The sequence below is a fragment of the Rutidosis leptorrhynchoides genome, chromosome 1, assembly GCF_046630445.1.
Source record: "Rutidosis leptorrhynchoides isolate AG116_Rl617_1_P2 chromosome 1, CSIRO_AGI_Rlap_v1, whole genome shotgun sequence".
NCBI classification, from domain to species: Eukaryota; Viridiplantae; Streptophyta; class Magnoliopsida; order Asterales; family Asteraceae; genus Rutidosis; species Rutidosis leptorrhynchoides.
Genome location: NC_092333.1, coordinates 643,464,316 through 643,536,404, shown reverse-complemented (window position 1 = coordinate 643,536,404; position 72,089 = coordinate 643,464,316). Strand labels below are relative to the sequence as shown.

The 72,089-nt window shown below is 33.2% G+C and overlaps 1 protein-coding gene across 1 annotated transcript; it reads right to left on the bottom strand.

The window, feature by feature from the left end:
* Positions 1-16,689: 16,689 nt before the first annotated feature.
* On the bottom strand, positions 16,690-66,582 carry LOC139849525 (uncharacterized). The gene is made up of 2 exons (XM_071839174.1): positions 65,953-66,582; positions 16,690-16,803 (listed from the first exon to the last, which is right to left on the bottom strand). The coding sequence occupies exons 1-2, from the start codon at positions 66,580-66,582 to the stop codon at positions 16,690-16,692; spliced, it is 744 nt and encodes a 247-aa protein (XP_071695275.1).
* Positions 66,583-72,089: the final 5,507 nt, after the last annotated feature.

Here is a 72,089-nt window from a genome sequence, read left to right as displayed (position 1 = left end):
AGAGTTTGAAATTGGAGAAATGGTCATGCTTAAGGTTTCACCTTGGAAAGGCGTTGTTCGATTTGGTAAACGGGGGAAACTAAATCCAAGGTACATTGGACCATTCAAGATTATAGATCGTGTCGGACCAGTAGCTTACCAACTGGAGCTACCTCAACAACTCGTGGCTGTACATAACACTTTCCACGTCTCGAATTTGAAGAAATGTTTTGCTAAAGAAGATCTCACTATTCTGTTGGACGAAATCCAAATCAATGAAAAACTTCAATTCATTGAGGAACCCGTCGAAATAATGGATCGTGAGGTTAAGAGACTTAAGCAAAACAAGATACCGATTGTTAAGGTTCGATCGAATGCTCGTAGAGGACTCGAGTTCACCTGGGAGCATGAAGATCAGATGAAGAAGAAATACCCGCATCTATTTCCAGAAGATTCGTCAACACCTTCAACAGCTTAAAATTTCGGGACGAAATTTATTTAACGGGTAGGTACTGTAGTGACTCAAACTTTTACATGTTTATATATATTAATTGAGATTGATATTTACATGACTAAATGTTTCCAAAGTGTTAAGCAATAAAACTTGTTAAGACTTGATTAAATGAAATAAGTTTCATATCGACAATTGATCACCCAAGTTGACCGGCGATTCACGAACGTTACAAATTTGTAAAAACTGCATGTTGTGGTATATATAGACATATATATATATATGGTTGACATGATATTATGATGAGTAAGTATCTTACTAAGTATATTAACAATGTGTGATATACATAAGAAATGAGATTACTAAGTTAAGAAACTCGAAATGATATATATAACGATTATCGTTATGATAACGTCTACTAAATACATATGTATCATATTAAGATATTGATACACTATATTTAACATGATAAAATGATATTTAAATATATCATTAAGTGTGTTAATAATGAACTACATATGTAAAAACAAGACTACTAACTCAAGAATTACGAAACGAGACTTATATGTAACGATTATCGTTGTAACGATGTTTTAATGTATATATCATATTAAGAGATATTCATACATCATAATATCATGATAATATAATAATTTAACATCTCATTTGATATAATAAACATTGGGTTAACAACATTAATTGAGATCGTGAACTTAAAGGTTTCAAAACAACACTTACATGTAACGACTAACGAAGACTTAACGACTCCATTAGAATGTATATACATGTTGTGTTTTGATATGTATTCTTACACTTTTTAAAGACTTCAAGACACATATCAAAGTACTTCTACTTAACAAAAATGCATACAATTACATCCTCGTTCAGTTTCATCAACAATTCTACTCGTATGCACCCGTATTCGTACTCGTACAATACACAGCTTTTAGATGTATGTACTATTGGTATATACACTCCAATGATCAGCTTTTAGCAGCCCATGTGAGTCACCTAAAACATGTGGGAACCATCATTTGGCAACTAGCATGAAATATCTCATAAAATTACAAAAATATTAGTAATCATTCATGACTTATTTACATGAAAACAAAATTACATATCCTTTATATCTAATCCATATACCAACGACCAAAAACACCTACAAACACTTTCATTCTTCAATTTTCTTCATCTAATTGATCTTTCTCAAGTTCCATCTTCAAGTTCTAAGTGTTCTTCATAAATTTCATAAGTATAGTTTTATAAAAATAAAGAATACTTCCAAGTTTGCAAGTCTACTTCCAAGCTTTCTAATCCATTCCAAGTAATCATATAAGATCAATGAACCTTTGTTATTTACAGTAGGTTATCTTTCTAATTCAAGGTAATATTCATATTCAAACTTTGATTCAATTTCTACAACTATAACAATCTTATTTCGAGTGAAAATCTTACTTGAACTGTTTTCGTGTCATGATTCTGCTTTAAGAACTTTCAAGCCATCCAAGGATCCTTTGAAGCTAGATCCATTTTTCTCATTTCCAGTAGTTTTATCCAGAAAATTTGAGGTAGTAATGATGTTCATAACATCATTCGATTCATACATATAAAGCTATCTTATTCGAAGGTTTAAACTTGTAATCCCTAGAACATAGTTTAGTTAATTCTAAACTTGTTCGCAAACAAAAGTTAATCCTTCTAAATTGACTTTTAAAATCAACTAAACACATGTTCTATATCTATATGATATGCTAACTTAATGATTTAAAACCTGGAAACACGATGAACACCATAAAATCGGATATACGCCGTCGTAGTGAAACCGAGGGCTGTTTTGGTTTGGATAATTAAAAACTATGATAAACTTTGATTTAAAAGTTATTCTTCTAGGAAAATGATTTTTCGTATGAACATGAAACTATATCCAAAAATCTTGGTTAAACTCAAAGTGAAAGTATGTTTTTCAAAATGGTCATCAAGATGTCGTTCTTTCGACGGAAATGACTACCTCGTTAGTAATTGACATGTAACTTAAATTTCTGACTATAAACCTATATTTTTTCTGTTTGGATTCTTAAATTAGAGTTCAATATGAAACCATAGCAATTTGATTCACTCAAAACGGATTTAAAATGAAGAAGTTATGAGTAAGATTGAATATTTTTGATCCTTTTAGCTACGGGAAATGTTTAACAAATCTATACAAATCATATCCTAGCTAACTTATATTGTATTATACATGTATTCTAATATACTATGTAATCTTGAGATACCATAGACACGTATGCAAATGTTTTGACATATCATATCGACCCATGTATATATATTATTTGGAACAACTATAGACACTCTATATGCAGTAATGTTGGAGTTAGCTATACAGGGTTGAGGTTGATTCTAAAAATATATATACTTTGAGTTGTGATTTAGCCTGAGACGTGTATACACTGGGTCGTGGATTGATTCAAGATAATATATATTGATTTATTTTCTGTACATCTAACTGTGGACAACTAGTTGTAGGTAACTAACGAGGACAGCTGACTTAATACACTCAAATCTTTAAAACATAATAAAAATGGTTGTAATTATATTTTGATCATACTTTGATATATATGTACATATTTGTATAGGTTCGTGAATCGATCCGTGGCCAACTCTTATTTCCGAGGAAGGAAATATATGTGAAAGTGAGTTATAGTCCCACTTTTAAAATCTAATATTTTTGGGATGAGAATACATGCAGGTTTTATAAATGATTTACAAAATAGACACAAGTACGTGAAACTACATTCTATGGTTGAATTATCGAAATCGAATATGCCCCTTTTTATTAAGTTTGGTAATCTAAGAATTAGGGAACAGACACCCTAATTGACGCGAATCCTAAAGATAGATCTATTGGGCCTAACAAACCCCATCCAAAGTATCGGATGCTTTAGTACTTTGAAATTTATATCATATCCGAAGGGTGTCCCGGAATGATGGGGATATTCTTATATATGCATCTTGTTAATGTCGGTTACCAGGTATTCACCATATGAATGATTTTTATCTCTATGTATGGGATGTGTATTGAAATATGAAATCTTGTGGTCTATTTTTACGATTTGATATATGTAGGTTAAACCTATAACTCACCAATATTTTTGTTGACGTTTAAAGCATGTTTATTCTCAGTTGAATACTAAGAGCTTCCGCTGTTGCATACTAAAATAAGGACAAGATTTGGAGTCCATGATTGTATGATATTGTGTAAAAACTGCATTCAAGAAACATATGTCGATGTAATATATTTGTATTGTAAACCATTATGTAATGGTCGTGTGTAAACAGTATATTTTAGATTATCATTATTTGATAATCTACGTAATGTTTTTAAAACCTTTATTGATAAAATAAAGGTTATGGTTGTTTTAAAAATGAATGCAGTCTTTGAAAAACGTCTCATATAGAGGTCAAAACTTCGCAACGAAATCAATTAATATGGAACGTTTATAATCAATATGAACGGGACATTTCACTCCTAACTTTCAAATCTATCATTCTTCATTTTCATCTGCCGCCGGAGGAATCTATTCACTTTTACTATTCTCTTGGCTTTATAGTATTTTTAGTTCTCTCGTGTCTTTACGTTGCAATACTTATTGATATACATGGTTTGTGATTTATGTGTTTTTATCGGGCTTTATATTCTCCGTTATATTTCAGAGCTCCATGCTTTCGATTTCTCTTCCCGACTTCAAGTCAAGCGAATAATGGTCCAGAATTCGTAGGTATGGATTTTGAAATGAACATAGTTAATGTTCTAAGAAGGAAATTGTAATGGCACGATCTTGATTTGTCAAATTACCAGAACATTCGGAAAAGACCGAATCATCAAAAAATATATTTTCTTGATATATTTAGAAATTATATAGAATGAAAGAGTTATGTAACATGGTTCATGATGAGGGTGTGATTTGTGAACCTTTATCACGTTCCATTAGAAACTCAGCATGACTTACTGTAATATAATCACGTTGATCAAGTGTCATTATATTATACTAATTCATGCTTCAGTTCCCAACACTACTTCAAAACATTCATATTTTAAACTTGAAGGTTTCAGAATTTAGAAACTAAAATAGTTTCTTTTATATTGTAACGCAGATATTGCGAAGAGGTAATGATTTCAGATAAAAATGGTTTCGAAAAATATCTTCAGAAATATGGAGGATATTTATAATGGGAGATACGATGATATCTTAGCATATTTAAGATAAGATGATGATGAAGAATATTGTCTGTAAAGGTTTTAGAGTAAGGAGCAAGGTATTCTCTAATGACTTCAGCAGACACTGAATCATTTGGATTCTTTGAATATAGAGTTTGGTCCTTGTATTTGTCCTTTGTCTCCTTCATGTTCTGTTAAATCCGTTTTCCAGTTCCAAACCTTCTCTTTTTCTCAGCTTTACCACCATACCATTCTTTATCATCAAACTTTTGACTGTTAACGTCGTTTACAGTTTTTGCTGCTTCATCAGCATTTTTCCAAAATTCGGAGGACTAGTTTCACAGTTTGGGGTGTTTTTCAGAAACTTCACATTCGAAGTAAGTAAGTCTAGAAGATAAATGTTATCTATATATAACTGTTATCGTAGAAAATGCTGCGAGATTCAAAATACTGATTGCTAATTCCCGGTAGTTGGTATGACAATTACCGTTACAAAATGTGGATGAGTACATGATAGGGTTTCAATGAGTATAAGGATTTTTCGGAAGGTCAAGGATAAATGAAATTGTTGGTAAATTTACTGCTAATGTGGTGGAACATAAAAGGTTCCCCGGTAACAAAAACGTATGTGTCAAGGTTACAATAAGGTTAATCTGAAAAGTCAAAATTGACTGGTTGGAAGTGGGGTAAAACTGGATACTTTGAAAAAAAAATTACAAGGTTATTTTCGGTAAAAACAACGCTAAAGGATCTTGCACAGTTTTGAAGTCAAAGTATAGTTTTAAAAGATGTAGAGATCTAAGAATGATTCCACCAGTTCAGAGTTATGACTTTGATTTTGGTCCGTCAATATCAGAATATGTAATTGAATTTGTATGAAATAATTGTGTATCACTGTGAAGATAGTGAGTATAGTTAATGATTTTTGAATCAAAGTTGAAGAATGTACAGTATAACATATTAATTGTGAACTTATATATTTCCCGGGTATTACCTACCCGTTAAAGATTTCACAATTAATATTTTGTACCAAAGAATTTTTATTACCATCTTTATGAAAATATATGTATGTATATTTTCTTCAGATGTAATACAGATTTAATGAGTTAATATTATATTAAGCTCATTTGATTTTCAGCTTGACTTAGAAGTGATTAATCTTTAAAATATTAATGATTACATAATCTTTGCGGAGTATTTCGCTAATGAAATCAATACTTCATTTTTTTATTGATATTCCTTGGTGAAGGATGTTGTTGCTCGTGGAATTCTTGTGAACCTTACAAGGCACAGATGATGTTTTCTAGAAAATTTCGAGTACATCGAAAATGAAAACGTAAAATCAATTATGTAATTGAATAATACACTTGGTTTATTAGGAAATGGAATTCATTGAGTTGAAATAGAGATTGTAGTTAACGATTGTTAAGTCATTAACGAAGGATGTATAGCATATTAGTATCATGAACTAACCGAGTAGTACCTACCAGTTATGATTCACATGTAATAGCTTAGTACGAAAAGATTTATTTTGTTTTCAAATTTCACATATATATATATATATATATATATATATATATATATATATATATATATATATATATATATATATATATAAAATATACATATAAAATCTTCAGGAAAAATGAGTTAATACTTTATAACTCGTTGATACAATATACGCGTTGTTGATTTGTGATGATGTTGGTGATTATGAAATTGGCGAAACTTGTAGTGCTACAGGTTTTGCCGGTGTTGGTGATACTGACGATACTGTTGATGCTGCTGGTAAAACAAGTCTAGCTTGTAAATCGTGCACTATTCCAGTCAGGGTTTTTACTATTCCTTCTATCATTTCGGTCCACTCATCTGATTTACGATTACGGCTGGAATAGATTATCTCTAAGACTTTAGAGATTACATAATCGTCGCAGAATATTTCTCCAATGAAATTATGAATCAATACTTCATCGGTTATTGTTGTTGGTACTCCTTGGTACCTATGGTGCGTATGATGTTGATATCCGAGGTATAGATTGTGATGTTGAGGTGTGTGATGGGGATGTTATTGTTGGTGGTGGTAATGGTACTGTTGGTGTTGTTATCGGTGGTACTGTTTATGCTGCTGCTGGTGTTTGTAATCCTTGCACCATATTCTCCAAAGCCACTACCCGAGCACGAAGCTTGTTGACTTCTTCTATTATACTAGGATGATTGGCGGTTCGGACAAGTGGATGAATAAGATTTACAATATTGAATATTACATAGTCGTTGCGAGCTGTTCTGGAAATGAGGGTGAAAATGGTGTTACGAACGGGTTCTCCGGTAAGTGCTTCAGGTTCTTCGCCAAGAGGTGAATGTGGTGGATGGAAGGGATCACCTTCTTCTTGTCTCCAATGATTAAGTAGATTACGAACCCATCCCCAGTTCATCCAGAATAGATGATGGCTAATTGGTTGATCCATTCCGGTTACACTGTCTTCGGAATTCAGGCGAATATCCATATCGGAATAGCTGTCAGAGTTTAAGGAATTTGAACTAGATACAGGATCCATCTTGTATAATTAGGGAGATGATTTTTGATATGAATTAGATTATAGAATTTAGTTTGGTATTCTTCAATACATAATTTACATATGTATATATAATACCAAATTCCATAAATCACGGAGAAATTTTTGGAAGATGTCAGGAAAAGTTTACAGTAACAGATACGCTAAGATATGAATTTTGTCTATACACTATTCATGTAATCAATGCAGTAAAACGTGTCTAGACTAGGAATGATAAGTAGGTAATTTCCGACAAAAATTGATAAGCAAAACTTTTGACAAGCAGACACGATCGAAGTCCAGACTTACTAATGCATCCTAACAACTATCAGTTAGACACACTCATGCAAGATCTGGTTCACTAGGACCAACGCTCTGATACCAACTGTGACGATCGCTCCAAATCCAATGGACGAACACGTCATTCATCGATTTCATTGCGAGGTATTTGACCTCTATATGATACGTTTTGTAAACATTGCATTCTTTTAAAAAGGCACACCATAAATGAATATTTAAATCAAAGGTTTTCGACATCTGATGATTTTTACATATAGACAATCACTGTAAATAATAGTTTACAATAATACTTCCGTTGACAATGCAGTCAAAATAAGATAAATGGTGATGATTTGGTGAATACAACGTTTCCCTGAAAAATATGTCATAAGACTCCATGCACATAGCTTGTCTAACACATAAGCAAACAGCGGAAGACTTCTAGGAAAACTGAGAATAAACATGCTAACAAGTGTCAACACAAAGGTTGGTGAGTTCATAGTTTTATAGTTTCATATAATCTGTATATAAAGGTGGATCACAAGATTTCAGTTGTTTCGTCCAGAAACGTTTATCAAAATATTCTACAAGATTGAGCACCCTGGTAACTAAACTTTAACGTTATAATAAGTACCCCTGTTTTAACATACATGCAACCAACATGTACAATACATGCAATCCAACGTGTACTAACCTCAAATAGCATACGTCTGTTTTATAGTTCAGGCTAGGGTTTCTATACCTGGAACAGACGAGGATGTCAAGCCCTATGGATCCATATACAACTATTCGCGCCCACCAATTCTTATAACCAGCAGTTACTAGTTACCAAAGCTAAGGGATTTTCGGTTCAAACTCAGTGTAGAGTTTAGTATGTACTTGTATCCATTGCGTTTAAAATAAAGTGCATGTATTCTTAGCCCAAAAATATAGATTGCAAAAGCAATTAAAAAGGGAGCAAATGAAACTCATGCATATAAATCTAGTATTTTCAGTATTTATAAACAGTCGCATGTATTCTCAGCCCAAAAATATATTGAGTAAAAGGGATCATATGAAACTCACCTTAGCAGCACATAAAGTTGTTCATCGTAATGTGACCGAAACTCGGAATATCAAATAATCGTAGATCTCAACCTAGAGAACATATGTTGGTCAATAAATGTCTATCAAGCTAGGTCAGGTCATAGTGTATCATAATCCTAATGCTCGATATTGACATACAAAAGTTATCCAAAGTTGTTTCAAAAAGTCAATTTTGACAATAGTTCAACAAACGAGACGTACCTTATATAAGGATTCATTTACTCGGCTGGTAATATTTAAAAATCCATTTTATCAATCTTGTAAACAAGTTGTTTAAATCTTAATTGCAGATTCAAAAGCAATTTCAATTATCATCAATCATAATTCAGTTGATCATATCTTTTAATCCGTTCAACGAAACTATTCGATATCTAAATGAAAAGTCATTGATTTTTCGCCAGCTTTCCAAAAACATGTATATCATATACCTTTTACCAGTAATATATGTATTTAATTCGTGATTCATTATAAACTGTTTAGCGACAAAATTTAGCATACAAGCATGTATAAATATATATACTCGAGCACTAGACATGGATACACAATTAATATATAAAAGATAAATTATGAGTGCTTACGTATCAGTATTGAGATTCAATATTGTAGGAAAGTACGTAGACGTAACGGAGATGATAAACACTAGGTTTGATTCACAAATATACCCCCGAACATTACCCATAACCTCCTTGGCAATAACCCATAATTTCCTTAGCTATATCCCGCTTGAAAACCATTTTGAAAGTGACACGCTCATAATCTCGTCGTAGTATTTTATGTATAATACTAATTAATATTAATAATACTAATAATAATATGATTAATAATAATATTAATGTTAATAATAATAATAATAATAATAATAATAATAACAATAATAATAATAATAATAATAATAATAATAATAATAATAATAATAATAATAATATAAATAAGTTATACGGAGTGTAAGATGAAAGAAATATATATCACAAAAACTGAATTCGATCGCTTTATAAAGACTTGGCCTGAAAAAGTACCCCATGCGATCGCATGGTATTTGTGCTTCAAGGCCATGCGATCGCATGGCCCTCTGATCCAGCTCACAAACTTTTGTTTTCTTGTTTATCGACATATTTATTTATTAATATATAATATATATATAATTTATATTAATTAATTATATATTATATTATATTCTCGTGCATAGTTGACTTGAAATTTTTGTTCCGATAAGTCGTACGTCGTCACTCGACTTATGTCCCGGTTCCGGTTTTTCGAGTGTCCCTTCGTACGCTGAGAAAACTTGTAATTTATATTTTGGGACACGTACCTTTGTCAAAATATAGCCTTAAATTATCCCTAAATTATATCACTCAAAGTGTATCTTAAACTTTCGAGTGTTTTGGTCATTTACTTCTATAAATCATTGTCTCGCTATTTATTAAAATACATTTTAAAATCATTTGAAATTGTTATATCGCATATTGTTTATACATTTAAACTTAAATTCATGTAATTCATTTATGTGTCATCGTTTATTTCTCAAACATTCTAATTAACATAACTAAATATCAATTGAATCAATAACCAAATGTTGTTATTGTTTTCAAATAACCTGAAGCTATATATTCATAAATATATATTCAATATAATTAAACACGTTCTAAATATACGTTGCAAGTTGTTCATAGATTCAATTCTAACAGTTAATATTCCTTATTATTGTATGTGTCCAAATTACGTTATTTAAACAAACACTTTACCATTAATTCCGAATACCGTTAATAATGAATGATTTCCCAAATCAACATGGACCTTACAACAGAGACCCTTAATAATATCATAATCCTTAAAGGACTCAATAAATATCTTTTAATTCAATCGTTTAGCATAATCTTTTAACTTCATAGTTAAATATATCAATCAGATAATCAAACCAATATATTTAATGCACAGTATCGTTTACTTAACACTTTGTTACGTTTTCAAGTTATAGTATATGTATCTATTTACATATAATTGTTCGCGAATCGTTGAGAACAAATCGAGGGGTAATTGAATAGTTCAAGATTTTGAGATTCAACTTCATAGACTTTGCTTATCGTTAAAGATTAAGTTTAAATTTAATCAGAAATTTCCGGGTCATCACATTATACATGCATCAAGTAAGAGTATATAAAGATAATTTATCTCATTATTTTAATATATCTATAGAGAGTGGACTATTTGTTCATGCATATTTTTTGCGAGGGAAAATACATCCATAAACAACGATGTGAGAGGCATTTTTTTAGGCGTCAACGTCATTAATCTCCAGTCCGGTTACCGTGATAACTCGCGCCCGAGATGATTTCTCAGGAATCGATCGGCGGAAAAGGAAAATATTAGACATTGTATTAGAATATGACTCGTCCAACCCAATTGTATAGTCGGGCTCAGTCCAGATCAATAATACATATCACCTACGGGGTTTACATTATTTTACATGGTATCAAATGCTTAGGTTTCTTCTTTTCTTTTTCTTGTTGCCGCCACCGAAAACCGGTCTACTGCCGCCACCAAAACTGGTATGCCGCCATCGCGTAACGGTCTGCCGCCTTTCTTAAAATTTTTCTCCTTCGTGTTCTCCGTCTGCAAATCTTTTCTTTCCTACCTGTTTTCCTTCTCTTTTTATCAACCTCAACCGCCACTAGTTAGCCGTTTTCTTTTCTTTTCTACTCTTCTCCAATACATCAAATTCTTGATCTCTTCGGTTGTTTATTATCTTCTCTTTGGTTTGTTTGTCTTCTTTAATCTGTTGTTTTTTTAACATGTCGAATATGTCAAAAGTCTTATGCAACTGACATATACCGAATGCTTTCTCTATTTACCATTCAAGATTTTTTTCCCTATACATCCGGATCCTACTTCTTGATACTTTTCTTCGTGCAAAGTGACAACATATCTCAAGATAGAAATTTACCTTCCTCAATCTTCTTTTATCATATATTATCTCATTCGAATCTTTTTTTTTTTTTTTTTTTTTTTGCATTGTATGATTGTATCCTTAACCTCCATTATTCTAAAGAAAAAAAAATGTTGCTTGCCAGTTGCTTCGGATCCTCTGCTTCTTTATTCAATACTACGTTTCTAAGAAGGAAAAAAATATATTTATTTCCAAATTATCAACTTTCCATATATAAAGTTCTCTTCCTTTAAGCAAGTTTCTTTTTATTATCTTCATCCTTCACACCTTTTTTAGTTGTTATTATTTCCCTTACTAAAAAATAAAATACAAATCTCTTCCTATCTCTATCTTTCCTTGAGTTGTTTTCCTTCTTACTATTCTTTCTATTCCAAAAAAGGAAAAAAAAAATAATAAAAAAAAATCTTTTCCAAATCTACTCAATGTTCTATTTATTGCTATTTCCTCTTAAAAAAATAAAATTCTTATTTCTATATACAATATTTCTTTCTCCAAATCTTCGTATCTTCCACAAATAAAACTTTATATTCTTTCTTGTTTCTTTCTCTGCTATACAAAAAAAAAAAAAAAAAAGCAAACGTGATTTCGAGCCAAGAAGTGAAGACTACAAACTACATCATGAAGACTTGGTTGTTATTTTTGCTTTACAATGTTCCTAATGCTTATATCACTAGATTATGTATTCACGTTCCAGTTTAAGCATTTGTAATTTAATACCGCTCTAACTACAGGGGAGTATTAGACATTGTATTGGAAGATGACTGGTCCAACCCAATTGTATAGTCGGGCTCAGTCCATTAGGGGTTAATTAGGTTAGTTTAGGGTTTCATTGTATTCTATAAATAGTGGATCAATAATATTATTTTAGCGGAAAAAAATCTAGCATTGATTGTGTATTCCGATCGTAGAGACAGCCGTGAGGGGGGAGAGATTTGGCGATGGAAACCGTATGCGTTGTGGTGAAGGGAGTGAGTTCTTGATGTAGGTTTTTATCCCATATTTATAGATACGAGTTGGGGTTTAGAAGACTTGTGGGTCAAGTCAATCGCGTACCCCTGATCCGGGTAAACCCTACGTTATCAAGCCCTCAAAATTTCGGTATGATATTTGTGACGACCCGGGAATTTCCGACTAAATTTAAACTTAATCTTTATATGATTTCGATACGATAAGCAAAGTCTATAATATTGAGTCTAAAAATATTTTTGAACTGATTTCATATGTGCAGTTATCGTTTGACTATGCCCGATGATTCACGAACAATTGTTTGTAAACAATTATATATATATATATATATATATATATATATATATATATATATATATACATATATATATATATATATATATATATATATATATATATATATATATATATATATATATATATATATATATATATATATATATATATATATGTATAAATTCTATACATAAGAAATATTATATATAAATAGTAAATAAATACTAAAGATTCGATATATTATATTATTGGTAAAAATGATATAATGGAAATTGTAACATATTAAATTTAATTATTATTATGATTAGCTAATATTATTATTACTATTTTCATTATTGTTATTAATATATCAACAATAGTATTATTTTTATTAATCTTATTATTATTTTTATCATTTATTATTAATATTAGTATTTTTATTATTATTATTAATAATATTAACAATAGAATTTATATATTTATTAATTATTAATATTAATTTAATTATAAGAACAAAAGAATGGATATATATGGCATATATTGTTATACATCACTCTCAGTCTATTTTTCCTGTCCCCCTAAATATTTATCCGTGAACCTGAATTATCAATCAAGTACTATGTCTTACTTTAATTTCTTTTGCTTTACCGTTACCCCACCCCCAATTCAACTTCTCCTCTATGATTGTTATAGAAAGCAAAAATGTCATAATCTGCTGTTTTTACTTTATTCATCATCTAAGTATTAGATACTTATATAACACACACATTAAAACATGCTTAAGTAAGATAAAACTCAAATCCATCAATTTCTCCTCTCTTTGATCAAACCTTACACCCATTAAAGCACCACCCTTCTTCTTCACCATTCAAAACACCACGGCCACCATACACCACCCTCACTACTTACCAACAATGCTGTCTTGTGTTTGGCTGCAACACAACCGAAACCCACTTGGGTTTCTGTTGATCGAATGTAGAACACCTTCCATCACCATTGATCTTCACCACCACCTTTGATCATCATCTTTATCAATCACCATGAAATTGTCTTCATCATCATCTCACCAACCATTGACCACCTTGAAACACCACGGCTTGAACAATAAGTTTCAATTTCTGTCGATTACTACTACACGGTAACACCACCACCTTCCTTCACTTTGGTTTCCTTATAAACACCAACACAAACCTTCATCAACACGGTTTCTTTATTATTATTTTTCCTTTTCGCTATCGAACCCTTTTCTTTTGTTTTCCTGTTCGTAAGTAAACCATAACCCCATTGAACAACTAAACTACTACTACGAATGAATGCATCTGTTTTATTCAGACAACAACCCAATCCACCATAAAAACCCACTTAGTGTTTGACCTACAAACTTACTTGCTGCAGCAGCTTCTATTATTTATTTTTTTTCTTTTTCTATCGTGCTTGCTCCAACTGCAGAAGCATCTCTTGTACACCTACACAATTTTGTCGAACAAAAGTATCACTTTAAGACCCGATTTAATTATCATTTTCTTAATATATTAGTGGTAATGATCCTAGTAGGGTCTTATAACTTGCTCCATTATTTTATTTGACTTTTTGAGCTGCTACCTTTGGTTACCTTTTTGGCCGAAAGTTTTCAACAATTAACCCCATAAAAAGGATTTAAATAATGCGGAATACATGGCATGCTTTTAAAACACACTTAAATTCTTCAACCCACACCATTGTATACGCATGATCATATATCATCACCACCTTGTAAAACCAATCCATATCGAAACCCATTTCATTTTCTTTTGTTTCTGTTTCAAACAACCGAAAACAATAACCCAGCTCCACCATCGTAAACCTGCTGCTGTCTGCTTCTGTTTCGTCACCCAAAAACACCACGAATGACCACCAAACTGCCCAGAACAGTCCCACCACTTGAGAATATTACTGCTACTTCTAGCTCGATGTTTTCTGCTCGAAACCCGCCACCCAACAGAACCCATAAAAGAAATCCCACATTTGTACTTGGGCTTAGTTAATTATCGGGCTTGATTTAAGTGATGGGCCGTAAACCTTCTTGATGTAATTTGGGCCGATATGTTATGTTGTTGGACTAGGATCCATATCAATTAGGAAACCGCTACCATCTATTTTGTTAGGACTAAAACTCAAATCAAGCTGATGATGTAGTGTAACGACCCGTCAAAATTGCTATTGACGCGGCATGTTAATCATTGATTCCACAGTGAGGTTTTGTGACGACCCGGAAATTTCCGAACAAATTTAAACTTGAACTTTATATTATTTCGACACGATAAGCAAAGTCTGTAATGTTGAGTCACACATATTTTGAACTGTTTCATATATTCGTTTGACTTTCGACCATTCCCGACGATTCACGAACAACTACTTGTAAATAAATAACATGTATATTTAAAAAGGTATTTATAATTTGAAATATAATTTAGAATATTATGTAATATGATTATTAGGATTTATATTGTAAAATAAATAAAATAAAAATGCGATTAATGGAAACTATATATATATATATATATATATATATATATATATATATATATATATATATATATATATATATATATATATATATATATATATATTACATGTAAATATATAAATTTATATTGAAACTTTTTGATTAAAAATATATAATATATTTGTTTTAGTAATTAACTTTCCTATTTTAAAACTGTTTATTTATAGAAATAGAATATAAATGATTTCGAGCTTAATTAGTAAACGTCAGTAATACTCGGTTGACATTTCGTTAGCGTTCATATAGATTTAATATAAGTTTATGACGGATTAAAATAAGAGTTGAACTGTAAATCATTACGAAGATTTTAGATTTGTTAAAAATATTTTTACCTTTTTAAGTTTAAATATTAGTACTCCGTACATATAAATTGGAACAGAAAATAAATAATTTTCTAACCTTTTTGATCAGGTTTCAAACAGGTAATGAGTGAAATAATTAATTATATTTAATTTACAAGTTTGAGATTTTTAGGAACACTTTTATACGACAACTGTTTAGCAATGGACACGATATAGTTATCCATGATAGATTGTGGGTAGTTTAAAACAAAATAGAGGCGGCTTACTGTGTCTTATGATTGATATAAATTTACTGTGTAATCAATTCTTTAATCAATAATTCATATATATGAATATATATATTTACACTCATATACATACATGGAATTAAAAGCACGCACCCATTTTCTCTTCTTCTTGTTTCTTCGACCAAGCAACACCATCCATTGTCATCTTGCATCACAAACCACCATGCTACCACCACCGCCGGCCAACACTTAAAACCACCCCAAAAACCGCCGTCTCTCTCTACCTCTCTCATCCTCTCTCTCTCCTAATACCATCGTGAATCATCACCATCACAAAACAATATATTTTTTTTTCTTTTTCCTGATTAGTTCGAAACCCACACTTTGATCATCATTCCTAATTATCAATCATCAATATCAAGTAACCATTAATCCATTACAACCTGCTACAGTCTCGGTTCTGTTTTGATTGAGGACAACAGCGAACACCACCACTTAAGACCATCGTGAACTACTGCTGTTTCGTTCTCTTTTCGCCTACTAACAAAACCAACCAAAGACAACCATGGTTGCAGCCAGGAAACACCATGAACAACCACCATTTTAACCTGCAACTACCATCGAGAACCGCTGCTGTACATGTCTATTTCTATTCCTGTATAACAAATAAAATGGTGATGAAAAACGATGTTGAAAACGATGGTGCGAAGAAGAAGATGATAAATAGTGGTTATGGTTACGTGTATACGATTATGGGTACGGTTATGGTGTATCTTGATGAAACCATTAGAAGGCGAACGATGAAGATGTGATGATAAGTATGATGGTGATTCATGATATAAACGATGATGATGATGAAGGTAAAATAATGATAATGATCAAGATGATCATAAAAGAGAATGATGTTTTTGAGAGATGATGATGAGATCACGAAGCAAAGAATGATGAAGATGTTGATGATGATAGCGATGATGATCATTTGATGATGATGATGTCGATAGCTGATGATGATAGTGATGATAGATAAATTAGGATAAATAAAAATTTAAAAACCCTACTCTATCAGATAAGTAAAATTGGAAGAGTGGTTAGGAGAGGTGTTGAGTTACCAGGAGGTCGCGAGATCGATACCAGGTGTGGGCATTTTTTTTAATATAACATAGTCCTTCTTGGGCTATTAACAGATTTGGTAAAAAAAAAAAATAAAAGCACTTGGGCCAAATTTGATTATTTGTTGTTGGGCCGTAAATGGAACTTGGGCCGACAGAGGAAAACAAGAAGAAACGGGTTAAATTGATTGTAGTTACGGTTTAAAACAAAAACACGAGTTTGGCAGAGTGGTTTGGGTGTTAGCGGTATAACGAGAGGTCGGGAGTTTGAGCCCCGTCGTGCGCAATTCTTTTTAGAAAAGTTTTCAAAGGGTATACACACTTATAATCTCATTTTCATTAATATTATAGTTATAATTATTATTATTATTATTATTATTATTATTATTATTATTATTATTATTATTATTATTATTATTATTATTATTATTATTATTATTATTATTATTATTATTATTATGATTATTATTATTATTATGATATTATTATTGTTAGTATCATTATTATTAATAACATTATTATTATCAACATTAGTATTATTACTACTCATTATTAATATTAGGCATTATTAACAATTTTGTTGTAAAAATAAAATAATAACATTATTATTATTATTAAAGATTATCATTATCATTCTTATTATTAGTATTATCATTATTAATAAAGTTATCCTTATTATTATTAGCAAATTAGTGTTAACAAAATTATCATTTTAATAAATAAATATTTTGAACATTAAATATACTTAGAACATATGACAAACTAATAATATTTCTTAAATATACTACTAAGCATATATATATATATATATATAAATATATAGATATATCAATACAACTAAGTACATAGATATTAATAATGCAAAATAAATAAATATAACATACAATTTAAGATGTAATATAGGTACACGTTTTTGAATTGTATTTAGCATAAAATCTATAAAAATGCAAATATACAAATAATATATATGTTAATAAATGAAATTTTGTGAATTCCATTGTATGTATTAATAAATATACAAATGATATAGGTTCGTGAATCCGAGGCCAACCCTACGCTTGTTCAATATAGTCATATGTATTTTTACTACAAAATACATTAGGTGAGTTTCATTTGCCTTTTTACCCTTTATATTTTTGGGCTGAGAATACATGCGCTGCTTTTATAACTGTTTTACGAAATAGACACAAGTATCTAAAATTACATTCTATGGATGGATTATTAAACCGAATATGCCCCTTTTTAGTCTGGTAATCTAAGAATTAGGGAACAGACACCCTAATTGACGCGAATCCTAAAGATAGATCTATCGGGCCCAACAAGCCCCATCCAAAGTACCGGATGCTTTAGTACTTAAAAATTTATATCATGTCTGAAGGAGGATCCCGGAATGATGGGGATATTCTAATATGCATATTGTGAATGTCGGTTACCAGGTGTTCAATCCATATGAATGATATTTTTGTCTCTATGCATGGGACGTATATTTATGAGAACTAAAAATGAAAATCTTGTGGTCTATTAAAGTGATGGAAATGATTATTTATGTTAAACTAATGAACTCACCAACCTTTTGGTTGACACTTTAAAGCATGTTTATTCTCAGGTATTAAAGAAATCTTCCGCTGTGCATTTGCTCATCTTAGAGATATTACTTGGAGTCATTCATGACATATTTCAAAAGACGTTGCATTCGAGTCGTTGTGTTCATTAAGATTATTATTAAGTCAATTATAGTTAGATATATTATGAAATGGTATGCCTGCCTTCAACTTTCAATGTAATGAAAGATTGTCTTTTCAAAAACGAATGCAATGTTTGTAAAATGTATCATATAGAGGTCAAGTACCTCGTGATGTAATCAATTATTGTGAATTGTTTATAATCGATATGGACTTCGTCCGGATGGATTAGGATGGGTCTCTACCATTGGTATCAGAGCGGTGGTCGTAGCGAACCAGGTCTTGCATTAGTGTGTCTAACTAGTAGTCATTAGGATGCATTAGTGAGTCTGGACTTCGACCTGGTCTGCATGTCAAAAAGTTTTGCTTATCATTTTGTATCGAAAATTATATGCTTATCATTCTTAGTCTAGACACGTCTTGCTGCATTGATTGCATGAATAGTGTATAGACAAAATTCATATCTTAGCGTATCTGTTACTGTAAACCTTACCTGGTGTATCCCGTAAATTCCTCCGTAATCTACGAAACCTTTTTTTCTATATATATGGATATTCTATGTAATTAGAATACCATCCGTTAGCCAGAAAATCATTTCATATCTAAAAATTCTTTATTCAATCGTACGAAATGGAATTCGTCATTAGTTCAAGTCACTCGGATTCCGAAATGGAACCCCACTCAAGCTCCGAAAGCAGTGTGACCGGAATGGATCAACCAATCAGTCATCATCTATTCTGGATGAATTGGGGATGGGTTCGTAGCCTCCTCAATCATTGGAGACAAGAAGAAGGTGATCCTTTCCATCCGCCACATTGCCCTATTGGCGAAGAACCTGAAGCACTTACCGGTGAACCTGTTCGAAACACCATCTTTTCTCTCATTTCCAGAGTATCTCACCACGATTATATACTATACCAAATTCTAGATTATATTTATCCGCTAGTCCGAACCGAAAATCACCCCGGTGTAATAGAAGAAGTCAACGAGCTTCGCGCTCGGGTAGTGGCTTTAGAGAATATGGTGCGAAGGTTACAAACACCAGCAGCAGCACTAGCAGCATAACCAGTACCACCACCAACGCCAACAGTACCATTACCACCACCAAAAAAACAACCGCATCGCAAACCTCAACTTCACAATCTGTCACGCGAACATCAACGTCATACGCACCATGGATACCAAGGAGTACCAGCAACAATGAACGATGAAGTATTAATTCATAACTTCATTGAAGAAATATTCTGCGAAGAATATGTGGTTTCTAAAAGTTTTAGAGATTATTTATCTTAGCTCAAACCGAAAATTAAATAAGTTTAATATCATATTGACTCATTAAATCCATAATTACATCTGAAGAAAATATATATGTATATAAATTTTCATAAAGATTATAATTAAAAATTCTTTCGTACAAACTGTTAATGGTGAAAATATTTTAACGGGTAGGTAATACCCGAGGAATATTTAGATTTCACATTAATAAGTTATACTGTACATTCTTCGAACCTGATTCAACAGTCATTTACTATCTTACTTACAACCACCGATATACGTATCCGTTCACCACAGAATAACCATTTTTATTCAATTTTATATTCGGATTTTGACCTATCAGAATCCAACAAGTGGCATAATGAAGAAAACATATGACAAAATAAAATTTGTTAGAAACAGACTAATTAACTATGAGAAATTGTGTTAAGAATCCACGCTAACTGTTCCTAGCTAATTGTTCCTAGCTAACTGATTACATTTTATTTATCGCAATTTACATTCTCGCAATTTAAATTCTCGCAATTTTATTTATTGTCATTTAATTTCTGTATTTATTTTACGCACTTTAAATATCGGGACACGTATACAAGGTTGTGACATATCATATCGATGCATATATATATATATATATATATATATATATATATATATATATATATATATATATATATATATATATATATATATATATATATATATATATATATATTATTTGGAATAACCATAGACACTCTATATGCAGTAATGATCGAGTTCTCTATACAGGGTTGAGGTTGATTCTATAATAATATATATACTTTGAGTTGTGATCGAGTCTGAGACATGTACACGGGTCACGATACGTATTAATTAATTCGAATGTTATATATTAAATTATATATGAATTATTGAATTGCTAACTGTGGACTTTGAACTATGGATTACCAACATTGGACAATTAAAATGAATTAAAACATTGATTATAACATATGAAACTAAACAACTCTTCAAGTTTGCCACTTGATTTTCATCTTAAACCTCATTTGTATCTTGACGATTACAATCTGCGTTCAAACCTTTCGTGATTCTTGAAAACACCTCAATCGGGAGGATGAATCAACCGCACTTCATCTATGGAAGAAAAGATTTACGTATATAGTTATGCACCTGAAAAATTCTCGGAACCGGTATAAATGTTTAACACGTATCTGTGCTAGCTTCTTTGGCATTGATATTTCCGAAAATAACAACGCAATTTCTTTTCAAATTAGCCGATTTTGTGACTGCTCCAGCAAATCAGCTTCAAGTTATTCATTCAAATAAACCCTATTATAAAGATTACCCCTTCATCATCGTTACCGGGGAACTGTTTATATTCCACCATATTAGAAGTAAACTTTCCAGCAACTCCATTGATCTTTGACTTTTCGAAAAATCATTATATTTATCAAAACCCTATTCACATATTATAACGAGAATTGCCATTCTAATTACCGAGAATTTGCAATCAGTATTTTAAAATCTCGCCGCATGTCTACATCAACAGATATATGCATACATATAACATTTATATCTAAGAATTATGATCTTTTATTCTGAAATTCTGAAAAGCACCCAGTCTACGAATCAATACTCCAAATTTTGAGGAAGCTGATTGACGCAGCAGAAACCGTAGACAACTGTAAACGACCTTAACCATCGAAAGGTTGATGATAAAGAATGGAGTATTGGAAACACTCAATAGAAAATTTAGTACCGAAAAGCGGATAATGCGAAACTATGAAGGAAGCCGTGGACAAATCACAAAGAATAAGTTTGACTTCAAAGAATCCAAATGATTCAATGCCTGCTGAAGCCTTTAGCGAATATCTTACTCCTTACTCTAAACCCTCGCGGACAATAGTTTCCATCATCCTCAGATCTTAGATATTCAAAGATATTATCGTATATTTCATTACAAATATCCTCCATAGTTCTGAAGATATTTTCATAACTATTCTTATGTGAAATCAATAATCTCTTCGTGCTATCAGTGTTACATCATATAGAAACTGTTAGTTTCTATATTCTGTAAACTTTCGAGCTTAAAATATGAATGTTTTTGAAGTAGTTTTGGGAACTGATGCATGAGTTAGTATAATATAATGATACTTGATCAACGTGATTATATTACAGTAAGTCATGCTGAGTTTCTAAATGGAACATGATGATTCACAGATTATAACGTCATCATGTGTCATGTTACATAACTCTTTCATTCTGATTAACTTCTAAACATATCAAGAAAATATACTTAGTGATTATGGTAATTTGACAAATCAAATCGTGCTATAACATTTTTTTTATTTAGAACATTAAATTCATTCGAAACTCCATATCTACGAATTTTGGACCATTACCAGAGATGTCTAATCGTAAAAAGAAGAAACGAAGGGACAAAGCTCCAAAAGAAATAGAAAATTGGAGTATAAATTGCAGCAAAATAGGAGAGAGCATTAACTGTGGATGACAATGATTATAGAAAACGGAAACAGGGATTTCGAAATATAAGAGAAAATATAAAGCCCAATAACAACACGGAGATTACAAACCATGGATATTAATACGAATAACAATATAAAAACACGGTATAATTAAGAATAGTATCACCCCAAGGTAATAGTAGAAGTAAACAGATTCTTCTGGCGAAAGATTGAAAAGAAGGATGATAGAAATGTTAATTAGGAAAATATCAAGGATTAGCACTGGATTAAGCATTTTCACAATCTCTTGGATGCATGAACTAAGAAAGAAAGTATAGGAATGGTGAAAATAATGGAACGGAAGAGTTTAATTTATAATGGAAATATCAGACAGAGTAATCGAGGCAGATCACCGTATTTAATTAGAAAGATCTTAATTTCCTTATTCGCTGAAGAATCAGATCTTATAGATTTCCTGATTTTCTTTTGAATTCCTTGAATTTCAAAATTTAATCAAGACAACGTCAAGAGTTATGACGCATATTATTTTCTAAATTCAATCACGACTACGTCATAAGTTATGGAAAAATCTCCATTTCTTCATCTCGATCTTTTGCGATAGCTTCATTCGTACTCTTCGAATAATCAAATTGTTTTATCCATATTACTCAGTAATGATAACACTATGTTTATCAGCTCATATTCGTCAGGAAAATATATTTATTGCTAGCCATGACGACCTCACTCAAATTTCGGGACGAAATTTCTTTAACGGGTAGGTACTGTGACGACCCGGAAATTTCCGAACAAATTTAAACTTGAACTTTATATTATTTCGACACGATAAGCAAAGTCTGTAATGTTGATTCACACATATTTTGAACTGTTTCATATATTCGTTTGACTTTCGACCATTCTCGACGATTCACGAACAACTACTTGTAAATAGATAACATGTATATTTAAAAAGGTATTTATAATTTGAAATATAATTTAGAATATTATGTAATATGATTATTAGGATTTATATTGTAAAATAAATAAAATAAAAATGCGATTAATGGAAACTATAGAATATATATATATATATATATATATATATATATATATATATTACAAGTAAATATATAAAGTTATATTGAAACTTTTTGATTAAAAATATATAATATATTTGTTTTAGTAATTAACTTTGCTATTTTAAAACTGTTTATATATTGAAAGAGAATATAAATGATTTCGAGCTTAATTAGTAAACGTCAGTAATACTCTGTTGACATTTCGTTAGCATTCATATTGATTTAATATAAGTTTATGACGGATTAAAATAAGAGTTAAACTGTAAATCGATTACGAAGATTTTAGATTTGTTAAAAATATTTTTACCTTTTTAAGTTTAAATATTAGTACTCCGTACATATAAATCGGAACAGAAAATAAATAATTTTCTAACCTTTTTGATCAGGTTTCAAACAGGTAATGAGTGAAATAATTAATTATATTTAATTTAAAAGTTTGAGATTTTTAGGAACACTTTTATACGACAACTGTTTAGCAATGGACACGATATAGTTATCCGTGATAGATTGTCGGTAGTTTAAAACAAAATAGAGGTGGCTTACTGTGTCTTATGATTGATATAAATTTACTGTGTAATCAATTCTTTAATCAATAATTCATATATATGAATATATATATATTTACACTCATATACATACATGGAATTAAAAGCACGCACCCATTTTCTCTTCTTCTTGTTTCTTCGACCAAGCAACACCATCCATTGTCATCTTGCATCACGAACCACCATGCTACCACCACCGCCGGCCAACACTTAAAACCACCCCAAAAACCGCCTTCTCTCTCTACCTCTCTCTCTCCTAATACCATCGTGAATCATCACCATCACAAAACAATATTTTTTTTTTCTTTTTCCTGATTAGTTCGAAACCCACACTTTGATCATCATTCCTAATTATCAATCATCAATATCAAGTAACCATTAATCCATTACAACCTGCTATAGTTCTCGGTTCTGTTTTGATTGAGGACAACAGCGAACACCACCACTTAAGACCATCGTGAACTACTGCTGTTTCGTTCTCTTTTCAGCTACTAACAAAACTAACCAAAGACAGCCATGGTTGCAGCCAGGAAACACCATGAACAACCACCATTTAAACCTGCAACTACCATCGAGAACCGCTGCTGTACATGTCTATTTCTATTCCTGTATAACAAATAAAATGGTGATGAAAAACGATGTTAAAAACGATGGTGCGAAGAAGAAGATGATAAATAGTGGTTATTGTTACGTGTATACGATTATGGGTACGGTTATGGTGTATCTTGATGAAACCATTAGAAAGTGAACGATGAAGATGTGATGATAAGTATGATGGTGATTCATGATATAAACGATGATGATGATGAAGGTAAAATAATGATAATGATCAAGATGATCATAAAAGAGAATGATGTTTCTGAGAGATGATGATGAGATCACGAAGCAAAGAATGATGAAGATGTTGATGATGATAGTAATGATGATCATTTGATGATGATGATGTCGATAGCTGATGATGATAGTGATGATAGATAAATTAGGATAAATAAAAATTTAAAAACCCTACTCTATCAGATAAGTAAAATTGGAAGAGTGGTTAGGAGAGGTGTTGAGTTACCAGGAGGTCGCGAGATCGATACCAGGCGTGGACATTTTTTTTTAATATAACATAGTCCTTCTTGGGCTGTTAACAGATTTGGTAAAAAAAATAAAAGCACTTGGGCCAAATTTGATTATTTGTTGTTGGGCCGTAAATGGCACTTGGGCCGACAGAGGAAAACAAGAAGAAACGGGTTAAATTGATTGTAGTTACGGTTTAAAACAGAAACACAAGTTTGGCAGAGTGGTTTGGGTGTTAGCGGTTTAACGAGAGGTCGGGAGTTCGAGCCCCGTCGTGCGCAATTCTTTTTAGAAAAGTTTTCAAAGGGTATACACACTTATAATCTCATTTTCATTAATATTATTAATATTATTATTATTATTATTATTATTATTATTATTATTATTATTATTATTATTATTATTATTATTATTATTATTATTATTATGATATTATTATTGTTAGTATCATTATTATTAATAACATTATTATTATCAACATTAGTATTATTACTACTCATTATTAATATTAGGCATTATTAACAATTTTGTTGTAAAAATAAAATAATATCATTATTATTATTATTAAAGATTATCATTATCATTCTTATTATTAGTATTATCATTATTAATAAAGTTATCCTTATTATTATTAGCAAATTAGTGTTAACAAAATTATCATTTTAATAAATAAATATTTTGAACATTAAATATACTTAGAACATATGACAAACTAATAATATTTCTTAAATATACTACTAAGCATATATATATATATATATATATAAATATATAGATATATTAATACAACTAAGTACATAGATATTAATAATGCAAAATAAATAAATATAACATACAATTTAAGATGTAATATAGGTATACGTTTTTGAATTGTATTTAGCATAAAATCTATAAAATTGCAAATATACAAATAATATATATGTTAATAAATGAAATTTTGTGAAATCCGTTGTATGTATTAATAAATATACAAATGATATAGGTTCGTGAATTCGAGGCCAACCCTAAGCTTGTTCAATATAGTCATATGTATTTTTACTATAAAATACATTAGGTGAGTTTCATTTGCCTTTTTACCCTTTATATTTTTGGGCTGAGAATACATGCGCTGCTTTTATAACTGTTTTACGAAATAGACATAAGGGTATCTAAAATTACATTCTATGGCTGGATTATTAAACCGAATATGCCCCTTTTTAGTCTGGTAATCTAAGAATTAGGGAACAGACACCCTAATTGACTCGAATCCTAAAGATAGATCTATCGGGCCCAACAAGCCCCATCCAAAGTACCAGATGCTTTAGTACTTCGAAATTTATATCATGTCCGAAGGAGGATCCCGGAATGATTGGGATATTCTAATATGCATAGTGTGAATGTCGGTTACCAGGTCTTCAATCCATATGAATGATATTTTTGTCTCTATGCATGGGATGTATATTTATGAGAACTGAAAATGAAAATCTTGTGGTCTATTAAAGTGATGGAAATAATTATTTATGTTAAACTAATCAACTCACCAACCTTTTAGTTGACACTTTAAAGCATGTTTATTCTCAGGTATTAAAGAAATCTTCCGATGTGCATTTGCTCATCTTAGAGATATTACTTGGAGTCATTCATGACATATTTCAAAAGACGTTGCATTCGAGTCGTTGTGTTCATCAAGATTATTATTAAGTCGATTATAGTTAGATATATTATGAAATGGTATGCCTGCCTTCAACTTTCGATGTAATGAAAGATTGTCTTTTCAAAAACGAATGCAATGTTTGTAAAATGTATCATATAGAGGTCAAGTACCTCGCGATGTAATCAATTGTTGTGAATAGTTTATAATCGATATGGACTTCGTCCGGATGGATTAGGACGGGTCTCTACAGGTTTTGACCTCTATATGATACGTTTTGATAAAATATTGCATTCATTAAAATACGTGACTTTCTAAACATAGAAAGTCATAATCATGTGGGCGAGTGCTTAGGTATAAGCAAAACCCCAAAATACATATGTCTTTAATTTACAGGTTGTTATCACCGTCCAATTATTTATTACACAACGCAGTTTTATTTAGAATGCAATAAACTTTATACATAGCATGAAAGACTTCATGCAGGCAACAAGCACATCACAGCGGAAGCAGTATAAGGACGTGAGAATTAAACATGCTAAAATGTCAACACGAATGTTGGTGAGTTATAGATTTAATTGCTCGAGTCATAAATATATATAAAGATAGACCACAAGATTTCATCAAAAGTTTATCAATAGATTCTACGTAACAGAGCACCCTGGTAACTAAACTTTAACGTTATAATGATAATTACCCCATTCGTTTTAATACACGCAAACCAACGTGTCATAAACTCAAATAACATACGTCCGTTAAAAGGCTAGCGTTCTAGCTCGGACGGGGATGTCAAGCCCTATGGATCCATATATAATTATTCGCGCCCACCAGTCCATATCCCATGTACTGGCAGCTACTAGTTACCAAAGCTAAGGGATTTTCGGTTTAACTCAGTGTAGAATTTAGTATGTACTTGTGTCTTATTGCGTTTAAAATAAATTGCACGTATTCTCAGCCCAAAAATATTTAAAGTATTTAAAAAGGGAGACTATAAACTCACGGTTCAATATTGAGACTCAATATTATAGGCAAATTGCGTAGACGTAATGATGGTAGATGACTGTATGGTTGGCCTTGGATTCAAGAACAATACCCCGAACAATACCCAATATTTCCTTAGCTTAAAGCGGTTTGAAACCCGAATTAAAACACCCTCGAATATACTTTATTATTACTAAACTTAAAATTAAAAATTAAAAATTAAAATTATAAATATAATATAAATATAAGAAAGAATCAGAGAGATAGAAATGGTGTGTTACTTCGTCGAGCAAAACTGACCTTTTATAGTACTTTTCCATTTACTGTAGCTCATGCGATCGCATGAGTTTTCAGTGTTTTTTCCATGCGATTGCATGGCCGCCTTATCCATTTTTGTTTGCTAGTTCGTCGACAAAAAATAGTGTTTACTGTAGCAATAGTGTTCACTGTAGCAAATAGTGTTTACTGTAGCAAATAGTGTTTAATGTAGCAAAGTCGTTTTCACCGTAGCTACTGTAGCAAAGTCGTTTTCACTGTAGCAAATAGTGTTTTACTGTAGCAAAGTCGTTTTTACTGTAGCAAATAGTGTTTTACTGTAGCAAAGTCGTTTTTACGGTAGCAATTAGTGTTTTACTTGTACATCTTAATATATATATATATATATATATATATATATATATATATATATATATATATATATATATATATATATATATATATATATATATATATATATATATATATATATATATATATATATATATATATATATATATATATATATATATATATATATATATATATATATATCGGTTTACATAATATTAGATCATATAGAGAATTGGTTTAAATTAGTCGAAATTTTCCGGGTCACCACATAACCTCCCCGTTAAAGAAAATTTCGTCCCGAAATTTTGAGTAGTACCTGTTTTATGAGCGATATCAGTGAACAAATGTGGATACTTTTGCTTCATTTTATCCTCACGTTCCCAAGTAAACTCGGGTCCTCGTCTAGCGTTCCAACGAACCCTAACTATCGGTATTTTTTTTTGTTTTAATTGTTTGACCTCACGGTCCATGATTTCAACAGGTTCTTCGATAAAATGGAGTTTATCATTGATTCGTATTTCGTCAAGAGGAATTACGACATCCTCTTTAGCTAAACATTTCTTTAAATTTGACACGTGAAATGTGTCATGAACACTACTAAGTTCTTGCGGTAGCTTTAATCGATAAGCAACTGCTCCAATTCTTTCAGTGATTTCAAAGGGTCCTACGTACCTAGGACTTAGCTTTTCTCGTTTACCGAATCGTACAACGTGTAGTGACCCGAAATTTTCCATGTTTATATATATTAAATGAAATTGATATTTATATGATTAAGTGTTTCCAACATGTTAAGCAATCAAACTTGTTAAGATTTGATTAATTGAAATAGGTTTTATATAGATAATTGACCACCCAAGTTGACCGGTGATTCACGAACGTTAAAACTTGTAAAAACTATATGATGTCATATATATGGATATATATATATATATATATATATATATATATATATATATATATATATATATATATATATATATATATATATATATATATATATAGTTAACATGGTATTATGATAAGTAAATATATCATTAAGTATATTAACAATGAACTACATATGTAAAAACAAGACTACTAACTTAATGATTTCGAAACGAGACATATATGTAACGATTATCGTTGTAACGACATTTAATTGTATATATATCATATTAAGATATATTAATATATCATAATATCATGATAACGTAATAATTTAACATCTCATTTGATATAATAAACAATGGGTTAACAACACTTAACAGGATCGTTAATCTAAAGGCTTCAAAACAACATTTACATGTAACGACTAACGATGACTTAACGACTCAGTTAAAATGTATATACATGTAGTGTTTTAATATGTATTTATACACTTTTTAAAGACTTCAAGACACTTATCAAAATACTTCTACTTAACAAAAATGCTTACAATTACATCCTCGTTCAGTTTCATCAACAATTCTACTCGTATGCACCCGTATTCGTACTCGTACAATACACAGCTTTTAGATGTATGTACTATTGGTATATACACTCCAATGATCAGCTCTTAGCAGTCCATGTGAGTCACCTAACACATGTGGGAACCATCATTTGGCAACTAGCATGAAATATCTCATAAAATTACAAAAATATTAGTAATCATTCATGACTTATTTACATGTAAACAAAATTACACATCCTTTATATCTAATTGTAACGACCCGGAAATTTCTGACCAAATTTAAACCTTAAACTCTATATATTTCCGACACGATAAGCAAAAACCTTAATGTTGAATCTAGAAAGTCTGAAATCTCTATTTGGATAATTAGTTACCCTTTTGACTATGCCTGGTGATTCACGAACTGTTACGTGTATATAATTATGTAAATAAATAAATATATATATAAATATATATATGATATCATTACCTATATGTATATTTATGATTCTGTAAATGTTTTCATAAGATATAGAATAAAATATTACATAGCTAGTAAGATATAAATATTATACTAATATTATTATTAAAATTATTATTATAAATAATACCTAGATATGAAATTAGAAACATGAAGGTGTTATATTATTATTATTATTAAGAGCATCTTGTTATTATTATAACTTTTATTATTGTTAATATTATTATTATTAAGTATTTGATTATTAATAACATTATTAATTATTAATTATTGATATTATTTATATAAAATTTTACATATATATCAATAAATACAGATATTGTATACATATAAATAGATATATACTGTGTTACATATAAAAAGGAGTATATTTACGGATATATATATATATAACAGAAACATTAGGAAATTCTGTCTCAATATCTGTAGTTGATTGGCTATACTGTTTCAGATTGATACTTCGGATGTATTTATCAAACAAATCCATACGTGTAACTTTAATATCATTATCAGAACCTTCTTTTTCCTGGTTCTCTGTTTACCCGTGACACAACACGACACCTCCATCATCTGTATAAAGCAAGTTGATCTATACTAAGTGTTAAACGTATCATTCAACTTCACCCTTCACAACCTTTCAACTTCTAACACCTACAACCCTTATCACCACCACAAAAGATGCAGCTGTTTAGTTAACACAAAAATCAACCTCAAACCTGCCACCGTTCCATCATTTGCTATATATGTTTCTCTACTTCCGTTGAAGCCATACACAAACCAAACCACCACCGTCGGTTACAAACCACCACCCTATCGCCACCATCTCTCTTTCTCTCTCTCATCCACCTATCTCTCTCTCTATGACTCACGAATTGGTTTCATGTTTCAAATCACCCTCAATCACCCACCATGGTTGCGTCATCGTTGATACTTTTGACAACCCAAGAACCGATTCAATCACCACCTACATCATCTCCAGTGAACACCAAAACAACCCACACACACACCTTCAAACTTGCTTATTGTTCTAATTCATCACCACTTACAGCACCATCGTTGAACCGGTAATCATCACCTCACCTTCATCACCATAAATATTTTTCAAGCCCACCAAGAACACTAAACCACCACCTTCGAACTATCACTACACGACTGCTACACTTGTTCGACTCACCATTGGAACATCATCAATTATATTATCATCATCATCGACCATACTGTTGTTAACAAGTAAGATCAACAACAAACCCACTTAATGTTTCTTGTATAGAACGACCCAAACCGCCACCTTTTCATTTTCCTTCTTCCCCATCGTGAACAACACAACGAATCACTGTCATCATCAATCAAACACCACCAAATAAAATCACCACCCCCTACACTGTCTTGATACTGTACGAATTCTGTTTCGAACGAGGTCACATCAACCCACATAAAAACACGATGCTGTACATTACTTTATTGTTGATGGCCAACACTTATTTAAAGAAAGAGGTGACTAATGATTAATAATTTGCTGTACAAAATTCGGTATATGTGGTGAAAGAAGGATTAGAAGCCTTAATTATGGCCTACCAATTTAAAGGATCCCATGTGAAACTAGCAAAGGACTGTCGACATATATATATTTTTTTTTAAACCCACTACTTAACTAATGTTTACTATAATTATAAAGTCAAAATACAGGAGTGATATAAAATGTAAAAAGGAGTATTATATCGATGGGCAAGTGGGAACGAATCAAGCATGTTGTGTCAAAGAATCGATAATTACAAATTATGGTTCTTTTTATTTGTCTTGCCGTATGGGAATGATGATGTTATAGTGGGATATGATGAGCTGTGAAATAAGAAAAGGATGTGTTGTTGTTGCTTCTATTTATCCACCGAACCCCACCCCCATTAACCTTTCGTTCCATTTAAATTCTAAGACATGTAATTAGGCCATACAACCTTTGAGATGTTGGACTTAATTACGCAAGTAGAGGGCCGATTGTTTCAGGATCTCTAGCGGGCCGAAGCCCAATTTTAATTAGAAATAAATGGTGATGATTGAATGATGATGAATCGGATTGTTGATTTAAAATAAGGAAACAAATTAACATCGGTTTATATAGAAATTATATATGTTGTGTGTTAAAACAAGAAAGCTGAAATGGTGGGATGGTTAATGGTGTATTTGGATGAACTAGAGGACATGGGTTCGATCCCGGGCTATGACATTTATTTCTTTTATGCTATTACAAAGGTATACTTCTTTTATTATTACTATTATTTTTGTATTAAATAAAAGTATTATTATTATTATTATTATCAATATTGTTAAAAATAACATTTTTAGTAAAATTATCATTTTTATTACTATTAGGATTATTATTATTATTATTAGTATTATTTTTTAGAGATATTATTATTATTTTTATCATTATTATTATTACTATTACCATAATTAATATTTTTATTAGTGTTTTTATTATTAATATTATCACTATAATCAAACACAACCTTTGATATAAAAATATATTTATAGTAATATTACATGTGAGTAGGTACTTATTATATTAACATTATTAACAAAATTAGGTAATTTTCACATATATATTGATATAACTACATAAATATTAACCATTTTAAATATATAAACAAATTAAATATATATGATACATAATTTAAGTTATAATATATAAATCAATTCGATTTCGATTATATGTGTTAATATATATATAATTAATATAGGTTCGTGAATCGAAGGCCAACCTTATACTTGTTAAATGGTGTTATATGTATTTTTACTACAAAATACAGTATGGTGAGTATATAGTCCCTTTTAAACTCTAAATATTTTGGGCTGAGAATACATGCGCTGTTTTTATAAATGATTTACGTTATGGACACAAGTGATTAAAAATGATATTCTGCGGATTGATGTGCTAGGTAATTTAGTTATATGTTATAATAGCATGTAAGCGCGAATCCTAAAGATAGATCTATCGGGTTTAACACCCCCATCCAGTAGGCTGCACTAGACATAAGAACTAGTGGGCGGATGTTTAGTACTTCGAGGATTATTTATACACTTGCGAGTGTACACATCCATCTTTGCGAAGATGACTTATTATATTATTGTTAAGGTTGGTTACTGAGGCCTCAACATAAGCAGAATGATTTTATACACTTGCGAGTGTATTATATTTTTATACATGAAATCTTGTGGTCCATAGTTATAACGCTGCTAGCTTCAAACCTATATATCTCACCAACATTATGTTGACTTTTTAAAGCATGTTATTCTCAGGTACAAATTAAGTCTTCCGCTGTGCATAAGCTCATGTTAAGGACATTATATAGATTCGATCATCGCGATGGGAGCAACTGTTGAAGATTCCGTCCGAGAGGATTAGTCGCGGTCCTTTCAGTTGGTATCAGAGCGTTGGTCTTAGCGAACCAGGTCTCCCATTAGTGTGTCTAACTGGTAGTTGTTAGGATACATTAGTGAGTCTGGACTTTGACCGTGTCTACCTGTCAAAAGTTTTGCTTATCATATCTAGTCGGAAACCATCTGCTTATCATCCTTAGGTAACTGTCTGCTTATCATTATTAAGTCTAGACACGTCTTACTGCATTTAAGTGCATCGATAGTGTATAGACAAAATTTATATCGTAGCGCATCTGTAGACTTGCCTGACATATGCCGTAAATTCCTCTGCAGTTTACGAAATCTTTGGTATTATACATAGATATTCTATATAGCTAGAATATCATCCGACATTCGAAAAATCATTTCACATCGAAGTTCCCTTCCATCCACCAAATTGCCCTTTTCAACCTGAAGCGCTTACCGGCGAACCTGTTCGAGAAACCATTTTCTCTCCCCTTTTTCCAAGTATCTCACCACGATTACATGCTATTCCATATCTCGAATCTTATTCGTTCGCTCGCTTCAACCGTCAATCATCCTGTAGTACTAGAAGAAGTTAACAAACTACGCGCTCGAGTGACGACTTTGGAGAAACTGGTGCGAAGGTTACTAACACCAGCACCAGCACCAGCAGCATAATCAGTACCACCATCATCGAAGACGACAGTACCCTTATCATCCCTAAACCATAACCGCGCCGTAACTCTCAACATCACAATCTGTACCACGAATATCAACATCACACGCCTCAATATTTCCATCTGTATTTAGAGTATGATATTCATTCTGCATATCGTTCTACATCGATTAATTTCGTTCTACGTATTGCTCTACCTCATTTACCTTCGTTCGACATGGCAATTATGTAATCTCTAATGTTTTAGAGATCACGTAATCAAATGCCAACAATAAAACAAATGAGTATAATATTCTATTGACTCATTAAATTCATAATTACATCCGAAGAAAATATATATGCAAATATATTTTCATAAAGATTGTAATTAAAACTTCTATCTTACAAACTGTTAACGATGAGAATATTTTAACGGGTGGGTAGTACCCGAGGAATATTTAGAATTCACATTAATAAGTTACACTGTACATTCTTCGAATCTGATTCAACGATCATATACTATCCTACTTACAACTACCGATATACGTATCCGTTCAACACAGAATAACCATTTCCATTCAAATTTCATATCTGGATTTTGACCTATCAGAATCCAACAAGTGACATAACGAAGAAAACATTGGACAAAATAAAAAGTGTTAGAAACAGACGAATTAACTAATTGAAATTTGGTTAGGATTACACGCTAACTGTTCCGGCTAACTGTTCCCAGCTAACTGATTAACATTTAATTTATCGCAATTTACATTCTCGCAATTTTAATTTCTGCACTGTACATACTGTCGGGACACATGTACAACAATACGTTGGATTAATTCTGAGACAACACGTTGTATAATGGGTCATGATATATATTTATTTATTTTACGCATTTTAAATAACGGGACACGTATACAAGGTTTCGACTTATCATATTGACCCATCTATATATATATTTCGGAACAACCGTAGACACTCTATATGTGAAGGTGGGAGTTGGCTATACAGGGTTGGGGTTGATTCCAAAATATATATATACTTTGAGTTGTGATCGACATCGAGACCGGTACACGGGTCACGATACGTATTAAGTAATTCGAATATTATATATATCTAATTTATATATGAATCTATTGAACCATTGGACAATCAGACTATTGGACTGTTAACTTTGGACAATTAAAATGAGTTAAAATGCTGATTATAACATATGAAACTAAACAATTCTTCAAGTTTGCCACTTGATTCTATTTTAAACCTCATTCTTATCTTGACGATTACAATTCGCATTCACAACTTTTCATGATTTTTGAAAACACCTCGATCGGGAAGTTGAACCAGCCGCACTTCATCTACGGAAGAAAAGATTTATGCACCTGAAAAACTCTCGAACCCAAATTCATAGTTTAACACGTACTGGTGTTGAATCCTTTGCCATTTATTAGCAAAAACAACCTTACGATTCCTTTCCAAAGTAACCAATTTTGTCACAGCTTCAACAAGTTAACTCCGACTTCTCGATGTACCAGTAGCTCGTCGTCTCCTTGGCAGAACCCACAATTGGTAATTTGAAAATCTCACAGAACTTCTCCAGTTATACCTATAACGTCTACTTCTAAAAATTTCATACTCCGAATGTGAAGTTTTCCGAAGAAAAAAAAAACACCCAGAACTGCGAATTAGTTCTTAAAATGCTGATGAAGCAGCAAAAGCTGTAAACGACTTAAACAAGTCAAAAGTTTGACGATAAAGTACAGTGTGTTGGTAAAGCTCAGAAAAAGAGAAGGAGAACGGATTGAGCAAAGTATGAAGGAGGTTATGGATAAATCACAAGGACTGAACCTGCCTTCAAAGGATCCAAATGGTTTAGTACCTGTTGAAGTCATTAACGAATACCTTGCTTCTGAATCTAAACCCTTAAGGACAAATCTTCTTCATCATCCATTGATGATAGAAAATCTAAGATATCATCGTGCCTTTCATTATAAATATCCTCCATATTTCTGGATATATTTTCACAACTATTCTTATCCGAGATCATTTATCTCTCCGTAACATATGCGTTACAACATAAAAGAAACTGTGTTAGTTTCTAAATTCTGAAACCTTCGAGTTTGAAATAGGAATGTTCTGAAGCAGTGTTGGGAACTGATGCATGAATTAGTATAATATAATGAAACTTGATCAACTTCATTATATTACAGTAAATCATGTTAAGCTTCTAATGGAATGTGATGATTCACAGTACCATCATCATGTGCCATGTTACACGGCTCTTACACTCTATCCAATCTCCAAATATATTAGGAATATATCATCTTGATAGTTCTATCTTTTCTAGGGAATTCTGGTAATTTAACAAATTAAAATCGTGCCAATACCCTTTCTTTCTTAGAACATTAGCTATGTTCATTCCAAATCTCATACCTACGAATTCCGGACCATTACAAGAGACGCTTAAACGCAAGAAGAGGAAACGAAAGAATGAAGCTTTGAAGTAGAAATTGGGGTATAGATCGCAGCAAATGGGAGAAAGCATTAACTGTGGATGACAATGATTATAGAAGACAGAAGTAAGAGATGTGGGATATGGAAATAAGGAAACGAAGGAGGTAGTTTTATAGTAAAATATCCGACAAAGAAATCAAAATCGATTTGCTGCATTAACTCAAAGAAGATCTTGATCGCCGAAGAACCAAACCTTATTACGTAAGATTTCCTTTAGATCCCTTAAATTCCGGAAATTAATTCTAATCACATCATCTGTTAAAACAATATCATATTACTTATTTCAATCTCTTTTGTGATAGCTTCGCTCGTACGCTTCACATGATCGAAATGTTTTATCTATAATAATAAAACTCCGTTATTACCTCATATTCGTCATGAAAACATTCCTATTGTTATTTATGACAACCTCTACCAAATTTCGGGGACGAAATTTCTTTAACGGGTGGGTACTGTAACGACCCGGAAATTTCCGACCAAATTTAAACCTTAAACTCTATATATTTCCGACACGATAAGCAAAAACCTTAATGTTGAGTCTAGAAAGTCTGAAATCTCTATTTGGATAATTAGTTACCCTTTTGACTATGCCTGGTGATTCACGAACTGTTACGTGTATATAATTATGTAAATAAATAAATATATATATAAATATATATATGATATCATTACCTATATGTATATTTATGATTCTGTAAATGTTTTCATAAGATATAGAATAAAATATTACATAGCTAGTAAGATATAAATATTATACTAATATTATTATTAAAATTATTATTATAAATAATACCTAGATATGAAATTAGAAACATGAAGGTGTTATATTATTATTATTATTAAGAGCATCTTGTTATTATTATAACTTTTATTATTGTTAATATTATTATTATTAAGTATTTGATTATTAATAACATTATTAATTATTAATTATTGATATTATTTATATAAAATTTTACATATATATCAATAAATACAGATATTGTATACATATAAATAGATATATACTGTGTTACATATAAAAAGGAGTATATTTACGGATATATATATATATATAACAGAAACATTAGGAAATTCTGTCTCAATATCTGTAGTTGATTGGCTATACTGTTTCAGATTGATACTTCCGATGTATTTATCAAACAAATCCATACGTGTAACTTTAATATCATTATCAGAACCTTCTTTTTCCTGGTTCTCTGTTTACCTGTGACACAACACGACACCTCCATCATCTGTATAAAGCAAGTCGATCTATACTAAGTGTTAAACGTATCATTCAACTTCACCCTTCACAACCTTTCAACTTCTAACACCTACAACCCTTATCACCACCACAAAAGATGCAGCTGTTTAGTTAACATAAAAATCAACCTCAAACCTGCCACCGTTCCATCATTTGCTATATATGTTTCTCTACTTCCGTTGAAGCCATACACAAACCAAACCACCACCGTCGGTTACAAACCACCACCCTATCGCCACCATCTCTCTTTCTCTCTCTCATCCACCTATCTCTCTCTCTATGACTCACGAATTGGTTTCATGTTTCAAATCACCCTCAATCACCCACCATGGTTGCGTCATCGTTGATAATTTTGACAACCCAAGAACCGATTCAATCACCACCTACATCATCTCCAGTGAACACCAAAACAACCCACACACACACCTTCAAACTTGCTTATTCGTCTAAATCATCACCACTTACAGCACCATCGTTGAACCGGTAATCATCACCTCACCTTCATCACCATAAATATTTTTCAAACCCACCAAGAACACTAAACCACCACCTTCGAACTATCACTACACGACTGCTACACTTGTTCGACTCACCATTGGAACATCATCAATTATATTATCATCATCATCGACCATACTGTTGTTAACAAGTAAGATCAACAACAAACCCACTTAATGTTTCTTGTATAGAACGACCCAAACCGCCACCTTTTCATTTTCCTTCTTCCCCATCGTGAACAACACAACGAATCACTGTCATCATCAATCAAACACCACCAAATAAAATCACCACCCCCTACACTGTCTTGATACTGTACGAATTCTGTTTCGAACGAGGTCACCTCAACCCACATAAAAACACGATGCTGTACATTACTTTATTGTTGATGGCCAACACTTATTTAAAGAAAGAGGTGACTAATGATTAATAATTTGCTGTACAAAATTCGGTATATGTGGTGAAAGAAGGATTAGAAGCCTTAATTATGGCCTACCAATTTAAAGGATCCCATGTGAAACTAGCAAAGGACTGTCGACATATATATATATTTTTTTAAACCCACTACTTAACTAATGTTTACTATAATTATAAAGTCAAAATACAGGAGTGATATAAAATGTAAAAAGGAGTATTATATCGATGGGCAAGTGGGAACGAATCAAGCATGTTGTGTCAAAGAATCGATAATTACAAATTATGGTTCTTTTTATTTGTCTTGCCGTATGGGAATGATGATGTTATAGTGGGATATGATGAGCAGTGAAATAAGAAAAGGATGTGTTGTTGTTGCTTCTATTTATCCACCGAACCCCACCCCCATTAACCTTTCGTTCCATTTAAATTCTAAGACATGTAATTGGGCCATACAACCTTTGAGATGTTGGACTTAATTACGCAAGTAGAGGGTCGATTGTTTCAGGATCTCTAGCGGGCCGAAGCCCAATTTTAATTAGAAATAAATGGTGATGATTGAATGATGATGAATCGGATTGTTGATTTAAAATAAGGAAACAAATTAACATCGGTTTATATAGAAATTATATATGTTGTGTGTTAAAACAAGAAAGCTGAAATGGTGGGATGGTTAATGGTGTATTTGGATGAACTAGAGGACATGGGTTCGATCCCGGGCTATGACATTTATTTCTTTTATGCTATTACAAAGGTATACTTCTTTTATTATTACTATTATTTTTGTATTAAATAAAAGTATTATTATTATTATTATTATTATCAATATTGTTAAAAATAACATTTTTAGTAAAATTATCATTTTTATTACTATTAGGATTATTATTATTATTATTAGTATTATTTTTTAGAGATATTATTATTATTTTTATCATTATTATTATTACTATTACCATAATTAATATTTTTATTAGTGTTTTTATTATTAATATTATCACTATAATCAAACACAACCTTTGATATAAAAATATATTTATAGTAATATTACATGTGAGTAGGTACTTATTATATTAACATTATTAACAAAATTAGGTAATTTTCACATATATATTGATATAACTACATAAATATTAACCATTTTAAATATATAAACAAATTAAATATATATGATACATAATTTAAGTTATAATATATAAATCAATTCGATTTCAATTATATGTGTTAATATATATATAATTAATATAGGTTCGTGAATCGAAGGCCAACCTTATACTTGTTAAATGGTGTTATATGTATTTTTACTACAAAATACAGTATGGTGAGTATATAGTCCCTTTTAAACTCTAAATATTTTGGGCTGAGAATACATGCGCTGTTTTTATAAATGATTTACGTTATGGACACAAGTGATTAAAAATGATATTCTGCGGATTGATGTGCTAGGTAATTTAGTTATATGTTATAATAGCATGTAAGCGCGAATCCTAAAGATAGATCTATCGGATTTAACACCCCCATCCAGTAGGCTGCACTAGACATAAGAACTAGTGGGCGGATGTTTAGTACTTCGAGGATTATTTATACACTTGCGAGTGTACACATCCATCTTTGCGAAGATGACTTATTATATTATTGTTAAGGTTGGTTACTGAGGCCTCAACATAAGCAGAATGATTTTATACACTTGCGAGTGTATTATATTTTTATACATGAAATCTTGTGGTCCATAGTTATAACGCTGCTAGCTTCAAACCTATATATCTCACCAACATTATGTTGACTTTTTAAAGCATGTTATTCTCAGGTACAAATTAAGTCTTCCGCTGTGCATAAGCTCATGTTAAGGACATTATATAGATTCGATCATCGCGATGGGACCAACTGTTGAAGATTCCGTCCGAGAGGATTAGTCGCGGTCCTTTCACTAATCCATATACCAACGACCAAAAACACCTACAAACACTTTCATTCATAAATTTTCTTCATCAAATTGATCTCTCTCAAGTTCTATCTCCAAGTTCTAAGTGTTATTCATAAATCCTATAAGTTCTAGTTTCATAAAATCAAGAATACTTCCAAGTTTGCTAGCTTACTTCCAATCTTGTAAAGTGATCATCCAACCTCAAGAAATCTTTCTTATTTATAGTAATATGTCTTTCTAATACAAGGTAATACTCATATTCAAACTTTGATTAAATTTCTATAACTATAACAATCTTATTTCGAGTGGAAATCTTACTTGAACTTGTTTTCGTGTCATGATTCTGCTTCAAGAACTTTCAAGCCATCCAAGGATCCTTTGAAGCTAGATCCATTTTTCTCTTTTCCAATTGGTTTATCCACAAAACTTGAGGTTCGTGAATCGATCGGTGGCCAAGTCTTACTTCCCGACGAAGTAAAAATATGTGAAAGTGATTATTAAGAGCTTCCGCTGTTGCATACTAAATTAAGGACAAGATTTGGAGTCCATGCTTGTATAATATTATTTAAAAACTGCTTTCGAAGACTTATATTGATGTGTAATATTATTGTAAAGCATTATGTAATGGTCGTGTGAAAAACGCTATATTTTAGATAATCATTATTTGATAATCGTCGTAATATTTTAAAGGTTATGGTTTGCTTTAAAATCGAATGCAGTCTTGGAAAAACGTCTCATATAGAGGTCAAAACCTCGCGACGAAATCAATTAATATGGAACGTTTATAATGAATATGAACGGGACATTTCAGTTGGTATCCGAGCGTTGGTCTTAGAGAACCAGAAAATTTGTATTAGTGTGTCTTATCGAGTTTGTTAGGATGCATTAGTGAGTCTGGACTTCGACCGCATTTTCTTTAAAAATGATTGCTTAACATTTTTGTTGGAAACTATATATTATTAACATGTAAATATTATTTGATATATTAATCTATTAACGTGTTTGATATTGTGTGATAGATGTCTACCTCTAGCACGAATCCCATTGACTCACCTAATAATAATGAAGAGTCGAATATATATTGGGAAGATTCACAAATTCCCGAAGAACCGGAAGAAGAAGAACCGGAAGAAGAAGAACCGGAAGAAGAAGAACCGGAAGAAGAGGAACCAGAAGAAGAGGAACCGGAAGAAGAAGAGGTTCCGGAGGGGGAAGTATTAGGAACCACAGAAAAACGGTCAAATAAAAGAAAATCCTCAACCAATGGACCAAAGTTAATAATGGTCAATGGTGTTTCCGCTAAGGAAGCAAAATATTGGGAAGATTACCAATTCTCCGATGAATTGGATCCCGATGAGGATTCCGATGATGTTATAGAAATTACCTCGACCCAATTTAATAAAGTGAAAGAAAATAATAAGGGAAAAGGTATAAAAATAGAGAAACCCTATTCCAACCCCGATGAACTTTATCGGCAACATCCGTATTTCCTAAAATGTAACAATGACCCGGGAACCTCTAAACCACCAGGTTTTTCTAAACCACTGTGGAAAATGACAGCTCGTATTAGGGGAGCATCATATATCCCTAGGAAATTTGCAAAATGAACCAAGTCCGAAGAAGAAGAAACGAGTGAGTCGGATTAAAGAGTTGTAATCATGTTGTGTAATATATGTAATATAGTGTGCTTGTACTTTTATGTTCTATGTAAAAATTGCTTGTATTGTTTGTTAATTATCTTTTACGAATCTAATCCTTGTCTATTTTACAGTATAAAAACAAAATGGTCGTTAAGGGCAGACAACCGAATATTTTAGAAGACCTACCAGAGGATATGATTGAGGAAATCTTGTCTAGAGTCGGTCAAAATTCATCAGCACATTTAGTTATGGCGAAATTAACTTGTCAAACATTTGAAAGACTTTCCTGAAATGCCTAAGTTTATAAAAGGCTTTCCTTTAATAGGTGGGGTATATCACATTGGAGAGACCGTAATTTACGCAGTGTTTTCTTTAAAGCATTAAATGCGGAGAACCCAAATGCAATTTTACGCTACGGGTTAAGAACCTATTTTGACTCAACATATCCCAACATAGGATTTTGTGAGTTAGAAAGAGCTTCTAACATGAAACATAAAGAAGCATGTTATGCTTACGGGTTAATAATGTTCGCTTCTCATCAAATTGAGAAAAAGAAAATTGGGTTGCAACTTTTAAATAAAACATTCCTACAAGTGATGGACTCGGTAGTTGAGATGAGAAACAAGGTTTTTAGATTATTACGGGGCTGTTGGACATTACAAAACCCTCGTCCTTTTGACGACATTACAACATGCTGTCTTGTCAACGGTCACAACGGTTATGTTCCACAAGACCAAGGATGGGAAGTAGTCATAGTAAAACTAGAATGCATGACTTGTTTCTGGATGTATGAATTACGTATCTTTATTGCCTTTGTTGAACGACTTGCGTATTAACTAGAATTGTCTTCGCAACTGTTTTGTATCAGAGTTTTTATGTGCTATATTTCATGCTATATGTAAAATAGCGGTATTGTAAGTTTGCAAAATATTGTATAAAAGTTTGAATGTGAAATATTATTATAATCAGTTTTCATATAGAATTGTAGTAGTTGAATTGTATGTTAGCTACTAAGTATGAACTTAACGGGTAGGTATTACCCGAATTAAAACTTATAAAATGCTAATATGAAGAAAAAGCTTTTATAAATGAGTTCATATTATGCTACAGAATACTATTGACTACTCTTAATATTCTATAGGATTAACTTAATTCTTTTGGCTATTTTTGAAGGAAATGGCACCGACTACTCGTCAGAACTTGAACATGAGTGAGGAAGACTTCCGTGCTTTCCTTGTAGCAAATATAGCCGCATTACAGGCTGCAATGCAAAACAACAATAACTCAGGGTCTAGCAGTGGAGTTAACTCCATATGAAACCGTGTAGGATGCTCCTACAAGGCTTTCACTGCCTGTAAACCTCTGGAATTCGATGGAACTGAAGGACCAGTCAGACTGAAACGATGGACCGAAAAGGTCGAATCTGTGTTTGCTATAAGCAAATGTGCTGAGGAAGATAAGGTAAAGTACGCCATGCATACCTTCACAGGTACTGAGTTAACATGGTGGAATACCTATCTCGAACAAGTGGGACAAGATGCTGCTTACGCACTACCGTGGTCAACATTCAAACAATTAATGAACGAGCAGTACCCTCCCAGAAATGAGGTCGATAAGCTCAAGGTAGAGCTTAGAGGGTTACGAACACAAGGGTTTGATATTACCACGTACGAATGACGATTCACAGAGTTGTGCCTATTGTGTCCGGGAGCGTTCGAAGATGAAGAAGAGAAAATCGACGCATTTGTAAAAGGGTTACCGGAAAGGATCCAAGAGGATATAAGTTCACACGAGCCCGCCTCCATACAAAAGGCAAGTCGAATGGCTCATAAACTTATAAATCAAATTGAGGAAAGGATTAAAGAGCAGGTGACCGAAGAAGCCAATACGAAACAAGTCAAGAGGAAATGAGAAGAAACCAGTGACAAGGGTCACAATTTCAATAATTAACCCAACAATCATAACTACAACCGCACAAATTTTCGCAACAACAAACGCAATAACAACAACCACCCCAGCAACAACTACAACAACCGTTTCAACAACAATAACAACCGCAACAACAACAATCCCAACAATAACAACATGAGGCAGAAATTCTGCCAGAGATGTGAAGGATACCATCCAACTGGGCTTTGTACAGTAGTGTGTACTAAGTGTAATAGAAAGGGCTATGGTGCGACAAAGTCCGAAATCTACGGATCAATGGCTAAGGGAACAAATAATGCCGGAACAATTTATGCAGACATTACCTGTTTCGGATGCGGGAAGAAGGTCCATTACAAAAATATGTGTCCAAATCAGGGGGATAAAAATGGGCAAGGCCGAGGAAGAGTCTTCAACATTAATGCGGTTGAAGCGCAGGAAGACCCGGAGCTTGTTACGGGTACGTTTCTTATTGACAATACATCTGCTTATGTTTTATTTGATTCGGGTGCGGATAGAAGCTATATGAGTAAGGATTTCTGTGCTAAATTAAGTTATCCATTGGCGCCTTTGGATAATAAGTTTATACTAGAATTAGCAAATGGTAAATTAATTGCAGCAGATAATATATGTCGGAATTGAGAAATTAAACTGGTTAGCGAAACATTTAAGATTGATTTGATACCAGTAAAGTTAGGGAGTTTTGATGTGATAATCGGCATGGACTGGTTGAAAGAGGTGAAGTCAGAGATCGTATGTTACAAAAATGCAATTCGCATTGTACGAGAAGAAGGAAAACCCTTAATGGTGTACGGAGAAAAGAGCAACGCGAAGCTAAATCTTATTAGTAATTTGAAGGCGCAAAAGCTAATAAGAAAGGGTTGCTATGCTGTTCTAGCACACGTAGAGAAAGTACAAACTGAAGAAAAGAGCATCAATGATGTTCCCGTCGTAAAAGAATTTCTCGATGTATTTCCGAAAGAATTACCGAGATTACCTCCACACCGATCCGTTGAATTTCAAATAGATCTTGTACCGGGAGCTGCATCAATAGCTCGTGCTCCATACAGACTCGCACCCAGCGAAATGAAGGAACTTCAAAGCCAATTACAAGAACTTCTAGAGCATGGTTTCATATGACCAAGTACATCACCATGGGGAGCTCCTATTTTATTTGTCAAAAAGAAGGATGGTACATTCAGGTTGTGTATCGACTACCGAGAGTTGAACAGACTTACCATCAAGAACCGTTACCCACTACCGAGAATCGACGACTTATTTGATCAATTACAAGGCTCGTCAGTTTATTTGAAGATTGATTTACGTTCTGGGTATCATCAAATGCGGGTGAAGGAGGACGATATTCCGAAGACTGCTTTCAGAACGCGTTACGGTCATTACGAGTTTATGGTTATGCCATTTGGATTGACTAACGCACCAGCTGTGTTCATGGACCTCATGAACAGAGTGTGTGGACCATATCTCGACAAGTTTATCATTGTCTTCATCGATGACATACTTATTTACTCAAAGAATGATCAAGAGCATGAAGAACATTTGAGGAAAGTACTGGAATTATTGAGGAAAGAAAAACTGTACGCTAAGTTTTTCAAAGTGTGCATTTTGGTTGAAAGAAGTTCAATTCCTCGGACATGTTGTGAGCAAAGAAGGTATTCAGGTTGATCCGGCAAAGATTGAAACCGTTGTAAACTGGGAAACCGCGAAAACTTCGAAGCATATACGTCAATTTTTAGGATTGGCTGGTTACTACAGAAGATTCATCCAAGATTTTTCCAAAATAGCAAAACCCTTTACTGCGTTAACGCATAAAGGAAAGAAATTTGAATGGAAGGATGAACAGGAGGAAGCGTTCCAATTGTTGAAGAAAAAGCTAACTACGGCACCTATATTGTAATTGCCTGAACGGAATGATGATTTTGTGATATATTGTGACGCCTCAAAGCAAGGTCTCGGTTGTGTATTAATGCAACGGATGAAAGTAATTGCTTATGCGTCTAGACAATTGAAGATTCATGAGCAAAATTATACGACTCACGATTTGGAATTGGGCGCTGTTGTTTTTGCATTAAAGACTTGGAGGCATTACTTATATGGGGTCAAAAGTATTATATATACCGACCACAAAAGTCTCCAACATATATTTGATCAGAAACAACTAAACATGAGGCAGCGTAGGTGGATTGAATTGTTAAATGTCTACGACTTTGAGATTCGTTACCACCCAGGGAAGGCGAATGTGGTAGCCGACACTTTGAGTAGAAAGGATAGAGAACCTATACGGGTAAAAGCTATGAACATAATTATTCGTACTAACCTTACTACTCAAATAAAGGAGGCACAACAGGGGGTTGTAAAAGAAGGAAAGTTGAAGAATGAGATACCCAAAGGATCAGAGAAACATCTTAAAATTCAGGAAGACGGAACCCGATATAGGGCTGATAGAATTTAGGTACCAAAGTTTGGAGATGTGAGAGAAATGGTACTTAAGGAAGCACATAAAACCAGATACTCAATACATCCCAGAGCAGGAAAAATGTACAAAGATCTCAAGAAGCACTTTTGGTGGCCGGGTATGAAAGCCGATATTGCTAAATATGTAGGAGAATGTTTGACGTGTTCAAAGGTCAAAGCTGAACATCAGAAACCATCAGGTCTACTCCAACAACCTAAAATCCCAGAATGGAAATGGGAAAACATTACCATGGATTTCATTACTAAATTGCCAAGGACTGCAAGTGGTTATGATACTATTTGGGTAATAGTCGATCGTCTCACCAAGTCAGCACACTTCCTGCCAATGAGAGAAGATGACAAAATGGAGAAGTTAGCAAGTCTATACTTGAAGGAAGTTGTCTCCAGACATGGAATACCAGTCTCTATAATCTCTGATAGGGATGGCAGATTTGTTTCAAGGTTTTGGCAGACACTGCAACAAGCATTAGGGACTCGTCTAGACATGAGTACTGCTTATCATCCACATACTGATGGGCAAAGTAAAAGGACGATACAGACGCTTGAAGACATGCTACGAGCATGTGTTATTGATTTCAGAAACAGTTGGGATCGACACCTACCGTTAGCAGAATTTTCATACAATAACAGTTATCATTCAAATTCAATTTGTAGAAAGTGTAGGTCTCCAATTTGTTGGAGTGAAGTGGGGGATAGACATATTACGGGTCCAGAGATAATACAAGAAACTACCGAGAAAATCATCCAAATTCAACAACGATTGAAAACCGCCCAGAGTCGAAAAAAGAGCTATGCGGACAGTAAAAGAAAAGATATAGAATTTGAGATTGGAGAGATGGTCATACTTAAGGTTTCACCTTGGAAAGGCGTTGTTCGATTTGGTAAACGGGGGAAACTAAATCCAAGGTACATTGGACCATTCAAGATTATAGATCGTGTCGGACCAGTAGCTTACCAACTGGAGTTACCTCAACAACTTGCAGCTGCACATAACACTTTTCATGTCTCGAATCTGAAGAAGTGTTTTGCTAAAGAAGATCTCACTATTCCGTTAGACGAAATCCAAATAAACGAAAAACTTCAATTTATTGAAGAACCCGTCGACATAATGGATCGTGAGGTTAAAAGGCTCAAGCTAAACAAGATACCAATTATTAAGGTTCGATGGAATGCTCGTAGAGGACCCGAGTTCACCTGGGAACCAGTTCAGATCAGATGAAGAAGAAATACCCGCACTTATTTCCAGAAGATATGTCAACACCTCAAACTGCTTAAAATTTCGGGACGAACTTTATTTAACGGGTAGGTACTGTAGTGACCCGAACTTTTCCATGTTTATATATATTAAATGAAATTGATATTTATATTATTAAGTGTTTCCAACATGTTAAGCAATCAAACTTGTTAAGACTTGATTAATTGAAATAGGTTTTATATAGACAATTGACCACCCAAGTTGACCGGTGATTCACGAACGTTAAAACTTGATTAAACTATATGATGTCATATATATAGATATATATATATATAGTTAACATGGTATTATGATAAGTAAACATATCGTTAAGTATATTAACGATGAACTACATATGTAAAAACAAGACTACTAACTTAATGATTTCGAAACGAGACATATATGTAACGATTATCGTTGTAACGACATTTAATTGTATATATATATATATCATATTAAGATATATTAATATATCATAATATCATGATAATGTAATAATTTAACATCTCATTTGATATAATAAATAATGGGTTAACAACACTTAACACGATCGTTAACCTAAAGGCTTCAAAACAACATTTACATGTAACGACTAACGATGACTTAACGACTCAGTTAAAATGTATATACATGTAGTGTTTTAATATGTATTTATACACTTTTTAAAGACTTCAAAACACTTATCAAAATACTTCTACTTAAAAAAAATGCTTACAATTACATCCTCGTTCAGTTTCATCAATAATTCTACTCGTATGCACCCGTATTCGTACTCGTACAATACACAGCTTTTAGATGTATGTACTATTGGTATATACACTCTAATGATTAGCTCTTAGCAGCCCATGTGAGTCACCTAACATATGTGGGAACCATCATTTGGCAACTAGCATGAAATATCTCATAAAATTACAAAAATATTAGTAATCATTCATGACTTATTTACATGTAAACAAAATTACACATCCTTTATATCTAATCCATATACCAACGACCAAAAACACCTAAAAACACTTTAATTCATCAATTTTCTTCATCAAATTGATTTCTCTCAAGTTCTATCTTCAAGTTCTAAGTGTTCTTCATAAATCCTATAAGTTCTAGTTTCATAAAATCAAGAATACTTCCAAGTTTGCTAGCTTACTTCCAATCTTGTAAAGTGATCATCCAACCTCAAGAAATCTTTCTTATTTACAATAAGATATCTTTCTAATACAAGGTAATACTCATATTCAAACTTTGATTCAATTTCTATAACTATAACAATCTTATTTCGAGTGGAAATCTTACTTGAACTTGTTTTCGTGTCATGATTCTGCTTCAAGAACTTTCAAGCCATCCAAGGATCCTTTGAAGCTAGATCCATTTTTCTCTTTTCCAGTAGGTTTATCCACAAAACTTGAGGTTCGTGAATCGACCAGTGGCCAAGTCTTACTTCCCGACGAAGTAAAAATCTGTGAAAGTGATTATTAAGAGCTTCTGCTGTTGCATAATAAATTAAGGACAGGATTTGGAGTCCATGCTTGTATAATATTGTTTAAAAACTGCATTCGAAGACTTATGTTGATGTGTAATATTATCGTAAAGCATTATGTAATGGTCGTGTGAAAAACGCTATATTTTAGATTATCATTATTTGATAATCGTCGTAATATTTTAAAGGTTATGGTTTGCTTTAAAATCGAATGCAGTCTTGGAAAAACATCTCATATAGAGGTCAAAACCTCTCGACGAAATCAATTAATATGGAACGTTTATAATGAATATGAATGGGACATTTCACAACACCTTTCCAGGGTGACACTTTCAACATGACTTTGTCGCCCACTTGAAATTCTAGCGGTTTTCTTCTTACATCAGCATAACTCTTTTGGCGACTCATGGCCGTTTTCAATCGCTATTGTATTTGAATGATCTTTTCGGTGGTTTCATGAATAATTTCTGGTCATGTAAGTTGTCTTTCTCCTACTTCACTCCAACAGATAGGAGATCTACACTTTCTACCGTAAAGTACTTCAAATGGCACTGCGTTGATGCTCGTATGATAGCTGTTATTGTATGAAAATTCTGCCAACAGTAAGTGTCGATCCCAACTGGTTCTAAAGTCAATCACGCATGCCCGTAACATGTCTTCCAATGTTTGTATTGTTCTTTCACTTTGACCATATGTCTGTGGGTGATAAGCGGTGCTCATATCTAATCTAGTTCCCAATGCTTTTTGTAATGACTGCCAGAAACGTGATGTGAATCAGGTGTCATGATCAGATATGTTAGAGATGGGTACACCATGCCTGGAAACTACTTCCTTCAAATATAGACTTGCTAATTTCTCCATACTGTCTGTCTCCTGTATTGGTAGAAAGTGAGCTGATTTAGTTAGACGATCAACTATCACCCAAATAGTATCATGACTACTTGCAGTCTTTGGCAATTTTGTAATGAAATCCATGGTTATTCTTTCCAATTTCCACTGTGGAATTTCTGGTTGTTGCAGTAATCCTGACGGCTTTTGGTGCTCAGCTTTGACCTTCGCACTTGTCAAACATTTGCTTACATAAGTAGCAATTTCTGTCTTCATATTAGGCCACCAATAGAATTTATTGAGATCGTGGTACATTTTTCCGTTTCCTGGGTGAATTGAGTACCTCGTTTTGTGTTCTTCATCCAGTACTAGTTGTCTTAGGTTACCATGTTTTGGTACCCATATCCTACCAGCAAAATACAGGGTTCCATCGGCTTTTACTTCAAGTTGTTTTTCTAACCCTTTGCTCATTTTGCCTTTTTCATTTTCTTCTTTTAAAGCCTCTAACTGTGCTGCTTGAATTTGATTTGTGAGATCAGTATGAATTATAATATTCAAAGCTCGGACTCTAAGAGGTTTTACTCTTTCTTTCCGACTTAGGGCATCAGCTACAACATTAGCCTTTCCGGGGTGGTAACGGATTTCACAATCGTAATCGTTTAACAACTCTACCCAGCGACGTTGCCTCATATTGAGTTGTTTTTGATCAAAAATATGCTGAAGACTCTTATGGTCGGTGTACACTGTACACTTGGTGCCATATAGATAGAGTGCAAAAACTACTGCTCCAAGTTCTAAATCGTGCGTTGTATAGTTCTTTTCATGAATTTTTAGTTGCCGTGAGGCGTATGCGATAACTTTTGTGCGTTGCATTAATATACATCCAAAACCTTGGCGCGAAGCATCACAATAGATCACGAAATCATCATTTCCTTCCGGTAATGACAAAATGGGTGCAGACGTTAACTTCTTCTTTAATAACTGGAATGAGGATTCTTGTTCCATGGACCAATCACACTTCTTTCCCTTTTGAGTCAATGCAGTTAAGGGTTTGGCGATTCTAGAGAAATCTTGAATGAATCTTCGGTAGTAACTAGCAAGACCTAAGAATTGGCGGATTTGTGTTGGAGTCTTCGGTGTTTCCCATTTACTAATGGCTTCGATCTTGGCAGGGTCAACTTTAATTCCATGTTTACTGACAACATGGCCCAAAAATTGTACTTCTTGTAACCAGAAATCACACTTCGAAAATTTTGCGTACAATTCTTCTTTCTTGAGTATCTCTAGTACCAGTCTTAAGTGTTGCTCATGTTCTTCCTTGTTCTTCGAGTAAATCAATATGTCGTCAATAAAAACAATGATAAATTTGTCTAAATACGATTTACAGATGCGATTCATTAGATCCATGAATACTGCTGGAGCATTAGTTAATCCAAAAGGCATGACTAGAAACTCATAGTGACCGTAACGGGTTCTGAACGTGGTTTTGGAAACATCTTCTTCCTTCACTCTCAGCTGATGATATCCGGAGCGTAGATCAATCTTGGAATAAACATTTGATCCTTGCAATTGATCAAACAAATCATCAATCCTCGGTAATGGGTACCGATTCTTGATCGTTAATTTGTTTAATTCTCGGTAATCTATGCACATTCTCATAGATCCATCCTTCTTCTTGACGAACAGAATAGGAGCACCCCAAGGTGAAAAACTGGGACGAATAAATCCACGGTCCGATAATTCTTGCAACTGGTCTTGTAATTCTTGCATTTCTGAAGGTGCAAGTCTATATGGGGATCGGGCTACAGGTGCGGCTCCTGGTACGAGATCAATCTGGAATTCTACACATCTGTGTGGAGGTAGCCCCGGTAATTCTTCTGGAAATACTCCGGCATATTCTCTTACAACCGGCATGTCATCAATGCTTCTTTCTTCAGTATCGATCTTCTTTACGTGTGCCAGAATAGTATAAAGACATTTTCTTATAAGTTTCTGGGCCTTCATACAGCTTATAAGGTTCAGCTTCGAGTTGCTTTTCTCCCCATAAATCATTAATGACGTTTCATCCTTTCGAGGGATGCGGATTGCTTTCTCAGCGCAAACAACTTCCGGTCTTGTTTTGGACATCCAATCCATGCCAACGATTACGTCAAAACTTCCTAATGCTACGGGTATCAAATCGATTTTGAAGGTTTCACCAGCGAGATTTATTTCGCAACCATGGCAAATTTTATCGGCTTTTATCAGTTTACCATTAGCTAATTCAATAGTATATTTATCGTCTAGAGGTAATGATGCATATTTTAGTTTAGAACTAAAGTTTTTACACATATAACTTCTATCAGCACCCGTATCAAACATAATAGAAGCTAGTTGATTATTAATGGTAAACGTACCCGTGACAAGATTAGGATCCTCACGTGCTTCACTGGCACTAACATTAAATACCCTCCCACGTGCGGGTTCTTTGTTCTTCTCCTTATCAGGGCATTGATTTATAAAGTGACCAGACTTCCCGCATCCAAAACATTTCTTGACATCGGTCAGTTTTGTCTTTACTTCAGAAACGGTGGCATAACAATCTTTCGCCACATGTCCTTTCTTGTTGCACTTATCACAGACCACTTGGCAATAACCTGCATGATTTGTGTAACATCTTTTGTAGAACGGATGGGGTCCCTTATAGTTTGGACTTGCAGTTGCCCCATCTTGTTTACCTTTAAAAGTTTCTTGTTTCTTCAGGTGAGTACTTTTGCCCTTATAGTCTTCCCATTTCCTCTTTCCTTCAATTGTCTTGACTTCGGTAATTGGTACCTTAATCGAACTCTCTGTGATCTGGTCCATGAGTTGGTGTGCCATTGTCATGGCTTCCTGCATCGTCTTCGGTTTGGACGATGTAACATTTCCTCTAATATTGATCGATAAACTGTCAATATGCATTTCTATCTTTCGTTTCTCGTTTGGCACCAATTCGTGACACAACAAGGCTAGTTCCATGAAATTCTTTTCATAGTTATTGAGATTCGCACCGAAAACCTTCAGATTACGTAACTCAGATTCCATTTTTCTGATCTCGTTTCGAGGACAGTACTCCTCGATTAGCATCTTTTTCAGTTCTTCCCAAGAGATATCATATGCCATATCTACTCCTTCTGCTTTATCATAATTGTTCCACCAAGTAAGTGCACCGTCTTGTAACGTGCGCGAAGCATACTTTGACTTGTCTCCGTCCGCACAATTACTGATTTTGAAAACGGACTCCATCTTTTCAAACCATCGGGTTAGACCGACTGGTCCCTCGGTTCCACTAAACGTCTGTGGTTTGCATCCTTGAAAAGTTTTGTATGAGCATCTGTTTCATGAGTTTGTGTTTACGGCTGCTGCTTTGGCTGCTGCTTCGGCTGTTGCTTTTGCTGCCTCAGCTGCATCAATTCTTTCATTCACACGTTTCTCGACTAGTTCCTCAAACTCAGCATCCGACATTTGAGACATGTTTCTTCAATAAACACAACAGATATAATTTAATCATATAGAATATTATAGGTAAAATGAGTTGTCAATAGTTAATCGTAGCATATTAATAATATGAACCAATTATTATAAAAGCCTTTTCTTCTTATTAGCATTTTATAATTATTTCTCGGGTATTACCTACCCGTTAAGTTCATACATAATAGCTAGTACAAGGAATTAACTACTAAAATCCTAATAATATTCCACTATGAAAAATTATAGCGAGTTACTACGTTATTATGTAATAATAATAATAAGAAGTAGTAATAATACAAATAATCATTCCATGCATTTATTATTAATAAACCAAAATAATACAATACCATACAATACTGATATTTTACATATGCTTATTCTACATAACAAGATAGAGTAGCACACATAAGCAATAGAATAGCGCATGGAAGATTTATGGTTGCGAGGTCGTTTATTCAGAACTATCAGAAACTTCTTCCCATTTGGTTCTCTCTGCCAATTGTTTGTGCGCACATGGTCCGACAGACATTCTAGCAGTGTATTTAATTTTTGGTTGGGGTTTTGAGGTGCCCGGTGCCTCAGTGGGTTTACTATGGTAAGGGTGGTGACGAACCGAATGGTCCTATTCCTTTTTAATAATTAAGGACTTTTTATTATTGTGGTTGTTTTTATTATCTATATCAAGTTGGAATTTCTCCTTAGTGACTTCTTTTATTTCATTAGCGAAATCCTCCTCCTCACTGATCTCGTCTGATGACAAACTATTTGAGTCATGTGTAGGAGAATATGATGACGAACTGTCTGCATCATGTGTACGAGAATATGTACCGGTGGTCATGAACCGAAATCTACCAGGCGTAATATTCACAACCCGCCCGTCGGCGGTGTATCTGGCCCAATGTCCATATTCATTTAGAAATGGATGATCCTCGTTTATTCCAGGGATCATGGGTCCATGCCAATGATACTGTGGCTCCGAAAAACTAGAGCTGGGTGGAGCTGGGACCTCCTCTGGGTTAACCTGAAGTTGAGATTCCCCAGCTAACACAATTTCTTCTTTAATAGGTATTGGAACGCCCTTTTCAGTTGTGGATAGAATAGATTCAGTGTCCGATTCCGAGTCGTACAAAATGATAGGATTAGAAGAAGTCATCTATCACATAATTGAAACAACAATTACGTTAGTATATAAATATATCACATATAATGTTTTTGACAAAATGATAAGCAAAAATCGGTAAAAGCAGATATGGTCATAGTCCAGACTCACTAATGCATCCTAACAATTATCAGTTAAATACATTAATGCAAATTCTGGTTCCCTATAACCTGAGGCTCGGATACCAACTGTAACGACCCGTCAAAATCGCTATTGACGCGGCACGTTAATCATTGATTCCACAGTGAGGTTTTGACCTCTATATGATACGTTTTGATAAAATATTGCATTCATTAAAATACGTGACTTTCTAAACATAGAAAGTCATAATCATGTGGGCGAGTGCTTATGTGGCGACCCGACCAAAATCGTCATTGACGGGGCCGCTAACTTAGGTCCCGTTGCGTGGTCGTAGTCCCTATATGAGACTCGTTTGACCAAAATTATGTCGCATTCATTTGAAAGGTACAAGACTTGCAAGTTTAGTTTACAAAACCGTTCAACAACAAGTCTAAGTTTACAAAAGTCATAAAGTATAAATGAAATAACTTGCGACATAATTAGTTTAAAAACACAGTTGCTATAAGTAGCGTAAGTATGTAAACAAAAGTTTGAATCCAAAAGTGCTATCCCTAGCGTATGCATGCATGGTTGACTCCAATCAAGTAATCAAAGAGTGCGGAAGCATGTATCAAGTAGCCAAGTATGAACCTGAGAAAACATGTAGAAAACTGTCAACGAAAAATGTTGGTGAGATCATAAATGTATTTGTAAAAGTATGTTTTTGAATCACAAGGTTTAGTATCAAGCGTATACATCTCTAAAGATGTGTTTGTATCAAAAAGTATACATCTCAAAAGATGTTATTTGTAAACCATAAGATTTTGTATAAAGTGAATATCAAGCGTATACATCCCAAAAGATGTTGTCTGTATCACGAGCACCCAATTACCAAAACTTAACTGAATCTTACCTCTGCATAATAGTGTTAGAACCTACACTATATACCGAAAATATGTTTCATCCGTCAGATGAGGGTTCGTCAAACCCGCATGGCCACACAACATAATTTCTCGCTCACACCCTACAAGTGTAACTAATGGTAATTGAACTTGAGGATTTTCGTTCTAACTCGTATGTATCTTTGCTCTTGTATTCGCATTTGTATTCAAAGTATGAAAGTATAAACCGTATAAATGTATATAAAGTATATGTTTCTCAGCCCACGATTTAAAAGTATAAAAGTATTTGCAAAGGTGGGACTATGATCTCACCTCGAGTGCACGAGTATAAAAGTACTTCACAAAGTAAACGTGTGCATGAAAGTTGCTTAGCCTTGACCTAAGCAAGTAAGTTGTATCAATTAACCGGTTACGACACAAGGTCAGGTGAAATGTGTTCAATTAGTCCTATGGCTCGTTATGACTCGATTAAATATAGCATGTGAATCAATTTGTCAAGTTTCATACAAGAATCACGTATAAAAGCATGTTAGAACGATTGCATAAAAGTTTGGTTAAGTTTGACTAAAAGTCAAACTTGGTCAAAGTCAACGAAAAAGTCAACACGTTCGGGTTCGGTCCCGAACTATTTTTCTGAGGTTTTTATTCATGTATAAGCATGTTAGAACAAGTCTCATGTGAATTGGGGGTGCGTAGCATAGCAAACATTATTCGAAAATTGACAAAATTGGGCAGCCCACTTTGGCGCGCCGCGCGGGTGTATGGCGCGCCGCGCCATTACCTGTGGAGAGAATTCTGGCAGTTTTCACACTCAAGCACGAATCCAACTTCAAATAGCCATAAATCCTAAACCGTAAACATTCAAAACAAGTATCTTATATCGTTGGAAAGGTATTTTGACAAGGAATACAACTAAACACAATTCATCAATCACAAACATCATTTACAATAGCCGAAATCTCATTAAGTGATCAATAAAAGTCCATTTTCAAAGTTTCAAGTTCATCAATCGCATTTTAAGTTTCGGGAATCCAATTCACACATATGATATGCCATTTTGAAGGTAATGAAGCATACATTACTACTAAACACTAACAATTAACATTTCATGGCATTCAAGCATCAAAAGTTCATGTCAAGAACTATCAAACCCTAGTCAAACATCACAAAATCCTTAATCGGGTTTTTGAAGTTTTCTTAATCAACCTACACATCAAAATGTAGCTAATGATACTAGTAACACAATTAAAACATGAACTTTAACAATTAAACAACTTTTAATCATCCAAAATCAAAGATTAAGCTAACCCACTTCAAAAGTTCAAACTAGTTACTCAAATCAACAAATCGAGCAAACAAAACATATATTCATGCTAGACACGAGCCATAGACACTAACTAACACAATTTCAAGTCAAAAACACGAATTTATAGAAATCTAGAGTTTTTAGAAAGTTACCCAAACCTGATGAAATTTGTATCAAAATGTAGAGGATGAAGAGAGGATCACGAATATGTAATTTGTTTTGTGATGAACTTCCTTGATTGAATTTAGATGATAAATCTTTGATGTTGGGGTTTGAGAGAAAACATGGAAGTAGCAAGAATGAGGGAGGTGGAATGGATGGAGGAGAAGGCCACTTTGACTATTTGACCTAGTCAAATTTTTGCCCACTTGGCAAGTTTAGTCCCTCAAGTTTTAAAGCGGGTGCGGGAATTAACCGAGCGAATATTTTAAAAACGCTCGAGTAAACGAGTGATATTATAATTAAATAACGAGAATATTATGAACGTTAGTCAACGGAAAATACGAAATTAAATAACGAAAGATATTATTTTTTTTTAAAAAAAAGACAGTGTTAAAAATAAATTTAACGCAAAAACGCGGGATGTTACATTACCTACACCTTAAAAGAAATTTCGTCCCGAAATTTAGTTGGAAGTAGTAGTCGTTGTTTCTTCCTCGAGATCTTGCGTTGTCGGTTCTACGAATAAGTGAAGGTACTCCTTCGGGTATTTCAACGAACTTCGACAGTCGCGATTTTACGTTGGTTTAAAGTTTGGTTTCATGATTCAAAATTTCAACCGGTTCTCCTAGGAAGGAAAGTTTGTCACCGATAGTAGGTTCGTCGAAGACGATAACATGTTCCTGTTTCGCAAGACTCTTCTTCAAGTTTGATATATGGAATGTAGGATGAACGGAGCTCAAATGAATCGGAAAATCTAAACGGTATGCATCGGGTCCAATACGCCCCAAGATTTCAAAAGGATCAAAATATCGCGGATTTAGCTTTCTATGTTTCCCGAAATGAATTACACCTCCTCAAGATGCGACTTTTAACGTTACGCGGTTTTCCACATGGAATTTGAAAAGTTTACGTCATCAGTGGCATAGCTCCTTTGGCGACTACGGTCGTCTCGAGCCTTTCTGAGGTTAAAGAAGTTTCTTGGTTGTTCCATGAATTAGCTCGGGTTCGGTGGTTTGATTATCATTAACTTGGTTCTACAAAAGGAGAATGACGTTTCCGGTCATATAAGATTTCAAAAGGTGTGACGTTAAAACTAGAATGAAAATCATTGTAGTAAGAGAATTCGGCTAAAGGAAAATACTCTTCTCAAGTAAATTTGGAGTTGATAACACAAGCTCGTATTACGGTTTCCAAGGTTTGAATCATACATTTGCTTTGTTCGTCGGTTTATGGTTGATGCGTGGTACTCATGTTTAAACGTGGTCCCGAGGCTTTTCGAAAAGCACTCCGAAATCTAGAAGTGAAACGAGGATTTCGATCCGAAATGAGGTACAGTTCTGTAAGGTATATTCGAACAACTTTGTTAGGACTTGAAAATGTTTGTTAGAACAAGTTTCTGTTTCTCGAGAATTTCACGCCGCGAAAGATTTATCGGTTTCCAAATACGTTCGTCGAGACTATTCACCCCCGAGGCGAATACTAGTATAACGTGAAGAGTCTCTCTCCATTGAGAATTTAAAATAAAAGATTTCCTGAACCAGAATTACGAGTGTAAGGCGAGAGAAGTTTCCGCCTCGATGCGAGCATAACGAGTAAATTGTAGTTAGTCAATAAGACTGTGCGAGGACGAGATAGTATACACGTGTAACATACGGTTGAAGTCGAAAGGAATCGGTAATTCATTCGGAAGCATAAGTATAGTTCGACAAAAAATCGAAGGTGTGTCCCCGGTATGGTTGTTATCAATATTCTCGGAGTTTTCAGATGTCCAACATGAATATATGAAGTCATGTACATGGCTCATGGTGGTGTTTAGGTTGATCGAGTCTAACCACCATCACGTGTCACTAGAACTTTGGTATGTCTTACCGTAATATAACCACGTTGATCGAGTGTCGTTATATTACGCTAACTCATACCTCCATTCCCACATCACTCTATAGATTCAAGTTCGTGTAATCGTGAAGTTTAAAATAAACAAAGTGTAACGACATCTCTAACGTGACTCGTATTGAATCGAAAGAATTAGTGCAACTATAAAGAAGCGTTCCCCGAGGGAAGTGTATAAATGATTGTTCACGTCAATGTGGTTCGAGTCAGACAATAAGGTATTCAGGTATGAAAAGAGTAACGAGTCATGATAACGAGTAGCACGCAACCGTAGTGATAAATGTTGATGACGATACTCACCTAGAGTAGTGATGGTAGTAACACCAAAAAGTAGATAGTAAGAAACACCAGTGGGAAACCGATAGTAAGTTGAAACGGTGGCAAATAACAATCCGGGAGACAGAGTTCCCGAACAAATGTGACTAATGAAGTCGTCGTCATCCATACGTGTATGAATCATGAATTTACGTGTGTTACCAAAAAGTGGCGGAATACGAGTTCGTATGATGAAGGTTGGGTACCATTAAAAAGTTTGCCTAAGAATGATTCAAGTATAATGCACAAGTAGTCAAGTAAGTGCTATCTATAGCAAATGTATGTCAGAATGCAAATGCTAACTATCCGGTTGTAGTCTAGACTCACTAATGCGTCCTAACGACTCTGTTAGACACACTAATGCATGTCATAGTTCCCTACAACCAACGCTCTGATACCACTTGTGGCGACCCGACCAAAATCGTCATTGACGGCGCCGCTAACTTAGGTCCCGTTGCATGGTCGTAGTCCCTATATGAGACTCGTTTGACCAAAATTATGTCGCATTCATTTGAAAGGTACAAGACTTGCAAGTTTAGTTTACAAAACCGTTCGACAACAAGTCTAAGTTTACAAAAGTCATAAAGTATAAATGAAATAACTTGCGACATAATTAGTTTAAAAACACAGTTGCTATAAGTAGCGTAAGTATGTAAACAAAAGTTTGAATCCAAAAGTGCTATCCCTAGCGTATGCATGCATGGTTGACTCCAATCAAGTAATCAAAGAGTGCGGAAGCATGTATCAAGTAGCCAAGTATGAACCTGAGAAAACATGTAGAAAACTGTCAACGAAAAACGTTGGTGAGATCATAAATGTATTTGTAAAAGTATGTTTTTGAATCACAAGGTTTAGTATCAAGCGTATACATCTCTAAAGATGTGTTTGTATCAAAAAGTATACATCTCAAAAGATGTAATTTGTAAACCATAAGATTTTGTATAAAGTGAATATCAAGCGTATACATCCCAAAAGATGTTGTCTGTATCACGAGCACCCAATTACCAAAACTTAACTGAATCTTACCTCTGCATAATAGTGTTAGAACCTACACTATATACTGAAAATACGTTTCATCCGTCAGATGAGGGTTCGACAAACCCGCATGGCCACACAACATAATTTCTCGCTCACACCCTACAAGTGTAACTAATGGTAATTGAACTTGAGGATTTTCGTTCTAACTCGTATGTATCTTTACTCTTGTATTCGCATTTGTATTCAAAGTATGAAAGTATAAACCGTATAAATGTATATAAAGTATATGTTTCTCAGCCCACGATTTAAAAGTATAAAAGTATTTGCAAAGGTGGGACTATGATCTCACCTCGAGTGCACGAGTATAAAAGTACTTCACAAAGTAAACGTGTGCATGAAAGTTGCTTAGCCTTGACCTAAGCAAGTAAGTTGTATCAATTAACCGGTTACGACACAAGGTCAGGTGAAATGTGTTCAATTAGTCCTATGGCTCGTTACGACTCGATTAAATATAGCATGTGAATCAATTTGTCAAGTTTCATACAAGAATCACGTATAAAAGCATGTTAGAACGATTGCATAAAAGTTTGGTTAAGTTTGACTAAAAGTCAAACTTGGTCAAAGTCAACAAAAAAGTCAACACGTTCGGGTTCGGTCCCGAACTATTTTTCTGAGGTTTTTATTCATGTATAAGCATGTTAGAACAAGTCTCATGTGAATCGGGGGTGCGTAGCATAGCAAACATTATTCAAAAATTGACAAAATTGGGCAGCCCACTTTGGCGCGCCGCGCGGGTGTATGGCGCGCCGCGCCATTACCTGTGCAGAGAATTCTGGCAGTTTTCACACTCAAGCACGAATCCAACTTCAAATACCCATAAATCCTAAACCGTAAACATCCAAAACAAGTATCTTATATCGTTGGAAAGGTATTTTGACAAGGAATACAACTAAACACAATTCATTAATCACAAACATCATTTACAATAGCCGAAATCTCATTAAGTGATCAATAAAAGTCCATTTTCAAAGTTTCAAGTTCATCAATCGCATTTTAAGTTTCGGGAATCCAATTCACACATATGATATTCCGTTTTGAAGGTAATGAAGCATACATTACTACTAAACACTAACAATTAACATTTCATGGCATTCAAGCATCAAAAGTTCATGTCAAGAACTATCAAACCCTAGTCAAACATCACAAAATCCTTAATCGGGTTTTTGAAGTTTTCTTAATCAACCTACACATCAAAATGTAGCTAATGATACTAGTAACACAATTAAAACATGAACTTTAACAATTAAACAACTTTTAATCATCCAAAATCAAAGATTAAGCTAACCCACTTCAAAAGTTCAAACTAGTTACTCAAATCAACAAATCGAGCAAACAAAACATATATTGATGCTAGACACGAGCCATAGACACTAACTAACACAATTTCAAGTCAAAAACACGAATTTATAGAAATCTAGAGTTTTTAGAAAGTTACCCAAACTTGATGAAATTTGTATCAAAATGTAGAGGATGAAGAGAGGATCACGAATATGTAATTTGTTTTGTGATGAACTTCCTTGATTGAATTTAGATGATAAATCTTTGATGTTGGGGCTTGAGAGAAAACATGGAAGTAGCAAGAATGAGGGAGGTGGAATGGATGGAGGAGAATGCCACTTTGACTATTTGACCTAGTCAAATTTTTGCCCACTTGGCAAGTTTAGTCCCTTAAGTTTTAAAGCGGGTGCGGGAATTAACCGAGCGAATATTTTAAAAACGCTCGAGTAAACGAGTGATATTATAATTAAATAACGGGAATATTATGAACGTTAGTCAACGGAAAATACGAAATTAAATAACGAAAGATATTATTTTTTTTAAAAAAAAAAGACAGTGTTAAAAATAAATTTAACGCAAAAACGCGGGATGTTACAGCTTAGGTATAAGCAAAACCCCAAAATACGTATGTCTTTAATTTACAGGTTGACATCACAGTCCAATTATTTATTACACAACGCAGTTTTATTTAGAATGCACTAAAATTTATACAAAGCATGAAAGACTTCATGCAGGCAACAAGCACATCACAGCGGAAGCAGTCTAAGAACCTGAGAATAAAACATGCTAAAAAGTCAACACGAATGTTGGTGAGTTATAGGTTTAATTGCTCGAGTCATAAATATATATAAAGATAGACCACAAGATTTCATCAAAAGTTTATCAATAGATTCTACGTAACAGAGCACCCTGGTAACTAAACTTTAACGTTATAATGATAATTACCCCATTCATTTTAATACACGCAAACCAACGTGTCATAAACTCAAATAACATACGTCCGTTAAAAGGCTAGCGCTCTAGCTCGGACGGGGATGTCAAGCCCTATGGATCCATATACAATTATTCGCGTCTACCAGTTCATATCGTATGTACTGGCAGCTACTAGTTACCAAAGCTAAGGGATTTTCAGTTTAACTCAGTGTAGAATTTAGCATGTACTTGTGTCTTATTGCGTTTAAAATAAATTGCATGTATTCTCAGCCCAAAAATATTTAAAGTATTTAAAAATGGAGACTATAAACTCACGGTTCAATATTGAGACTTAATATTGTAGGCAAATTGCGTAGACGTAATGATGGTAGATGACTGTATGGTTGACCTTGGATTCAAGAACAATACCCCGAACAATACCCAATATTTCCTTAGCTTAAAGCGGTTTAAAACCCAAATTAAAACACCCTCGAATATACATTATTATTATTAATCTTAAAATTAAAAATTAAAATTATAAATATAATATAAATATAAGAAAGAATCAGAGAGATAGAAATGGTGTGTTACTTCGTCGAGCAAAACTGACCTTTTATAGTACTTTTCCATTTACTGTAGCTCATGCGATCGCATGAGTTTCAGTGTTTTTTGCCATGCGATCGCATGGCCGCCTTATCCGTTTTTGTTTGGTAGTTCGTTGACAACAAATAGTGTTTACTGTAGCAAATAGTGTTTACTGTAGCAAATAGTGTTCATTGTAGCAAATATTGTTTACTGTAGCAAATTGTGTTTACTGTAGCAAAGTCGTTTTCACTGTAGCTACTGTAGCAAAGTCGTTTTCACTGTAGTAAATAGTGTTTTACTGTAGCAAAGTCGTTTTTACGGTAGCAATTAGTGTTTTACTTGTACATCTTATATACAACAACAACAACAATACCCAATCCCACAAAAGTGGGGTATGGGAGAGGTGGGTGTAGACAATCATTCCTCGTACCCTAGATTAGAAGGAAGTCGCTACTCCACCCGCGAGTATAGAACCCGCGCCTAGATAAGGTCGTCCCTCCCTCTACTCTAGAGCAAAAGAGATTGCTTCCAAAAAGGACCTCCGGCCAGATGTGCTCATAAAAACGAAATAGATAGGGCAAAAGATACGTACCTGTAAGGGTTATGTGCGCCTAGCAAGATGCAACCAAACACAGTAACCAAAAAGGGAATACAAATATCAGTATTGCACAACAGTAGGGCAAATAGCATGAATCATATAGAGCACAAAACCATTTAAAATCAAGTAGACATACAGACAAACAAAATATATATATATATATATATATATATATATATATATATATATATATATATATATATATATATATATATATATATATATATATATATATATATACACACACACACACGCACCACACATAAGCATGGATAAAACCCATGCTTAAACATATATACATATAGGTAAATTCGTAGATATATATACCTAGGTACAGAAACAAGACAGACAATCATATATACACCAATACATGTTACTTAGATACATAGATACATATATAGATACACGCATATGCAACGGTACATGTATATAGCCTAAATACATATAGATAGATACAGGTGCATATATACTATGTGGAGGGGTATATATAGTGTAACTATAGAATAACTAGTTATAGTTATGTATGTAGTTGTACAATAAATGTAATAAAAACATTGAAAAAAAAAAAAAAAAAAACTTACTCAATTATCCTAATTCTACTCCTCCACAGGCTCCTATCAAAAGTCATGTCCTCCGTCAGTATAAGCTCTTTCATGTCCAGCTTCAATCTATCCTCCATCCTACGTCTAGGTCTACCCCTTCTCCTTACGCCGCCAACGGCGAGGGTCTCGACTCTCCTAACCGGGGCTAAAATTGGGCGCCTCCTGACATGCCCAAACCATCTAAGTCGTCCTTCCCTAAGTTTGTTGATGATGTTCCCAACTTCCAATTTCTCCCTAAAAACTCCATTTGGTATCATATCTAGCATGGTCTTACCACACGTCCATCTAAGCATCCTCATTTCTGCCACCTCCATTCTCCTCTCTTGGGCCTTCGTCATTGGCCAACACTCTGATCCGTACAACATGGCTGGTCTGATTGCCACCTTGAAGAATTTCCCTTTCAGCTTAAGGGGCACCTTCTTGTCGCACAACACCCCTTTCGCAGCCCTCCACTTCAACCATCCTACACGTATACGATGCGTCACATCCTCATCTATCCTTCCCGAATTGTGAAGCATCGAGCCTAAATATCTAAAGGACCCTTGCGGGGGTAAAATCTGATCCCCAATTCGGATATCCACTATATCATCGTGTTCCTCTTCACTCTTCTTGAAATCACATCTAAGGTACTCCGATTTAAGTCTGCTAATCCGTAGGCCATTTGATTCTAAGGCGATCCTCCATTGCTCAAGCCTTCTGTTAAGCTCATCCTGGGAATCCGAAACTAATACAATATCGTCGGCGAAAATCAGGCACCATGGGATGTTGTCTTGTATCCTATGAGTCAACTCGTCTAGGATCAAAGCAAAAAGATAAGGGCTAAGGGCAGATCCTTGATGTAGGCCTACCTCAACAGGGAAAAACTCTGTGTTTCCTACCGCCGTGCGTACACGAGTCTTCGCCCCCTCGTACATATCTCTAATAGATCTTATATATCTACTTGGGACACCCCTAACATTAAGTGTCTTCCAAATCAGCTCACGCGGGACACAATCATAAGCTTTTTCCAAGTCTAAGAATGCCATGTGTAGGTTCTTTTGTTTTTCCCTACACTTCTCCATAAGGCTTCTAACTATGTGAATAGCTTCTATCGACGAGCGACCTGGCATGAAACCGAATTGGTTCTCTGAAACCTTTGTCTCGCGTCGGAGCCTCGTCTCCATCACTCTTTCCCAAAGCTTCATAGTATGACAAAGTAACTTTATGCCTCTATAATTACTACATATTTGCGCATCTCCCTTGTTCTTGTAAATAGGAATAACCTCACTGAGTCTCCATTCCATAGGCATATTTGCGCTTCTAAACGTCGTGTTGAAAAGGTTTGTCAACAATCTAACCCCATCGCCTCCTAGGCACTTCCACGCCTCAATCGGAATTTGATCCGGTCCTACTGCTTTGTTTCTCCCCATCTTTCGTAGGGCCAATCTAACTTCCTCCTCGTTAATCATCGTGCAGAAACAGTTGTTTTGAAACTCCCGAACCTCGTGGGATTCACCGTTCCGCTCTGGTCTTCCCCTACCGAAAAGAGATGCAAAATAATCTTCCCATCTTTTCCTAATAAGATCTTCTCTTACTATACTTTGACCCGCTACATCCTTGATATATTTGATGTTACCTAAGTCCCTGCTTCTTCGCTCCCTAGCTTTGGCTATCCTATATACGTCATTAGCTCCCTCTTTAGAGTCTAGTTTCCTATATAAATCTTCGTATGCTTTGTATTTTGCAATTGCTACGGCCTTCTTTGCTTCTCTTTTAGCTTCTTTATATCTTTCTTCTACCCTAGTTCTCTCTTCATGTGACCCTTCTCCAAGAGTAATGAGCTCCCTAAACCTCGCCTGCTTTAAAGCGACTTTCGTTTGGACATCGTCACTAAGCCACCACGACTCTCTTCTACTCTTATGGGCTCTCGATGTCCCTGTAGCCATTCCTAAGGTCTCTTTTGCCACATCTCTAATAGTGGACGCCATGCGATTCCATAACCAGTTTACATAATATTAACTCATATAGAGAATTGGTTTAAATTAGTCTAAATTTTCCGGGTCATCACATGTAGTATGATGTGTGACGACCCGGAAATTTTCGACCAAATTTAAACTTTAATCTTTATATTATTCCGACACGATAAGCAAAGTTTGTTAAGTTAAATCTCAAGAATTTTAAACTGTGTTCATACATTCATTATAACCTCGACCAAATTCCGACGATTCACGAACCGTTATATATAAATAGATATGTATATGTATATATATATATTATAACTTGAGAATATTAATAAAGTATTAAACGTATAATACTTTACACGAACGTATTTGTTTCAATATGATTTTCGACAAAATTAAAAAAATATATATTAAATGATTGAATTATCAGAAACATTGAATTATGATTACAAGTCTCTGTTGAGAGGTCCACTATGATTTGAGAAAATCTATTCCTCTTAACGATATTCATAATAATTTGTAAAGTTATTTATAAATAAAAACAAAAAGTGTCATTTACGAAAGTTAGACAAAAGTTAGTGGATAATTGGTTTCCGTAATATTCTATTAATCTATTTTCAAACGTACGAAGACGTTTTCAGTTTAAAAAGAACTTTATTATTAAAACGTATATAACTTTTATAAATATCTAGAATCACTTTTGACAACTCATTACTTAACCAGTATAATAAATATAACGATATTTATATTTTATTTCATTAAATATATATAACGATTTAAATTAATATTATATATATTTATACGCGTATTATACATACATAGTTTTTATACTTTTACTATACTTTAACTTTACCTTTACTTTACTTTTACTTTACTTTAACTTTAATAATTCACTTTAATAATTCATACTTTAATAATTCACTTTAATAATTTATACTTTAATAATTCATACTTTAATAATTCACTTTAATAATTCGTACTTTAATAATTCACTTTAATAATTCATACTTTAATAATTTACTTTAATAATTCAAAAATCTATTATAAATAGAATTCAAGAAGTTTCATTATTTCATAGGAACTTGAAAATATTTTTCTCTAAACTCTCTCAATCGATTTACATATATATATTTACTCCGTATTATTTCAAGATATTATTAGTATACATAAAATATTACGACGGAGTGCTGTCCGAGTGATTTCGAAATTGTTTTTCGAGTGGGATAGGATTAAGGAAATTATGAGTTATAGCTATGGAGGTGATTGAGTATGGTTCATGGGTATGCTCGTGAGGTCAATATAGTGTTTATCATTTCCGTTGCATCTACGTACCTTTCCTGCAGTATTGAATCTCAATATTAATACGTGAGTACTCATAATTTAACTTTTACATACTAATAGTGTATCCCTGACTAGTGCTCGAGTATTTAGGATTATGCATGCTTGTACTTTTAATATTTCCCTTAGACAGGTTAGGTTGAATGTTGAATTAGTTACACTTGCGGTTGAGATAAGGTATAGGATATGCATGTCCTTGGAAAGCTAGCGAAAACTTAAGAACTTTTCCTTTAGATATCGAATGGTTTCGATGAACGGATTAGAAGTTATAATCAATTGAATTTTCGATATTTTTATTAAAAATGATTATTATTATCATCGTTTTTATCGTCGTTCTAGTTTTATCTTATTATTATCTTTATCAATAAAAGAGATTTATCATTAAAAATTGTTATTTTTTATTATTATTACTATCGTTATTATCGTTAAAGTTATAATTAGTATTATTATTATTATCCAATTATTATTATTATTATTATTATTATTATTATTATTATTATTATTATTATTATTATTATTATTATTATTATTAGTATTATTATTATTATTATTATTATTATTATCGTTATTAATATATATATCATTATTTAAAAATGGTTATTGTTATTGTTATTATTATTATTACTATATTATCATTAAGATAATTATTAGTATTATCGTTAATAATGTTATAGTAACTATCATTATTAATATTAGTGTATTTAAAACAAATATTTGTAACACCTAATTATTTTGATTACTATTATTATCATTATTATGAACACGATATAAAAGACGATTAAAAGCTATTAAACGAAACGATTAGGAAATAATGAGTAAGAGTATCATGATGAAATTAAAATATTATAAGATATTGATTTAGATAAAATTATCGTTCTTATTATTTTTATCATTACTATTATTATTAAAAGTATCGTTAGTATTAAAACTATCATTTTAACGAAAATTATCATTTTAATAGAAATGTCATTGTTACTATAAAATATCATTATTATTATTATTTTAAATAGAATTATTATTTTAAAGATAATATTAAAAATTATCGTAAATATTAAAGTTATCATAATTAGAATTATCGTTTTATCATAATGTCATCTTAGTAATTATAAATATCGATATTTTTATAATAATAATTATTATTACAAAATAATACAACTTTTACTTACTATCATTATAGATATTATTTTATCAAATAAATATGTGATACAAACATATTTTACTACGTGTAATAACTTACTTTAATAATACCTATCATATTATCTTTATGATATTAAATGAACCCTATAAATTTTATTACTTAATATATATAAAAGTATATTTTATTATATAAATTTAATATAAAATTTTATTTATTAATAAATAAATTATATTATTTACTCTAATAAATCTTTTAAAAATATTTAAAAATATAAAACGACGATATTTAAACTATATATTAATCATGTATAGATTTTTGGAAATTATTTTGAGTCAAATTTACTTTTATTGACTTTTGCATATTAGTCTCGAGCATTAGGATTATGGTACACTATGACTTAACCTAATTTGTTAGACAAATATTGACCAACACATAAATATATATAATTAATTTAGGTTCGTGAATCCGAGGCCAACCTTGCACTTGTTCAATGACGTTATATGTATTTTTACTACGAAATACAGTATGGTGAGTTTCATTTGCCTTTTTACCCTTTATATTTTTGGGACTGAGAATACATGCGCTTTTATAAATGTTTGACGAAATAGACACAAGTAATTGAAACTACATTCTATGGTTGAATTATCGAAATCGAATATGCCCCTTTTTATTAAGTCTGGTAATCTAAGAATTAGGGAACAGACACCCTAATTGACGCGAATCCTAAAGATAGATCTATCGGGCCCAACAAGCCCCATCCAAAGTACCGGATGCTTTAGTACTTCGAAATTTATATCATATCCGAAGGGTGTCCCGGAATGATGGGGATATTCTTATATGTATCTAGTTAATGTCGGTTACCAGGTGTTCACCATATGAATGATTATTTTTGTCTCTATGCATGGGACGTATATTTATGAGAACTGGAAATGAAATTCTTGTGGTCTATTAAAATGATGGAAATAAATGATTATGATAAACTAATGAACTCACCAACCTTTTGGTTGACACTTTAAAGCATGTTTATTCTCAGGTGTTAAAGAAATCTTCCGCTGTGCATTTGCTCATTTTAAAGATATTACTTGGAGTCTTTCATAGCATATTTCGAAGAACGTTGCATTCGAGTCATTGAGTTCATCAAAGATTATTATTAAATCAATTTATAGTTGGATAGTAGATATTATGAAATGGTATGCATGCCTGTCAATTTTCGATGTAAAGAAAGATTGTCTTTTAAAAACGAATGCAATGTTTGTAAAATGTATTATATAGAGGTCAAATACCTCGCAATGTAATCAACTATTGTGAATCGTTTATAATGTATATCAACGGGTTCTTTCAGTTGGTATCAGAGCGGTGGTCTTAGCGAACCAGGTCTGCATTAGTGTGTCTAACTGATAGTCATTATGATGCATTAGTGAGTCTGGACTTCGACCGTGTCTGCATGTCAAAAGTTTTGCTCATCATTTTTGTCGGAAATTACCTGCTTATCATTCTTAGTCTAGACACATCTTATTGCATTGATTGCATGAATAGTGTATAGACAAAATTCATATCTTAGCGTATCTGCTAATTCATATCTTAGCGTATCTGTTACTGTAAACTTTGCCTGACATATTCCGTAAATTCCTCCGTAATCTACGAAACCTTTTGCTCTATATAATTAGAATACCACCCGATAGCCGGAAAATCATTTCATATCGAAAAATTCTTTATTCAATCGTACGAAATGGAATTCATCATTAGTTCAAGTCCCTCGGATTCCGAAATGGAATCCCACTCAAGTTTCGAAAGAAGTGTGACCGGAATGGATCAACCAATTAGTCATCATCTATTCTGGATGAATTGGGGATGGGTTCGTAGCCTCCTTAATCATTGGAGACAAGAAGAAGGTGATTCCTTCCATCCACCACATTGCCCTCTTGGCGAAGAACCTGAAGCACTTACCGGCGAACCTATCCGAAACACCATTTTCTCTCTTATTTCTAGAGTATCTCGTCACGATTACATACTACACCAAATTCTAGATTTTATTTATCCGCTCGTCCGAACTGACAATCACCCCGGTGTAATAGAAGAAGTCAACGAGCTTCACGCTCGGGTAGTGACTTTGGAGAATATGGTGCAAAGGTTACAAACACCAGCAGCAGCACCAGCAGCATAAACAGTACCACCATCAGCAACACCAACAGTACCATCACTACCACCAACAACATCCACATCCCACACCGCAACATCATAATCTGTATCTCAAACATCAACGTCATAGGCCCTGTAAATATTCAGGAATATCAACAACAACAAACGATGAAGTATTAATTCATAAACTTCATTGAAGAGATATCTCTGCGACAGTTATGCAATCTCCAAAATCTTAGAGATTATTTAATTCTGACCGTAAATCGGATGAGTGAACGGAGATGGTAGAGTAGAAACTTTGATCGAAAATGGTGTACGATTTACAAGCTAGAATTGTTTTACCAACAGCATCAACAGGACCGTAGCATCATCAACACAGTCAGTGCCGTCAGTATCGTCAGAATCAACAGCACCTGTAACATCACAAACTCTGTCAATTCAAGAATCATTGTGGACATCATTACGAATCAACAACAAATATATTGTATCAACGAGTTATGAAGTATTAACTCATTTCCAATCGAAAGATTTATATGTATATTTTATATGTATAAATTTTTAAACCAAAATAAATCTTCCCGTACTAAGCTATTATGTGTGAATCTTAACTACTCAGTTAATTCATATTACAAATATGCAATGATGTACGTCTGTCGTCCTCAACTTAACCATCGTTAATTACAATCTCTGTCTCAATTCAATAAAAATCCAATTCATAATAAATCAAGTGTATTATTCGAATATATGTTTGATTTTACACTTTCATCATCGATGTACTCGAAACTTTTCAAATAACATCATTCGTACCTTGCGAAGTTCACAAGAATTTCACGAAAACCAACAAATAACAAAGTAATGATTCATAATTTCAATATTATTGAAGAAATACTTATGCAATTTATAAAGTTTTAGGGATTAC

Coding starts and splice junctions, on each gene's coding strand:
- LOC139849525 (XM_071839174.1), bottom strand. CDS start 66,582: ATGGCGTCCACTATTAGAGATGTGGCAAAAGAGACCTTAGGAATGGCT. Junction 16,804..65,952: donor AGTGCCTAGGAGGCGATGGG/GTTAGATTGTTG, acceptor TATCATCATCAG/CTATCGACATCATCATCATC.